Source organism: Equus przewalskii, chromosome 30 (genome assembly GCF_037783145.1).
Source record: "Equus przewalskii isolate Varuska chromosome 30, EquPr2, whole genome shotgun sequence".
Classification (NCBI taxonomy): domain Eukaryota; kingdom Metazoa; phylum Chordata; class Mammalia; order Perissodactyla; family Equidae; genus Equus; species Equus przewalskii.
This window is the reverse complement of record NC_091860.1, coordinates 30,377,174-30,449,262: the sequence shown is the minus strand read 5'-3', so window position 1 is coordinate 30,449,262 and position 72,089 is coordinate 30,377,174. Positions and strand designations below refer to the sequence as shown.

Sequence of the window (72,089 nt, the reverse complement as noted above, 5' to 3'; positions counted from 1 at the left end):
AGAGAGAGATATATGTATATGCTGATGGGTATGTGACTGGCCCATGAACGTTTCCCATTATCTACTTTGAACGAATCATTTTATTATCAATCTTTCTTTTGTGTTTTTTCCTGTGCTCTTAGTAAATTCAAACAGCATTCTAATTATAATTTATAATATTAATATCTATAAATATGAGCTGCTGCAGATCTACACTCCCTTATAGCTAATTCCGCAATCCAACCATCGTTGACAACTGAAAGTTTTGTTGTACTTCATTGGGAACACTAATGGGCTGAGCTAAATGAGGCTATTTATGCAAGTCTCTCTGTGCCCACCCAGTGCCAACATCTGCATATTCCCCCACAGAGACAGTAATGTGTTTGATTCTCGGCTGCTCACTCAGACCTTTTGAGGCTGTTCACATTATCTGTTTCAGGCGCTGTCTCATCATTCTAAAACCCTCCAAAATTCTGAGCTTTGGAAGTCATCTGACTCCCGGGTTTTATAGAAGGAATTGTGGATATGAACCAGGTTCTCCGTCAGGACGGATTTTTCTGTTTAACAATCAAAGAAACAGAATAAATGATTATTCCCAAATTATTTTTAAAAGGAAGAAAAACAATGATCACAACTAAGAGGAGAAATAGACAAATCCACCATTTTACTTGAACTCCTCAACACTCCTCTCTCAGGGATCAAAGTAATAGTAGATGAAAAATCAGCAAGGATTTAGAATATCTCACCAAGAATATCTGCCAACGTGGCCTAATTGGCATTTATTAAGCTCTCAGCCCCCAGACAGCATAATCCATGTTATTTTCATGGACACATGGAACACTCAGCAAGTTAGACCATATTCTGAGCCACAGAACAAGCCACAGCAAATTTAAAATAACTGAAATCATACAAAGTGTTTTGTCTCACCGGAAAAATGAAGAAATGAAACAGAAGGTATCTGAAAAGTCCACACATGTTTGGAAATTTAAAAATATAATTCTAAATAACCCATGGGACAAGAAGAAGACACAGGAAAATTAAAAAACGTTTTGTGTTGGGTTGAAACGAAAAATACGTCACAGATAAGTCTGGGATTTCTGCTTTCCTCACTCCTGCTCTGTGTTGTTCTTGAGGCCCTAGTCAGTGCAATAAGGCAAAAAAAGACGTAAAAGTCAAATAGTTTAGAGAGGAAGTAAGAAAACTGTTTCTATTTTCAAACAGGGTAATTGACTACATAATACCTACCAAAAGCTCTACGAACTCTTATGGAACTAAGTTAGTTAGTCCACTCATAGAATACAAAGTCGATACACAAAAAGCAATGTGTTTTCTACATACAAACAATGAACAATTAGAAAAAAAATTAAAATAAAAACACCATTGATGATAGCACTAAAACCCCTGAAACTTAGGTAATAATCCCACAGAGTATGCACATGACCTCTATGTTGAGAATTGACGTAATACATGGAGAGATATGCCATGTTTAGGGATTGGAAGATTCAACATTTTCAACATGTTAGTTCCCCCCAGATTGATTTATTGATTCAAAGCAATACCAATCAAAATCTCAGCTGGATTGTTGAACAGATGTGGAGAAGCTGATCCTAAAACGTATATGGAAACAATGAAAGGAATTAGAATACTCATAAAAATTTTGAAAAGACAAGAACAACGCTTAATACCTTACTTCAAAACTATTTAAGTCACAGTCATCAAGAAAGTGTGTTCTTTGGATAAATGCCCAGAAGTGGGATTGCTGGATTATTTGGTAGGTCTATTTTTAATTTTTTGAGGCTCCTCCATACTGTTTTCCGTAGTGGCTGCACCAATTTACATTCCCAGCGACAGTGCACTAAGGTTCCCTCTTCTCCACATCCACTACAACACTTGCTACTTCTTGTCTTTGTGATAATAGCCATTCTGAGTGAGTTAGTTTTATTGTTTGTTTTCATGGCAGCTCTTGCTCTGTTTTTTGTCTGGTTCATTTAAACGTTTGCTTATTTATTCTTGTCTCAGTTCTGCCTGCTGTAAGAAAATACCACAGGGGGCCAGCCCCATGGCCAAGTGGTTAAGTTCACGTGCTCCACTTTGGCAGCCCAGAGTTTACTGGTTTGGATCCTGGGCATGGACCTAGCACCACTCGTCAAGCCATGCTGAGGTGGCATCCCACATATCACAATAAGAAGGACCTACAACTAGAATATACAACTATGTACTGGGGGAGTTTGGGGAGAAGAAGAAGGAAGAAAAGAAAAAAGAAGATTGGCAACAGATGTTAGCTCAGGTGCCAATCTTTAAAAAAAAAAGAAAGAAAAAGAAAATACCACTGAGTGGGTAGCTTATAAACTACAGAAATCTATTGCTCACAGTCGTGGAGGCTGGAAGACCAGGATCAAGGTGACAGCATGGTCAGGCTCTGGTGAGGACCCTCCTCCTGGCTTGCAGATGGCCACCTTCTCATTGTATCCACACATGGCAGTGAGAGTGGGGTCCCTTTCATAAGGGCACTAATCCCAGCATAAGGCTCCACCCTCATGACCTGATCACCTCCCAAAGGCCCCACCTCCTAAAAGCATCACCCTGGGGGTTGGGTTTCAACGCCTGAATTTTGGGAGAACACAATCAGTCCATAAGGGCCTCAGCCCCCTCACCCTAACTAGAAAGCCAGTTCCACAGGGAGCAGGATTTGATCTGCCTTGTTTCATGCCTAGATCACTGCCCAGCATATGGAAATCACTCCATACATATCTATTAAATGAAAACATAAGCCTCTATTCCAAATCAGCTCCTCATGCTGACTTTGCACAGAAAACTGTAGGCTCCGTGAGCCCTCCGTGCTGCGTGCTGTGCTAGGGCAAGCCCCAAGGCAGGGTTGGGCCTTCACTCTTCCACTGACATCCTGACCTCAGCACCAGCCAAGACCTCCCATGCTCTCACCATGGAAGGCAGAATCTTTACCACCACTGCCATCAATACGGCAGGCAGACCGTGGTCAAAGGACAGGTCCCACAAAGCCAGATTAGATGCAGCACAAAGGGGAAAACACAGGGGTCATTCAACTCTCTTGTAAGTCAACAGAGCACTTTGGTTTTATTTTTGTCCTGTATTACAACACATCGACAGAAAGAAGTAAGTGGCATTGCATGATGTCCAATTGCCGATCCAACTGTGCCTCTTTTGGGTTTCTCCCAGAGTTTACTGTGCCACCATCTCTGCCCATCCTTGCTCATAATTCAGGGATTTTTTGTGTTTTGTTTTGTTTTGTTTTGTTGGGAAAGATACGCCCTGAGCTAACATCTGTTGCCAAATTTCCTCTCTTTTATTTTTCCTCCCCAAAGACCTAGTACATAGTTACATATTCTAGTTCTAAGTCCTTCTAGTTCTTCCATGTGAGCCACCACCACGGCATGGCTACTGACAGATGAGTGGTGTGATTCTGTGCCTGGGAACTCAACCCAGGCCACTGTCATAATTCAGGTTTTTGAAAGCAGACCACAGTTTTGTTTTCTTGGAGGGGACTGCCCTGAGTGAAGCTGGCCAGGCCTCAATGACCATCCTGGATGCTTGATTCAGAGCTGATACAGGCATTTTGCCCCTGAATTGAATAAGGCAGGATTTTACTTTTTGCTTTCATGTTCTTTTTCTGCCTAAAGGCAGAAGCCACCCAGGCAAGGACACAGATTCTGAAGGTCGGTATGCTGCTTTGGGATTCAACTCAGCGACTTGTGCTCTTTTAGCTCTGGAGGGTGCTAGAGGTTCCCATCCTGCCCCAGGGAGCTTAGGGATGTGTCACGTGCTTTTGTAATTTGCTTCACTTCTCTCAGGATGCAACGTGCCATTTAGCGAAGTATTATTGATACAGCCACTGGATGGCAAAAGACTGCAAGAACCAACGCAGCTCCCCAAGGTCTCTGATTAAAAATCGAAGAGGAGCTTTCTTATCAAGAATATCTGGTTACGTACTTTGAAACCCATTTGTTTACTTTAAAATGCATTACCACACCATGAAAATCATATCATCACTCTTCATCACAGATTACATAAAACCCCGCAAGTCTTTTTCTTATAATGTGTGAATAATTATTTGGTGATTTGAATCTCAACATATGTAGTCAATTGAATGTCACCTGGGAAGTTATGTAGCACTGGAAAAGATATGCAATATTCTATTGTGAATATACTCATTACAGTGCCTTAAAGAATTTCAGCTATGAAAGCTTTTAATTTCCCCAAATGCCCCCTCTTTTTTGTATCCAATAAATGATTCATCTCTGTATAGGAACATCAATAAATTTAACAAAGACAAGAGTCTAGAGGCGTTGGCTAGATTGGGGTAAACTGAAATGAAAAGGGAAGAGAGAGGGTTGACAGGGAGAGCGCCAGGCACGGAGCCCTGATGGCACACTCTCAGGTAATCAGCAGACATTTGTGCTAACGTATGGCGGCCATAGAGAGTCCATGAAATCATAGCAAGCACTGATGAGGCCGCTCATTTTTGAAATTAAAAGAAAAGTTTTATCTTCAGAATCATTAACTGGTCAGCTTAAAATTTCCATAGTGGAGAAGGAATTGGAACAAGGCGTCAAGTAATCAATTTGCAATCACCTGGAAGAGAATAAGGTGGGGGCTCGTCAGCTGTGCTTTGGGAGGAACAAACTGTGCCAAGTCAATTTAATTTCCTTCCATAATGGAGTGTCAGGACTTCTGACAGAGGAGAGACAATAGATGTAATCTATCTGTGCTTGAGAAAGACTTTTCACTGTGCTACACAGAAAACCCTTGCCTACAAGAGAGAAGGCTGTATTGGGTGGGTGGGTGGGTAATTACGAGGGAGGTCAGGAGACAGCACAGGGAGGGCACAGGCAGGAGAGGGCCCAGCCATCCTGTGGTTCTCTGAAAGTCATCGTTCAGAACCCATGACATACAACTCTCCACATCCCCAAGAATTTGAGTAGACTCAAATAAGCGGGTTAAGTTATTGACTTAAATTTAAGTTATGAAAAAAGTAGCCAAAAGATGGAAAAAAGTATTTCCTTTCCAATTTATAAAATTATATTGTACCATCTCTGTAAGTCGTGGTCCTTTTCCTGAATCTCCAGAAAATATAGCATGTCATGATCCAGATTAGGCAAGACTCAGAAAAAGTAAATTAAGATGACTGAAGTCTCCAGATATTAACTATAAAATAAGTAGTGTCAATTTATTATTAATTTCCAGAGGTGTAATTGTTGAATGGATTAGATTAATAAGATATACATAGATATTAACAAAACGGGTAACTTCGAAGAAGGTACAAAAAATAAACTCAATAAAATATTAATGAAAGTGCATGTAATGTCATTACTATCATTTTTACTTCATATTACTGGGTTTTTTGGTCATTTGTCTTAGTCCACGTTGAATTAGGATCATTTTTGCAAAACAGTGCAGGAGTCTTCAATAACAATATGAAAGTTTTACCTTCAGACGTTTCAAATACTTAAGTTTGCCATCAGGAAAAGACTAAAGGTTTCAGTAAAGTCCCTCAGCCACATTGTCATAAGATAAATAATTAGACCACTTTTAAAGACTACAGAAAACTGAGTCAATCGTAGTAATTAAAGAAATGCAAATGAAAGTAAATTTGTGGCAAATGTTTGTACTCGCTAAATTAGTATTTTAAATTATAACACACGAAGATGACAGGTTAAGGGGGTACTGAATTAAACATAAAGTATTGAGGGCATTCCAAATCCTTTTATAAAGAAAAACTCTGATACTATGGCAGCCATAAAGACACACATGTGTTGGACGCACTGATCCATCTCCTGGGAATTTACCTTAAGGGAATAATGTCACAGAAGTAAAAGTGAGTCCTTGCATTTATTTACAAAAGCAGTAAACCTGGCGAGGTGTAATGTATACTTTGAAGGGAAATGTTGGAGCCAATTCAATCAACTCGGTGGAATCTTTTGAAAGCACAAAATTAAACATTATGAAGACTGGAGTAAATTGTAATAATTTAAAAAATGGATAAAAATCAGACTGTGAGGTGGTGGGAGATAGCTGAAACAACCGTAGGAGCTAGAAGACCTGAAATTCAGCTCTTAGAGCCTCCACCACATTTCACGTTGACAAAGACCCTCTCCCTGACCGAACGCTGGTCAGCCTCCTCTGAGCCTCCTTTTGGACTCGGCCTCATCCTTGGACCCTGACCCAGGCCTCCCTAGTCCAGTTTTAGCAAGAATCCTGCCAAGTCAGTTTAGGGAGAATTCTCCCCCTTTGATCACCCTCCCTCTCTGATCAGGGTCCTCATGCCCATCCTTACCTCTAAGTCCTTGGCCTGCTTTTAGCAAGAATCCTGTTAGGCCAGTTTCGCAGACTCCTCCCTTCCCCCATTTGACATCTCCTTTTAGTGATTTTCCATCCACTGACTCGACTCTCTGTCCCCTGGTTATAAATCCCAGCTGTATTCGCTGTATTTGGAATGGAGCTGAGTTCTATACGGAAGACTCTTTCCCTATTGCAACAGCACTGAATACAACCTGCCTCTAACTGGTGTCCGGCTCCACTTCTCTTTGGCAGTACTTCCAAGAAGCTCCCCAACCTTCTTATAAAATGAAGCAGTGCAAACCCTCTTTACCATCCACGCCCAGCTTCCTGGCCTACAGCGACACAGCTCATCTCTTAAAATCTCATCTCTGAGGAGTGGGCCAGGCCAGGCTTGGGGTAGGTGATCCATCCTGATGGACTCGATCAGAGACTGAAGTAGAAGAATCATAGAGATTATCTGGTAATTTATGAAGTGGAATATAATAGTCTCATGGACAGCCTGTTGACATATACACCTTGTCCTAGGAGAAAAGCTACAAATGAAGTCAAATTATTGGATGATTTCTTCTTAAGCGTGATCGGAACAAAGGGAGTTAATTGTGTGGCTTGAAGTTTTAACAAGGTGAAGTTTTGTTAGGCTGAAGTGTCCTTCCCCACAATGGGTAAACATGTGCTACACAGACCCAGAGCTCCTTTGCCAGGCAGCTCGAATGGACACAGCTTACATCTGTTAATTCTTATTGGCACATTCTTCCTTTTGATATGCTAATACTTTTAATCAGATTATAGTCAACTGAGTTTTGCTGAGGGCACACTTTATTCTTAAGGTGACTTTGCCTATGGCTGCCAATCTGATTTGGAATGTGGGGTTTCTTGGCAGCATTTGTAGGGTATGAATTTGCGCAGTTCTGCCTACACCTCACAATACTGCTTCTCCAGCGTGTTTATAGTGTCCACAGTTTGAAAGAGAAGCTTGCGCTTGGATTCAGCTTTACCACATGCTGTGGTTTAGACATGCCTCGCCGACATTGTGGAGATCCAGTGAGATCCTATATTTGAAAGAGCTTTGCAAACTGTGAAGGGCTATAAGATGTATGCTGTTTTAACCCCCGATTCCATGCTGATACCATCTGAGAAGGTATTATGGAGGTCACTCGGTTACCAGAAAGAAAGTCTTACTCATCCGGATTGTGGGTACAGAGTCCTGAGGAAAGGGGAAAGTTTTTCTCCATTTGTCATTTATCAAAGTCGTCCTACATGGGAATCAGATTTTCCTTCCTTCTCTCTGTTTTCCTCTCTCCTCAAGACATCCCATTTTTTTCTTTCCTCTGCTCTGCTCCCAGATCCCAGAGTATTTGGGAGTAGATGGGTCAGATCCTAAAGTTCTATGCACCCCAAGAAATTTAGGATCTTAAGGATGAAATTAATAAGGCAAATACATCTTTTTGCTCACTAAGGACTGAGCAGCCATACTGTAATATGCCGTGTGTTGCATTCAATTCTCTCTTACTTGAAATTACTGCATGTTTCATTTAATTCTATCTCACCTCCCCTGGAGGAGTCTGCAGGATGCTCCTCAACTGTGGATCACGCTACCACCAAAGACGCCTTCGCCTGACCCCGGGAACCAGTTAAGGGGTTGCGGGCTGTGTGTGCCTAAATTATGAAGGCTCACCTTTTATGGATCCTAGGAAACTTCTTTGACCAAGTACAAATTTAAAAGCTTATATTCCTTGGGCCAGCCCGGTGGCGTAGTGGTTAAGTTCATGCACTGCACTTCGGTGGCCTGGGGTTTGCAGGTTTGGATCCCGGGTGTGGACCTAGCACTGCTCGTCAAGCCATGCTGTGGTGGCATCCTACATATAAATAGAGGAGGATGGGCACAGATGTTAGCTCAGGGCCAGTCTTCCTCACACACACACACACAAACACACAAAAGCATGTATTACTATTTTTAACTCAATTACAAGCAACAAGGCTGGAAGATAACCTACAGCCAGCTATGATAGGCCTGAACTTATTGAAATACTAAACCCCCAAAACATACACTTCCTGATGCTGACTCAGCCTCAACTAAACCCAGTGGAGAAGGGAACCCGGAGGCTGGTTCTGGGGGCGTGGAGGAAGTCTGTGATCTGAGGGCACCATCATGACATCGGTGGCCATTAGGAACCAGCATGCGAGGTAAAAGGAGTTGAGATGAAGGTGTGATCCACAGAGCAGAGGCAGGTGGAAGTGCTTCCTCACAGGCTGGGGCGTCTGACAGTTTGGGGTCATTTTTTCCTCATGTCCAATAGTCTGCTATGTTTTTCCCTCTTTAACTATTTCATTTTTTATAAATTTAAAGGCCTCCCAGCATCCAAAATAGAATTGATTATTCTTTTAGCTTTATAGATATATTTTATTACCTGCCTATTACATGAGAGGCCTCTTTTGTCTACTTTTTAAAACTGCTTCCTTCCCATCCACAGTCCTTGTTCCCTCTTTCATAGGCACCCAATCTTGTTCATTTAACTTATAAATTATTTTTTGAGGAAGATTGGCCCTGAGCTAACATCTGTTGCCACCCTTCTTTTTTTTGTTTTCTCCCCAAAGTCCCAGTACATAGCTGTACACCCTAGTTGTAAGTCATTCCATTCCTCTGTGTGGGATGCCACCACAGCATGGCTCGATGAGCAGTGTGCATCAATGAGAGATTAGGCATCAAAGATTAGGTATCAATGAGAGATTAGGCATCAAAGATTGATTTATTCAACCAAGTGTGGAGTTGAAATGCCCACCTGGCCTTTCCGTAGGTCTGTGTATGTATACATTTATGCAGAGGGCGTTGTGCACTTATATTCAAATTTTTAAACCTGTCTTAGACGTTGTTGCCAAAGAGAGGGAGGAGGAGCAAGAGGAGACAGAAAACAATGAGAAGACAATCAGGACTGTTCAGAACTTCTTTCACTTGGCCTAGTGACAGTAAATCAATTTGTAACATGAACTTTTCCTTCTTCCCAAGTTTCTCTTGAATTTAATATGCAACATGGCACAATCCTTGTCCCTGAGTCTCAGAGACAGATATTTAATTTGGTAATAATGTGCAAGCTCTTCTCCACCCTGCCAATATTTCATTCCAAGGGAAGGGTTTCCTCCTGGGGTGTTCTTGGCTGCAGATGACTGAGACAGTGAAATATTCAAGTCAGGCTGAGTCCTCAGAATAAAGGAAGGCAATCGGCTATTCAGGCAGAGGAAGTGGGGCCCAGGTGGAGAGACTGGAGCCTGGTGTAGCCCACGGGATGCTAAATTACCCCTCAACCTGCTCAGCCCAATCAATAGACACCAGGAAAATCACACTTGATAAAAAAAATAACCGCTTAGGAGGAAAATGGTTCAGCTATAACACACTAACGATTAAAATGGAGTTTTACTAATTCCTTATATTTGACGTCTCCTCGAGACTTCAGTTAAAAACCGATACTCAGGGATGTCTTCTCAAATCTCTAACATTAACACATTGAAAGAATTTGAAATACTGCAGCACAGCTTTGAAATGTGAACAATTAGCTCCCATGGTTGGGAAAATTTTGCTTGACACAACGGCTTAAAACAAACCAGAACAATATTTGTAACAGCGTGGATCAGCTTAACTGGAGTATTTAATGATGATAGGGTCTTTCATAGAAATTTGTAATAGAATAATATAAATTAATAGGATGTTCTATGATATTCTTCTTTTGCAAAGTGTATCTAGTTGGGTCACATATGTTCCCTGGGTTAATGGGGTTGATGCATTTTGGAAAATAATTTTTCAAGTAGATTTGACAAAGTCTCAATCAAAGAGGAACTCTATCCTTCAAGTTCTCTAAAAAATTCCTCTCTTTCTCTTTTAAATTATATTTTGACTTTAGTATAAATGTTTTTCAACAAAAACATCATAGGAAGTTTCACATGGAGTATCATGCTTTTATGCATATTTTAATTCAAGGAGGAATCAGGAAATTCCTAGTACTGTCTCATTTTTCAGTCTCATTGCATTTGTAAGAGGTGTCAGCTACTGCAGAGAAGGAGCCTGGCGGTGGTCTAGGGTTGTGGCTGACACCACTCCGTCTGAGGCAAGCCTTCTTGGCTTCTTTAACACTTTGGTTTGCAGTGGAGCAGCTTTGTGACCTTGAGAAGGTCACTTACCCTCCCTGTGCCTCATTTCTAGCACGAGATTAAGAATCTCATTATTCGTTATCATCCCTCTTAGTATTGTTCTTATTATTCATTAAATCTCAAATCTATGCACTATTAGATGCCCTGACCTTGAAGAGCTTGCAATTTAATTCAGCAGACAAAATATTAAAAATTAAATATTTCAAAAGAGTTGCCCAAAATAATGTTTGAGTACCTCTCAAGTGGATAGCTAACCCAGTACTATCAGAGATCTTGTTTTGATCTGGAGAAATCAAAGATTTTGGTGAAATTTCACTCGCATAAACTGAATGCTTTATTTTTAATTACTTACTTAGGTTTTTGCATTTCTCCGTCCACCACACTGGCCACATGTCCCAGTAATTACAGTCGTCCCTGGCAGAGTGGGGAAGCTGCCCCAGAATGGTGGGTCTGCTCCCTCTTCTGTACTAAAGGAGGGCAAGGCAGGAGCGCCCTGGGGGCCATGGGCGACTTCCCCACACCCATCACAGAGCTTGGACAGGGCCAGACCACGCCAGTTTTGTACAGCTGCCTCAGTGTAGAAGGGCTGACCACACTTCCTTTCAAGTCAGGGTTTTTCTCTCCCCGTTGTAAGGGGAGAATCACAAGAGAGAGATGCCTATGAAGGCCAGATGGAATGGGGCTCCACAAGGCCTGGGTTGGATCCCATGGCCCGTCACTGTCTTCCTTTAGAGCCCTTTGAAAATGACTTAGTGTTTCCAGCCCGAGTTCATCTGACTGTAGAGTGAGCGTCAAAGTACCCGTCCTGCTGGCTACAGTGAGGGTTGGTGCACGAGTGTAATGTTCTGGGCGCTCAGCGCTTTCTCCCTTTGGCCGTTTGAAAGATGACCGTGCGAGAAAATGCTACACATGCTAAACAACGCACAGGCATTTGATATAAAAGCTTTTACCTGACCAAAGTTATATTAAAGGAGCTATCGTAATCCATGCAAAAGAGGGGGTGAGCACATAGAACACCGCATCCTAAGACAGGGTCCACCACAATGCACCACACAGGGGACTCCGAGAAACTATTATGGGGTTTCTAAATATTTGCAAAAATATTTCAGTTTATTTCATTTTGTTTATTTGCAGGGCAGGATGTATATATCAAACTATGTTTCTAGAAAATCAATATAACGTTTAAAATTGACGTCTGAAACAAACTGAAGTACGTGGTGGAACATTGTAAGATTTTGGTGAAATTTCACTCATATGAACTGAAACACCAAGATTTTTTTGTTTTTTTGATTAAACTCTTCCCATTTTGGAGTAGGGAACTATTTTACCAGGCTCTAAAATCCTACCATCACTTTATGCTCCCCTAAGGTACACTTTCTATAATGTTAACCCACCGATCAGTACCTAGATTGAAATTTTTGATGTGAAAAATGGTCATTTACTAGACTAGTACCAAATGAACTAAGATTGCAGGCTATAATGCCTTTTAAACAAAACTTCAGTGTGAGCCACAAAATTTGTAGCATTCAGGGTTATGAGGAGAAAATAGTTGGTTAGCTTGTGCAAAGACTGGCAATTTGACACAACGCAAATATTTTTTGAATGATTTTAGCCCACTGCCTATAATATTTGTAACCTATTTCCTTACAGTGAGTGTAAACAGGAAACCTGATGATCTTAAATGGGAGCTGCAAAGTGATGGCGATCGTGGACAAGATGCTCCTGCTTAACGCTAATTAAGGATAATGAAAATGTATCCGCAGGAGAAACAGGGAAGCCCGCTCTCTGAATGTGGAGAAATCTGACAAGCTCTTTCAAATTGAAAAATCAAGGGGCACAAATTGCATTGAAGGCCATGGCTCTCCTGTTCTTGGTTCAGCTTTTGGACAATTCTCAGTGGAAGACTTGGTTACAATTATTATTCACTCATGGTTCAAACGTCCTTCATGTGAAGGTAACCATTCTAGGCTTGAAACTTGATCTGCTGGGAGACTATGTGTACATTATCTATTTCCAGAGGAAGGTAAATTGTAAAATGGAGAAAACGCCATTTGGGTCCAAAAGTAATGCTTTAGCCAAGATGGAAGAAAAGGGACATAGATTTATCTGGAGACTTAGGATCTATAAAGAGAGAAAGAGTAAGACACAAAAGCGTCATCCTAGTAAGGACCTCCATCCAGAATGCTTTACCTAGCACTGGCATCTCTGGGTGAGGCAAAGTTGACTTCTTTGTCTTTGCATTTCAGATTTACAATAAAAAGTAAGTATTTCAATGACATCAAATTCTTAAGAATAATCGTCACTAAATTCTTACTTATCATATTTAAATTTTTAATATACTTTATTTTTTAGAGCACTTTTAAGCTCACAGCAAAATTGAATGGAAAGTACAGAGATTTCCCATAGATCCCCTGCCCCCACATACCCACAGCCTCCCCCACTCTCAACATCCCCCACCAGATGGGACATTCGTCACAGCTGATGAGCCTCCATCTATGTGTCATATCACCCAGAGTCCATACTTGACAGTAGAGTTCACTTCTGGTGTTATTCATTCTATGGGTTTGGGCAAATGTATGATGACACGGATCCATCATTATAGTATCACACAGACTAGTTTCACCGTCCTGAAAATCCTCTGAGCTCCATCTATGCATCCTCCCTCTCTCCAACCCCTGGCAACCACTGATGTTTTCACTGTCTCCATAGTTTTACCTTTTCCAGAATGTCGTAGAGTTGGAATCACACAGGATGGAGCCTTTGCAGATTGGCTTCTGTCACTTAGCAATATGAATTTTAGGTTCGTCCATGTCTTTTCATGGCTTGATAGCTCACTTCTTTTGAGCACTGAGTAATGTTCTGTTGTCTGGAGGAACCACAGTTTATCTATCCATTCACCCACCGAAGGACATATTAGTTGCTTCCAAGCTTTGCAAATTATGAATAAAGCTGCTATAAATAATTGTTTGCAGATTTTTGGGTGTAAATGTTTTCAACTCCTTTGGGTAAAAACCAAGGAGGATGATTGTTGGACTGTATGGTAATAGTACGTTTAGTTTTGCAAGAGACCACCAAACTGTCTTCCAGAGTGGCTGCACCATTTTGCATTCCCACCAGCTTTGAATGAGACGTCTTTTTGCACCACACCCTCATCAGCATTTGGGGTTATCAGCATTCTGGATTTTGGCCATTCTAATAGGTGTGTAATAGGATCTCCTTGCTATTTAAATTTGCTTTTCCTTGATGATATATGACGTGAAGCATCTTTTCCTATGCTTATTTGTCATCTGCATGTCTTCTCTGTTGAGGTGTCTCTTCAGATCAGTTGCCCATGTTTAAATCAGGTTGTTCATTTTCTTTTGTTGAATTTTAAGAGTCGTTTGCATATTTTGGATGCCAGTCTTTTCTCAGATGTGTCTTTTCCTAAAATTTTTTTTCAGTCTGTGGCTTGTCTTCTCATGCTCTTGGTAGTATCTTTTGCAGAGCAGAAGTTTTAATCTTAATGAAGTTCAGCTTATCAGTTTTTTCTTTCATGGATTATCCCTTTGGTGCTGTATCTAAAAAAGCATCACCCTACCCAAGGTCATCTAGGTTTTCTCCTATGTTATCTTCTAGGAGTTTCTGTTTAGGCCTATAATCCATTTTGGTTTCATTTTGTGAAAGGTGTAGCATCTGGGTCTAGATTCATGCTTTTGCATGTGGATGTCCAGTTGTTGCAGCACCATTTGTGGAAAAGACTATCTTTGCTCTATTGTGTTGCCTTTGCTCCCTTGTCGTGGATTAGTTTACTCTATGTGTGGATCTGTACTCTATTTTGTTCCATTGATCTATTTGTCTGTCGTTTCAACAAAATCACACTGTCTTGATTACTGTAGTTTTCTAGTAAGTCTTGAAGTTGGGTAGTGTCAGTCCTCTAACTTACTTCTCCCTCAATATTGTGTTGGCCACTCCTGGTCTCTTGTCTCTCCATGTAAACTTTAGGATTAGTTTGTCAGTATCCACCCAATAACTTGTTGAGATTTTGATTGGAGATTGTGTGGAATCCATAAATCAAGTTAGAAGAACCAGTATCTAGACAAAATTGAGTCTTCCTATCCACAGACATAAATATCTTTCCATTCATTTAATTATTTGATTTCATTCATCAGAATTTTGTAGTTTTCTCATATAGCTCTTTAAATATTTTGTTAGATTTACACCCAAGTATTCAGTTTTGGGGTGCTATTGTAAATGGTGTTGTATTTTTACTATTTAATTCCATTTGTTCATTGCCGATATATAAGAAAGTGATTGACTTTTGTATGTAAACTTTGTGTCCTGCAACCTTGCTATAACATCTCAATAGCTCCAAGAGGGTTTTTTTGGCTCATTCTTTCAGATCTCATTAATTTTCTGAAAATGTATACAACCGACATATAACGTTCCTCAGAAGAACAAGATATTTGAATAAAAAGACTTATGAAATTTTCACTGAAAGGTGAAATGACTGTCTCGAGTTCAAATTAATGTCATTTCATCAAGTTTTCTCAGTGGGTGTTTTTCTAATTTCTTTGATGGCATAAGACACCATAATTGAGTTCTTTGTGTCTCTGCTGGCAGTTCTTTAGAAATAGAGTAGTCAGGCTTGGTCTGCATCTAGATGATGACGCCCTAGATGTGAGCTGTGCTACCTAGCATCTTGCCTATAAGGATCTCCAACATGGTGGAAATTAAGCCAATTGACAGCATCATATCTGTCTTCACAATCACATTTTGAAATAGTTCTCTCAAGATTCACTTCCCATAACTTGCACTAAAAAAAGGAAAATTAAACTCTACCAAAAATTAGACCTTAACATTCGTAAGAACATGGTCAGATTCATGGCACCTCATCCATAAAAGCCTGGTACTTGGTTTAATGTTCTGCTGTCACTGTCTTAAAATTCTTAATATGCTTTGAGAAAAGGACCCTGAAATTACATCTTGCACTTGAGGGTCACAAATTATGTAACCAGTCCTGCATTAAAATATTTGTTGGTAAAGCATGTGGGCTTGTTGTATGGCTAATTTTTTTAAAAATTCAAAAAGTCTCAGGTTTTTCAGGAAATATTTTGCTTAACTTGGGGCTTTATTCTTGGTTATTCAAAATTCCAAGGAAAACGAAGCAAGTGTAACTTCTACTTCAATTCTCTTCAATGTAAGTAGAAATCCTCTTGATTAAAGTGAGAATACATACTCTACTTTAAATCATTTTTAATAACTAACCAAGATTACTTTACTTTTAAGTTTTATTTGTTGCTTCATTTTCAAGGGAATTTAAAGTGGTTTCAGAACCTAGGAAGAAAGTAGGATGAAGGGAAATAGAATAAGCAAATAAAGTGAATTCATGGAGATACATGCCATAAAATGCTACACAGTTTCTATGGTAGGGCCATAAGTGGTCCAGGGACATCCCAACAGCCAACGCATGGAAGGAAATGCACCCAGTTATCCATTTCAAAATATCCCAGATCTACAATGTCAGTCCTTGGAATGTAAAGTTCCTGAGGTCCTAGGATGGAACTTCTGTGGAGAAGGTTTCTGTCTCTTTTGCTCAGGACAAGATCCCCCGTGCTCCAGCAGTTTTGTCAACATCTGCATCCAGTAAGGACATGTTGAAAAACTGTGTGTCTGTGAGACAACAGGGACACAGTTGTTCAGGGGAAGAACAGCTTCACAGATGCTTCTGGTACCTGAGTGGGAAACACAATTCTCCTTTGTAGTCTCATAATGGACCCAAGTTTATAAAAACAAAACCCCCACAATAAATATAGTGGTTACACTGATATGACCATTTCATGAAGAATTCTGCATTTAAAGTTCGTGATGGGCTACAATATCAAAATGCAATTCAGCGAAAGAGATTTTATGGGGCCAAAAGATGTTGTCTATAGTTTTCTAATCTTTGAGAACGTGTGAAAGCCATGGAGTGTCTCCCCAGAGAAGGGCAATTCAATACACCCAAAATTTATAGAGCATTTCAGGAACTCTGGTTCTGGCTTAAAACAGATACCTGAATCTTATTACCTTGTGGTAATTTGTGATCCAAATGACCAGCCCTTGATCTAGACAAATAGATTAACTTCAAGTGCTTTAAGAAATTCCCCACAAATGCCATTTCCCACAACCTAGTTTCTAGTAAGTATAGTACATCGTAGATATGAATATCATGTTTTCTGGCAAGATTGCTGTATGTGAATAACTGAGACTTTTGATTGAGAAAATTGTTTGACGTTGACAATTTCATCATAGACATTTTTTCTCAATAAAACTGTAAATTCTAAATCGTAAAATTCTTTGAAGTCAAGATTTTTTACATTCCATATATAAACATATAACATAAATATATATGAGTATATACATATTCAATGTGATATCTCTGCATTTAGTAGTAATTAAAGTAAGAATACCAATATCTCTGCAAAAAAAGAAGGAAAAATCATTCTACAGATAATGCTTAGCACCACTATTTTTTTTCAGAAAAGTTTACGTGATTATCTCAAAGCCCGAGGTCAGAACCCAGTGTTTGGCATCCTGGCTCTAAATTTTTATGAAAGTACCAGGCGATATCTCCAAATAGAAGCTAATCTTTATGATAGTATTCATTCTAAACCCTGTTCCTCATCTCTCTTCCTCACCACATTATTTCTCATCAAAAGCATCATAAATGTAAGTGTTCAAACAAATTTGATTATATGACTAGAAAAGAGTGGATTGTTGTAACCAGTAACCTTTATTTATTAAAATTAATATTTACGTTTTAAAATATGCTAATTTTTAATGTAATAACTAAAATATAACTAAAAGTATAGTTATTCTTTGTAAGAGCTCCCAATAAAAGAATGATATTTCCTACTTTATGCCCAGTGTAAAAAAGTTTAAAATGGATTACATTTATAATGTCTTCAATTTCTGAAATGATATTAAGTCATTTTACCAGGAGAGAAAATTGATTTGGTCCTTGACTTTTCCTTAGCCTCAATCATGAAAAATAGGAATTCTGATATATTCAGTTCTCATCCCCAGCAGCATTATTCTGCTTAACTGTGGTGAAAATATCTTATTCTAGCAGAATACTGTGGGTTTTGCCAGCGGGTTCCAATAAGTCAAGGCATTCATGGCAATGGATAAGTAACTGTAAGTGTTGCAATTGGATTTAACTCTCTCTCCTGAAGGACAACTAAATTCCAAAGCCCAGCTGATGTCATCATTATGTAACTGTCAATTTTGTCCTGGAAGGAATAGGAGAGATTCATCCATTGGGTAAGAATAAATGTTTCCCATTAACGTTATTTATTTAGTAATGACTTGAAAGGTAGGACTTGTTCTTCCTAATATTGGATATGGTCCAGATCACACCGATGACCAACAAAAGTCAAGAAACCTGGAATTCAGATGTCAAGTGATGTTAGAGTCATGCTTTGTCTCGTTTTGAGTTTGGATGCAAACATACATTATCTAATAAGGCAATCTTATATAAAAAGAACTCTGGATTTGGAGTCAGACTATCTATGTTCAAGACCCATCTCCAACACCGTATGTTCATCAACAACTGATTTAGACTTCCTGACCTTGTTTTTCATTGTTAACGGAGGTAATAATTTCAACCTTGAAGAACGTTTGTGAGACCCAACTGAGATCATTTTTTCTTTCTTTCTTTCTTTCTTTTTTTAAGATTGGCACCTGAGCTAACAACTGTTGCCAATCTTCCTTTTTTTTCTTTCTACTTTTTCTCCCCAAATCCCCCCAGTACATAGTTGTATATTTTAGTTGTCGGTCCTTCTAGTTGTGGCGTGTGGGACGCCACCTCAGCATGGTCTGATAAGCAGTGCCATGTCCGCACCCAGGATCCGAACCAGCAAAGCCCTGGGCCACCACAGCAAAGTGCACGAATTTAACCACTCAGCCACGGGGCCGGCCCCAAGATTGTTTTTATCTACACAAATAAAAGTTATTTTCATTTGTTAGAAGCAAGAATCTCAGAATAGAGGGAAATGTTTCTCACTTCAAATCTCTATGGATAAAGGACACAGGGAATCTTTCACTCAAGTTGTAAATAAATGTACGTTTCAATCTTTTATTCTCTTCTCAGCAAATTAGACTTCTAGGCAACAGTCTTTCTGTTTTCAAATGTAAACTTAACTCCTGTTGTCTCAATAAATGAAGAAATAGGAGTCACTTGCAGTGAGAGGAGAGAAAGACTAAGCCAGCTGTATCCTGGTCCTACTTGGGTTGACTAACCCTTCCCATTCTAAGGTATTTTCATCTTGTAAATGGTTTGTGTATCTTCAGAATAAACTGCATATTCTAAAGAATGACAGCAGTTAAGAGTCATTTCTCAGGGTGTCATAGGTTCAGCTGCATGTTACAGAAAACCCAAAGGACCAGAGTTTTAAATCTTGCATACAAGTCAAGAAGACCAGCCACAGATAGAATGACACTTCAGTGATGTCCCCTCAAGCTTCAGTTTATGATGTCTATTTTGTGGCCACAGTCCTCATGAGCCAAGGTTACTGAGAGATTGTCAGCAATTACATTTGCTTTGGGGCTGCAGGATGCTAGAGGGGCAAAGAAGGGTGTGTCCTGCCCCCCTCACTTAGAGAAGACTTTCTGAACACATCAAATGGTGCTATGGGCACGTTGAAGCTCAAAGGGCTGCTTCAGGAGAACAGAAGGCAGAGGCCAGAGGGATGGGGGTAAATCACCAAGTGTGGCCTCAGGAAGCCAAGTGTCACACTTGTTTCAGGGACACTCTTGTGTGTCAAGATAAGGGCCAGGATTTGGCCATGGAAAGCTCATCAGTGACCCTGAGAGAAGCAGCTTCATGGCTGGGATGTACACAGAACCCTGATGTCAGGGGACTCAACAGAAAATGGGAGGAGAGAAATTGGAGGTCAGATGTAGAGGGAACTTTTTCAAATTCTGCTGTAAGAGAAGTGAAACTGAGCAGTAGCTGCAGGGAAGGTGGAGTCAAAGGATTTTCTCACTTGTTAGTTTGTTTTACACCATATGGAAGGAATAAGAGCGTGTTTGTGCTGTAATGAGCAGGACCAGCTTCCTGGGCGTGCACACAGGGCTGGCGCTGAAAGGCCCCACTCTTGGTTTAATGCTCGGCTGATGCCCTCTTGAATTCTTGATAATTTTATCTTTGAACTTGTGTTTAGTGAATGAAGTCCAGTGGGATGATGGAAGACGTGTGTGAGCTGAGGAGATGCGTGCTCTGCAAGGGTCTGCTGCCCTCCCTCTCCTCCCCATCACACTCAGTGTTCATGATGCCCCAGAAGTACAGAATCCTGGTGGATCCATGATGTCTGGGAGTCTGCAAGACTCAAAGGGAGTAGAGGTAAGTACACTACGTCTCTCACTAAGTAGGATTGATGCCAGCCTGCCCCAAAGGCCAGGCTTTCCTTTGGAACAGATCTGGCTCTGAGTCAGGAAGAAGGCGATGGCGTTCTAAGAAACACAAACAAACCAGGAAGCCTCCGTATCCTTTCTCGCTCCTGGTACTTCCCTGTGTTAGCTGAAAATGACAGCAATGAAACAAAGGGAAGAACAGCAGCCTAGGGCAGCTGTGACTTTTGGTCCTTCCTTATTTCTCAGAGACCCAGGCAGAGAGTATTGGTACAGTGTGGGTGCCAGGAAGTGAAATGAAAACAGTTGAGTTTGTTTGTGCAATATTTCTGCTATGTTGTTAGGAATGGAATACGAATGCATGTACATACTATGAAATTCAAACTTTTAACGGCGTGGTGCATCCTGATAGAAGGTAAGACACTTGGGTCTTACTCTCAGATGCCAAAATTACCCAAAAATCATTTCTGCTTTCCTAGGAGATAGCAATAGACATGAATTTGAGAAGGATCACTGCATGCGGTAAGGTTTCCTTCATGACACTGTCGGGCAATATTTCACGTACACATTAATAAAATGATGATTTTGAAATACATGATGGTTCATATGAACTATCCAAAAATTAACCATCTCCTCAAGCCTTTTTCTTAAACTTTACATTTTGTATCTAATTATTTCGTGTAAGGAATTCCTAAGAAAACTCGGACAATGGTTCCAACAGCACCCAGACAAAGATGTGGGCCTGCTTAACCTCTTTTAGCAGAAACAGTGCTTCTAACAGAACATAGACAAGATAATCACAACAGCAAAAACAATCGATATGTCCTTTGTGGAGTGATCAGAGTTTCTGTACCAACACAATGCTAGCCCTGCATTTCCATTCCCGCCCCCTGGACAAAAATACATCCAGATACCCAACTGCCAATTGCCCCATCCAGCGAGAGCATCCAGTCCAGAACAGCCCACGTTCCCAGTTCCCCCTCAGTGCCATCCTATAAGAAGCTCAGGCCCCAGTTTCCCTCACCGAGACCCTCATCAGCCCTCAGGGACCATTTTCTTTGGCTGCAATGAGGTCAACGATCTTTACCTGGGTCTGTGACTGTAGGTGCGCTTTTGGCGGTCTCTGGCTGGTAAACTTCCAAAATGATGCTTAAAATATGAACCTAAAATGACATGAAAATATGTAAAATCTCAACTCAAGCTCATGTAATAAATGAAATGGAATTTTGAATTTGGCCCCTACCGCTTTCACTTTCACTAAGAAGTAGAAATAGAAAATAAAACGAAAGCCACTTCCACCTTTCTTACAACTTAGAAAAATTGAATTGGGAGAAATAAATGCAGATTTGCTTTTTTCTGGTATGCATTACAAGCTAGTTTGCATATCAGGTGGAAATTTGCCAAGATTCGTTTGAATTCAAGTTACTCTTTCGTTTTGAACTCATCTCCTATTTAGAACAGTGCCTAGCCCATGGTCAGTCCAGGGTAAACGTGAACTTGTGTTAGCATTACTGCTTGACCCGAAAGCACTTTTACCTGAATTTTAGAGACTGGAACTACAGTATCTCTCCCGTGCCTCAGTATTCCTTTGTAATAAGAACAGTGCTTCGTTCACACTGTTTGGAAAATAAAGTCAGGACAAGACCTTTCTTAGAACGTCTATTGGAAATGCTGCTCCAAATTGTCGATTTCATTATTGTGTTAGAAACACTTTTGCCCCAAGTATTTCTCCTGGTCCTGATTCTTAATTGTTGTTATTTTGCAGTGTAAAATATTGATGATACTGGTCAAAAAGATTGACAGCGGCATGAATTGTTATTAACCAGACTGTTGGTTGTAGCTTACATTTCAATACACTCTAGGATGAAGGAGAAGCCCTCCAGGAGCCTCTTTTTCATTCTCTTTTCCAAATAGGCAGAAATCAACCCTTCTATAGCTTTCTTTGTGATTTTTCCCTCATTTCCCTTTTCCTCTGAGCAATTAAAGTGCCACTTATTGATTTGTACCTTGAACCACAAAAAAACTCATTATCTATCAAGTTAGAGGTTGGAAATCATCCAGAAAGCTCCAAATAGGCAAGGATTCAACAGTCCCTGAAGAACCAAGGGCGGGAACCAAGGTTTACCTGGAGAGGGCAAACTTCAGCAGTGTTAGGGTTGACCTTGGGAAGACACAGAAAGCAGAAGAGCAGAAAGATGACATCAGAGCAGGGAGAAAGCAGCTCCCTCTCCACGCCCAGCACATCCCACCCCCCACACTCCAGCATACACACACCCAGCACACAGACACCCCAGCCACACACATCCAGCACACACACAACCCCAGCACACACACCCCTAGCACACACACTCAGAGGAGGAGGATTAATTGCATAGTCTAAACCTTTTGGGAAACATTCCCAAATCTTCTTTATCCATTCATCGGTTGATGGGCACTTGGGTTGCTTGAGTGTCTTGGTTATTGTGAATAATGCTGCAATGAACATAGGGGTGCATGAGTCTCTTTGAATTGTTCATTTCATGTTCTTTGGGTAAATACTCAGCAGTGGGATAGCTGGATCATGCGGTATTTCTATTTTTAATTTTTTGAGAAATCTCCATACTGTGGAGTGTTTCACAGTTACTGCACCAGTTTGCATTCCCACCAGCAGCCTATGAAGGTTTTCTTTTTTCCATATCCTTTCCAACACTTGTTATTTCTTGTCTTGTTAATTGTAGCCATTCTGAGAGTGGGGTGATATCTCATAGTTTTGATCTGCATTTCCCTAATAATTAGTGATGTTAAACATCTTTCCATGTGCCTGTTGGCCATCTGTATATCTTCTTTAGAAAAATGTCTGTTCATATCCTCTGCCTGGTTTTGATAGGGTTGTTCATTTTTGTTGTTGTTGAGTTGTACGAGTTCTTTATATATTTTGGAAATTATCTTTTTTTCAGATATATGATTTGCAAATGCTTTTTCTCCTAGTTGGTGGGTTGTCTTTTCATCTGGTTCATGGTTTCCTTTGCTTTGCAGAAGCTTTTTAATAGGATGTTTCCCATTTGTTTATCTTTTCTTTTGTTTCCCTTGTCTGAGTAGACATGGTATTTAAAAAGATACTGCTACGACTGACGTCAAAGAGTGTCTGCCTATATTTTCTTCTAAGAGCTTTATGGTTTCACATCTTACCTTCAAGTCGTTAATTCATTTTGAGTTAATTTTTGTGTATGGTGTAGGATAATGGTCTACTTCCAGGCTTTTGCATGCGGCTGTCCAGTTTTCACAACACGACTTGAGGAGATTTTGCTGGTTATTTTTTTAATTCATCTTCCTGATGTATAGACTTCTTTCTGTGGTAAAAATATAGTTTATCGGCACCACTCCCCTTTCATCCCCTTTCTTTTATGCTCTCCGTAATATTATATAATTACTTTTAGTTCTTCATATTTAATTTGTTCATAATTTATAATTCTTAACCGCTACTTCTTATGTCAGGGACTGGACATAATAACTCTAGATTCCTAACGTAGTAAGAGGAGAATTTTATCAGCTTTTTCCCCTTCCAAACTTCCCATCTTTCTAACTTTCAACTATCTGCCTTTTTTTTCCCTTTAACAGGATTAATTACATTTGCATTATTTTTATAACCAAAAATAAATATTTTCCTTTTTATCCATAGATTTTATCCATAGTTATCTATATATTATACTATACTATATTATCGGTATATAGAAATCATCTATAACTTCAGGAGACAAAACAAAACAACAATGGGCAGCATTTACATTATTGTTAGTACTACATAAACGGTGGTTGATAATGAGATTTCATGGGGCCTGCTCACTTGCATAGTGGTGAAGTTTGGCCTGGGGTTCTCAGGTTCAGATCCTGGGCCTTGACTTAGGCACCATTTGTCAAGCCATGCAGTGGCAGCTGTCCCACTTATAAAGTAGAGGAAGATGGGCACAGATGTTAGCTCTGGGCCCATCTTCCTCAGCAAAAAGAGGAGGATTGGTGGCTGACGTTAGCTCAGGGCTAATCTTTCTCAAAAAAAGAAGAAAATCCTGAGATTTGAGTGCCACAATCTGTATGCCACCCCAAAGATATCTGTCTCACACACTCTCCTTTCTTGCTCAATACTGATTTCTCAAAGCCATGCTGCATTTCAGGTTGCTCCACATTTGAGTCATAAATCTTTAAAAATAATTATTTTTTCTTGTAGTTTCGATTATCTATATCTTCTTATTATGTGAATAATCATATACCATGTTCCTCCTTCTCTTGAACTCACTGAGCAAAAAGTGAAAAAATACAGTGATTTCTTATTCACTCTCTCCATCACTATTTTACTTTTCAAGTTGAAATCCCTTGGCTTCCTCTCCTCCTTTGCATTGGATATGTCACATGTTGTTGGACTATGATCTTTAAGAACACACTATTTAAGTTGTACTAGATTTTCTACGAGCCGCATCTGTGCATTGCTATATCCTCATTTTTGCTTTCAAGCATTCAACTATACTATGATTGCAGAGCCCTCTAATTTATTTTTGACTTCCTTCCACAATCCTTCTGCCTTGTACATCAGGCAGGACTGGTTTTCTTTAAGCCTGTGAGTAACTGTTATCTTAGGATTTCCCTTTCTGGTATTTTTGAGTTGGAATACCTGTTTCCTGGATCCATTTCTTGATTTTAAAACTCATTTTGTTGGAATACAATTTTAAAAAATTAATTTCCTAAGCATGTATGCACATGAAACATTTACTATGTCCATCTGTCCTCATATGGATGCAGTGCCTCACTCTTGATCCACTGTGACCCTGGTCCATGTTGACATTAAATGTCGTTCTCTGAATTGGCTGAAATGGATCCTCCCTTCATGTTAAGCAAACACTTGATACCACTTGCCAGGAGACAACTCTCTATGGCATTTCTACTCATCATGTGACAGCTTTTGTGGCAGAATATCTTCTAAAGGATGTTCCTATAGCAAACAGCCTGATAGGACCAAGACAGCATCTCTCTCCAGGGTAGAGCGCAGGTGCTTTCCTGACCAGCACAATAAAGACAATGTCCTCCTAGGGGCAAAGCTTGGGGAGGTTTGCTAGCTGCTCCTTTTTGGACTATGGGTTTCCTAAGTTTGGGGTTCCCAGCTGTGCCACAGACCCATCGTGTATGCAGCACTCACCTGGCCTCTCCCCATTGCTCACAGTGGACTGGGGAGCAAAGGGGTCTTATTTGAACATGAAGCTCAGGCTGCCTTCTGTATTGTGGATGATAACATCCTTTGTCTCCAACCCAAGAGTTTCATGTCTGCTATGGTCTGTTTTATCTCCCCAAATTCACTTGTTGAAATCCTAACCCCCAATATGATGGGCTTAGGAGGCAGGACCTTTGGAAGGTTCTCAGGTCATGAGGGTGGAACCCTCAGGAATGGGATCAGTGCCCTAATAAAACAGACCCCAGAGAGCTCCCTCTCCCCTTCCACACATCCTGGGTCCCACAGGAGGGAATGAGGTCAGGGTGCCAGCATGGTTGGGTTCTGGAGAAAGCTGTCTTCCAGCAGACAACCAGCCTCCAGAACTGTGAGAAATAAATTTCTGTTGTTTGTAAGTCCCCAAGTCCTGGCATTTTGTATGGCAGCCTGAACTGACTGAGACAGTGTCATTCTACCATCATTTAAGAAATTATCATAGGCTAACATGTTAGGTTGCAAACAAGGCAAAATCTGGGACCCCTCCCAGTTCCTGAGTTCACACCAGTTAAATATGTTCTGAATTTCCCATTCGGTCACACATTAAACTACAGAGGTCTTGGGCTCCAGCTGTGGATATGTGGGTTTTTTTGTTTGTTTATCCTAATCAGAATTCAGGAGACTCTCTTATACGGAATTCCAGCTTGAGAATACTCTTTCCGTATCATCTGCTGGTGTATTGCTGTACCAGACTTTCTTCCTTTGCTGATGTGCTTTTGTCTGTTTGAAAGCCTTTGTTTCTTTCCTCTTAGATGCTTTTATGGTCTCCTCTTTTACACACGGTCTCATAAAATTATAAAATGATATGTCTTGGTGTGTTAGACCATGATCAGGTCTGATTCTTGGAAAGCCCTCAGCTAAAATTCCCCTCTTATTTATAGGAAGCTCCTATGTGAAGAAGTCTACTGGATGCTTTTTACCTGACCAAGAAACTAGAAGTGAAGACTGGATGTGGTGGCAGTTACAGGCTGGATAAACAGTTGGGTAAGGCATGTATGAGTCTAGGAATTAACTGGTGTGGCTTCCTAGATTGTTTGGGATAAATGCAGGATCCAGAGCTTTCCTTATTTGGCAGCACGCTGACCACATACTGGTCACATGAAAGAATCATCCGAAAGAACTCTTGAGAGAGGCATAAGGGAGGCAAGCACTGGGGCCCCTGTGAACTCTAATATAACTCTGTTCTTTGCCCCAATTTGTGGAAATGTGCTCTTTATCTCAGTTAAGTAAATAGTTGGCATCACTTAACTGTGTTCCGAGTTTCCCATTTCTCCTGACCTCTCAGCCTAGGTGTGGGTCTGTTTTTGTTCATTCTACTCCACACTCAGTCAGCCTTGCTATGCTGTCTATAACGAAGCCTTCTAACTATACTTCAGTTCTGTTTGTAAACATTGGCACATCTCCATTTTGAAATGTCTGCTTTTCATTATATGCACTTTAATCATACAACCAAGGATCATTTATTACACGATTCTATTAAGATAATGAAGCAATTTCTAGGGCCAAAGTTCCCCGAAGTGTTGGAGTCTGTCAGAAACACTGGCAGTTGTATGGCAACTCTCACTACCGACATAGCCATTGGGGTAGATATAAGGAATATAATCATATGTCAAGAAGGATTGCCAAGTAATTTATTTAAACAATGGTTACGATTGTGCTTTCTCCATTTCCCATGTCTCTAGTAATTTAACCTACAGGGTTTCATTCATGACATTTAATCAATACATGCAAATCACTTCAGGGACCTATTATATCCTGAATTCATTAATCTATTTGGGCAAGAGACAAGCATATAAGAATGTTTCTTGGTTGGGGTCATAAAGGAGGATGAGCAGTATCAAGTTCCACTATCAGAAGTCCTTTGGACGCTGTCATACCCCTAACAGTAAGTGGTCCTTTTGGCTTACATTTTTAATTCAAGCATATTTCAACTAGATATATTTTGCACAAACTTGAGAATACATACATAATGTTATTTATTATGATTATTATTGCTGTTTCCATTCTATGTGGTAGCTTCTAATAGAAAATATAAAGTAAGCGTATTAGTTTCTTTCAGAGGTCAAGGTGTTTTATTCATCGTGGAATATAAGGGTGAGAGTAATGCAGCAGAATTTCACTTGCCCCAATCATCAGTAGAAATTTGGTTTATGGTTGCACAAAAAGAAACCAATGAGATCAGGTGTTCTATTATGATACATCGTAAAATATCCCTTAATCTTTAGGCCTTTACTTAGAGCTGATTTATTAGAAGTCTGAAATAGATACAAATTAAGTTTAATATAATGTGATGCAGGCCAATCAGACTACTATTGCAGTAAATTGACATAAATTGAATCACATTTTTTATGAAATGAGCATGCTGCAGTGTTTCGGAATTCTCGTTATTATTCATAGTAAAGAAGAACATTGAAGCATTTTATGATTTTCAGTTATTTTTATTCCTTTGTTGAACAGTCCATCTGTTGGACTACTTTTGAATTGCATACATTTATGGGCATTATTAGTAGTTTCATTAATAAATAAATCTAAAATGGGAATGTTCACAGGTATGTCTAAGTCATGTGCATTTGACTTTTCATGACACAGACCCAGCACGATCAAGATGTTAAGCCCTCACATATGCTATGAGGTTATGCCTTGCACTGGCTGCTCCCTAACACCACACCTCTAATAAAGCAGCACTAATTAAATGGCATATTCAAAGAATGGAGTTCTACTAACATGGATCAGCCAAGCTCCCTCTTGTGAGTGCCTAATAGAGATGACTGCTTGGATAAATCTTATTTCCTCAGTACATGGATTTCCATACAATTGAAAGAATGAAAAGGATGTCTACATACTAATATGGACAGATATTTAGTATATATTTCTGAGAAAAGCAAAGTATAGAACAGTGGATATTGAATTCTTACATCATACACTGTTGTATATTTTGTATATAGGAAAAGGGCAAAATACAAATTAATATCTATTTACATTTCCTTATATCTACATAAAGAAATCTGGGATGAGAAAAAAACTCAATAATGTAGATATGTTAAGCACTCAAAAATAAATAGGATGGGTGGGGCAAGAGGAGTAAGTGAGACTTCTCAGTTCATCTCTGATATCCTTCTGACTCGTAGACCATATATACATGAGCTATCTCTTCAAAAACAACACATAATGAATCCTATAGTAGATGTTATTGGTGACCTGCTTTGACCCTTTGTATGGCGCCCCTGACACAGACCCTCAGCTGCAGTGAGGGTAGGTGCTAGTTGCTCATAGCTGCATCCTTCTCCAGAACGTTGTCCTCACCCTGCCTTGGGCTGCCTACCCAGAAATTCCTGGGAGGTTATGTACTCATCCAATTAGGGTCATCCCACGGCCCATAAGGAAGTGCTATGAGGGTACACATGCTCCTTGCCCCAGACCAAGGCACTTCTGTGCTCCCTGTGCACCCCAGGGCTCCCTGAAGGCTCACGCAGAGGCTGGATGGCAGTCCAAATGCACTGTGATTATTCTCTTCTGCTCTCTCTTGCCTCCCTCTCTCCTCATAGGTTTTACCCGCGGGCACTCGCTCAATATATGACTAACGTAAGCATCCCCCTTTCAAACTCTGCTTCTCAGCCACCTGTTCTGAGACAAATTCTGCAGAGCGAAATAAAGAAGCTGAGGTAGCGAAACAGCCTTAAAATGAAAGGGCCTCCACTGGAGCCAAACTCTGAAACCATCCATGTGGCCAGTACAAGGCGATTCTCATTGTGTCTTCTCACTACTAAATTAGCACACTTTATGGATGATCACCTAAGGAAAGCATACGTGGGTCAAATAATATCGGGAATACTTCCTTGTTGGCAATGGATAAAATTGATGACTTTGAGTGCATCTATGTAATTTGCCTTTACTATGGTACTCAATTATACTGAAATTAATTTTATCCACTACTTACACTGTGGATTTAACCACCATTATCCAGCAATGAGAACGTTACTGAAAAGTAAAAATGTTTTAGGATTAACTCAAATTAAGAAATTTCACTGAGTAAATGAAACAATCAACCATCAAACAATGGTTACCCTAAGGCTCTTCAAGGGAACTCAAGGTCAACGGCTCCATCCCTTACGGTTGTGTCATGGAGAGAAAATCACCTAATATTTTGAGCAGGAGAGACTGCAATACATGAAACGTGGTGCCCACAAAACAAGAGAAGAGATGGGGAATCAGAGAGTATAGAAGTCATTGCCTTATGACAGTGGCCACTCACTTGAAGAGTCAGGAAATAGCAGACACACAAGACAGCAACAGAGTTAATTTCCACAGGGAAAAACCCAAGCTTGTTCCTCAGCCTCATGCTGCTGAATCTTGACTTTCCACTCATGCTTTTTTTCTGTTTTTCTAGATTGGCACCTGAGCTAATATTTGTTGCCAAGCTTCTTTTTTTCTTCTTCTTCTTCTCCTCAAAGTCCCCCAGTACATAGCTGTATATTCTAGTTGTGAGTGCCTCTGGTTGTGGCATGTGGGATGCCGCCTCAGCATGGCCTGATGAGCGGTGCCATGTCTGCGCCCAGGATATGAACCAGTGAACCTCTGGGCCACGGAAGCGGAGTGCACTAACTTAACCACTTGGCCACAGGGCCTGCCCCTCTGCTCATGATTTTGAAAGGGAAATAATGTCCCTCCTGATTCTCTTCCATCTTGGTAATCTCAAGCGAAGTTTCTCATTGGTGGACTCTAACCAACACTCAGCCAGCAAAGGAAGCAGAGAAAGTAGTTCCCATTTCTCAAACCCTGTACCAGAGCAGAGAGCGTAGAAAGGGTCTTGCACGGGTCGTAGACAGTCAGATGCCATAGCCCACCCACAGGCAGAGAGCATCCCTCTGCAAATGGAGATAACACACTGTGGTCCTCAGAAATAAAAGTTCCCAGGAAAATGGAAGAGGCGCACGGAATGCTCCACTTGGCATTTGAGCGGAGGCGTTCAGAAGCGTCGAGCAGACCATCTTCAGTTCAGGATTCGACTGATACGTGTTCTTCAGCCTGACTGGATTGCACTTAGTAGCAGGGAATTACCTGTTCTTTGGATGACAGCGTTACTGCTTTTTAAAAATGTACTTAACTTTTTCCCTCTGCGTCGAGTGCTTTGCACATTCAAATTAAGCACTAAACTGCCTGTTTCCCATGTAAAATGCTTATTGATTTAATTTTCTTTTAGTTCAGATGGTTATGCTGTCTGTTATTCTAAAGATGAAGTCTTACACACCGAATACTCTGAACCTGCCAGCTGGGTAGTGTAGGGGAGGAGGACATTTCCTCTCCCCAAATGGGGGTTCGTCTGGCTGGAGAACGAATTAAATTCACATGAGACAGAATAGCAAGAGAAAATTAAACAAAGCTTTATGAGGAACCATGGCCCAGGGCCTTTCTTCCCGAAGGAAGAAAGGGCACTGAAGAAGTGGGGTGCACATAGTGGTTATATACCCCCAAACAGGGTGTTTCACATGTGATTGAAATGTCCCTCTCACAATAGTCACAAGGCCGCACTGTCAGCACAGAACTCGATGGAAACGACAGATAGGTCTGCTGTCCCACTGAACGCCGCGGGGTGGCAGGTGTGTTGCCTCGGGCTGGGGGAGGTCACAGATGAGCGCTGCAATCAGTTCCCAGCCTAAAGAAAGATGCTTAATCTTTAAGGAGATGCCAACGTAGGGAGGGGGAGAGAAGTCAGTTACAGGAGGTTACCAGACTAGCACAATAAAATGCAGATTTTAACTCCTTGCCTTTGGTATTAAGAGTTTTTAGAGAGAAGGTCATCTCCTTTCTTCTTTCTGGTACAGAGAGGGAGGCACCTTTACAGATAGAGATTTACCTTACAAATGTAAATGTGTCCTAACAAAGGGCAAGTTCCATTCCTCAGAGCCTCCTTCCCTGTCCCAGTTTATCAAAAGTAATCAGCCTCAAATAATCCTGATGCCAAAGAGACATATCTTGGGGTGGCCAACTCCAGGTCCCCACAGTAGTGATTACACACAGGTAGAAAGAGCCTCATTATATGGGGTATTATTTCAGGGCCACTGGGAAGGACTCCTGCCTAAAAATATATTTACAATGGGTGCCAGAGTCATGGAGATTCTAACTCAGGGGTATATTTCCTACTGTTCTCTAGCTGGGACCCATAAGCAGTAACAATCCAATTCGCCCTAAGTTTTAGTAGCAAAATAAATATGGTTTTCTTCTGGAGAGAGAATCCCAAATTAGCAACACAAATAAAAAATAAAAATAAATAAAATATGATGAAATAAATCACGATAACTGAGGTAGGAGTAAGGTGCTCCAAAAAGGAGATGGATGGGAGGTTAAAAAAGTGACAAGTTTTCAAAGCAAACTTCCAGTATGGCACCATGTAACAAGCTTAGGACCCAGAATCAAAAAGACATGAATTTGAATCCTGTGACACTGGGTGAATGAATTAACCTCTTTAAACAGGAGATGAGATAACATCAATTTTGTATATTATTCCCCAACTCCCTCTTGAATTAAAAGAAGTAGAATATATATAAAGGCCTTAGCTTGGTATAGGTTACAAGTGAGGTCTCAACTGTTGCAATTACTCTCTTCACAAGCCTGTTCTGTATTTTTGCCTAGGGTGAGTGTGCTGTTAGCTGTCTAACCACTGGAAAGGTATGTCACAGGTATGTCACTATTGTCAATTGGAGAGAGCACTGACTGCTTGCATTCCTCCTAGAGTCCTTGAGACTTCACAACATTTACTACAAGTTTGAGACCCCTCAGACTTGATATGTCTCTGCCACTTTCCAGCTTTGTGACCTTGGACAAGTTATGGAAGAGCGGGTTCATCCCATTTCCTATCTGAAATACAAGAAGGGTCATACCTATTATGCAAAGTTATTGTACAATATTAGATACAACAGTGCCTGGATTATAACAAGCTACAATTTTGCAAACATGTTACTATCATGAGAACACAGACATTTCTGGGGAAAAAACTAGGTGGTTTCATTTTCTGCATTTTTTTTTACAGCTGTGAAAATCAACAAGGCACTGTAATAAATACAACACTTTCAGCATCTGAGAGATGAAGTTTACATGAAAAGTGAGGTGCTTTATTAGCATAATTTTGATTTGGTTTATGGGAAGAAGGGCTCACTTTCAAATGACACAGCATTCTCCGTGTGATAATTGCCGAATTAACTTCTCCCCAAATGGAATTCATATAAATTAAGGTACTCACGGGACAGAGGAGGGGTGAGATTAGAGTATAAAATTCTATGGATTGTTTGGAAGATACACAAAATGAATGTATTTGTTTTATTAAATAAAGATGAATTAACTCTTTGAGACTTAATCTGATAGATCTATAGGTACAATGTTGAGTGAAAAGTATTTACGTGAAACAAAGGTATTACCTGGAGTTCGCCAAACTGTGAATTTCAGGGCATATTCCTCCAGACTGTGCTGTCTGCCCGAGATTCCTGGCCCCAAATGCAAGTTCTGGGTTTTCCCAAAACCACCCTCAGGTTCAATGACTTGCTAGTAAGACTGTCGGAACTCATTGAAAGCTATTGTATTCATGTTGCGTTTATTACAGAGAAAAAAATGCAAATTAGAGCCAGCCAAAAGAAGACAGACTACAATGGGTCTCGGAGACCTTCAAAGGTGAAGCCTTATTGTCCTCAGGACGGGCCCCCTCCCTCCTTCCTCTCCCAGCAATGATGTGGGACGTGTGACAATACTTCTGGGAGTACTGACAACCCAGGAAGCCTGCCTTGAGTAGCAAAAATAACCGACCACTTTGGAAATTCCAAGGGTTTCGAAGACCCTCCCAGGAGATAGGAGACAGGGACAAGGGCCAAATTCCTTAGCACACAGTTATTTAAAAGCGTGAGATCTTGAAGGGTAGTAGAGATTTGAGAAATAATTACATTGAACTAAATTATTCTCCACTTAAATACAGGTGAATCACATCTGATCTTTAATATGACAAACTCAGGTTCACCAGGAGGTTCATTTAAACACTACTTTCTCTCCTCGAATTATTTGGAATGTCAACATGGTCATCACACAGCCGTGGCTTGTCCAAGGGAAAAGGGGGATTCACCGTGAAGAAGGTCGTGAGTAGCAGATAGAACAGGGTCTCTTGTCTGTGTTGAGTCAGCTATTGTGGAAAAGCAAATGAGACTTTCCCAGTCCTGACGGTGAATGACAGACTATGGGCAAAGTTCAAGCGGGGACGCAGCTCAAAGCGACCCGAGGAAGGGCAGGAGAAACAGATGGTGGCTTTAAGAGAAGGAGACCAGCCTCCCTGTTTTACTGGACATATTTGTGAATGACATTGATTAGACTCTTTGCTTTAGTCAGTATTTTTGTGAATTTCAGTCTCCGTCATTCCCATCAGGCCTCTATTGATAATCTTTTTCAGTTCCATATATGCCAAAGTTATTCTGCCTCAATCATGAAACTTCCTTTCTTTTCATCCCTTTTCCAGTCGAATTCAGGGTAAAACAGAAGAGTGTGGTTGATTTAAATCTTAGAAAAACAAACAAAAGTCCCCCTGAATGTATCCGTCTCTCTTGCCTACAATTCCTGGGAAATCCATATTGTAATGCTTAACGTTAGTTGTTAATGATCTAGGATAAAGTATGAAAAGAGGGATTTTCCAACATCAAACTATCTCCCAGATTTTTAATAATTTTAATTGTTTTTCCTATTAAAATAGTATATAATTGTCATAATTGTGGTATTTTGATTTTCCTGAAAAAGTATACTTCACAGAACTGAAGGATTTGATTAGTTGGTTTATAGTGAACCCAAGTTGTATCATAATTCTGTATAGATCCATCCACTCACGGAAGGGATGTCAAAGCCTGCACTGATACAACGTCTTGTGAATTTGGGCAAGAAGGCATTCATGATTGACTCTGTTGACAGTCTGTTTTAAACATGCTATTAGTCTGATGTTGGGGCCAAAATCAAGCATTGGTACGTTTTGTCAATGTACTTCTGTGTGTCTCACATATGTTAAGAGCTGATGGGTGAACACTGTTTACTAATAGTCATAAACTATTAGTAAAATTACAAGCTGCTGCATGCATCTCCAAACGCTTTCTCAGCAAGATCTGTCATATAAAGAATTACATTTTTTTTGAGTAGTCTTTGGCAATATCTATTACAGGCTTGTTTCATTTAAGGACTGGATTTGGATATGAGAAGCAAAGAGTAAACTAAGCAAGTTGGGTAATGTTTTACAATTTTAGCAACAAGAAATCTGCAAATAAGTTGCTGCTTATTTCATTTTATCGACTCATACTTGAGACCTCTTTTATTCACTGTGTCTTTTGTCATGCTGTGACAATGACCACTACAGCTCCAGTCTTCACATCTTAGCCACAGGATAGAAGATGCACGATGTGAAAGAGAAAGATAATGCCTACGTCCAGGAAGCCATGTTTTCTCAGAAATCCTGGTAAATTCTCCTTATGTCTCTTTGTCTAGAGGTGTGTTAAAAGGTCATCAATAACTTCAAAAGAATTAAGGAAGTGTAATTTTTCAGCTGGCCACTTTGCTGCCATGGACAAAATTAGGATTCTGTATGTAAGGAAAAGTGGAGGCTGGGTTTTCAGTAGGCACCTGACGGAGTCTCCTACAAGACACACAAAAGAATTGCAACCCAGGCTATTAGTTGTATTTATGCATGTCAGGTGGATGGCCTTGTCTTCAAGAAGAGCTGACTGAGGGAGAAAATGTGACGTTGGTGTCTTTTCTTTAGCAAACCCTTGTTTTAGTCCATCCTCTTATTTTTGCCTTTAAAGAACCTACTCATTTTTCAAGGCAAAATTAATGTACCATCGCCATCAACACATTTTTCTTTAACCTCAATAGTAAAAATATTTTTTACGTACCTCTGTAACAGTTTACATTTTTATTAGGAAAATTATTTGTATAATAAACTACTGAACACTTACTTTTCCCCAGACAATATTCTGGACACTGGAAAGTTTACAAAGATAAATGAGACGTTTAAACAAATAATTAAATGATTCAATCTTAGAAAATTAGTGATGCTCCAAAAAGGTGTGTGTGTGTGTGTGTGTGTGTAGTTGAATTATGACTACTTCTGAGAAAGGTGAAAAGCTTGGAGTCACTGGAAAACGTCCATTCACCGAGGGGGTAGGATACGAAGATGCAAAGGGCATTTATAAAGAGGTTGTGACATGCCTGCTGGGTCATGCATTATCCTGAAGCAATGGAGAGACATTGGAATTTTAGCATCAGGATGAAAGCAAGATGGGATTTGTGTTTTAAGAAGATAATTCTTGCAAATGATTTGAAGGAGTCAAAGATTCAGGCAAAGAGATCAACCCGGAGGTTCTTACAATATTCTTGGTGAGGAATGATAAACAAAAAATTATAATTGTGGCAGCAAGAATGGTAAGGAGAAAATATTTTCAAGAAATACAAGTAATCATATTTTGTCTTGCATTTTTGTTGGATGTATGAATGTCTATCTTCTTCACTAGATTATAAGAGACCAATGGCAGAAAAAAATATTATTTTTTTACTCTATAGCATACAGCTTATGCAGACTATGTTTGGTATTGGATTGAGTTTACTCTGATCACATTTATTTTCTATTGAATGACATGAACAACTTAAATCCTAAACACAGATAAACATGTACATTTCATCAGTAGTTAGAGTATGATACACTTCAGAACTAAAACTCAGTGACTTGAGAGCGATCAGGGATTCCAACACAATTCACATCATATAAAAACTGGCTAAATTAAATGTAACAGCAGATTGGCCTGGCCTTATTCCAGTTTTTCTCCAGATGGTTTGTCCCTGTGCAGGTAGAGATATGAAAATGAAAACTGATTATCCTGCTAGACTGGTGTCTTTATGCCAAATAGAATTATTTACACATTTCTTTGAGATTAATAAAGAACGTAACCATTTCAAGAAGGGAACTTTGTTTAAAAGATTGTGAGTGAGACTTGGCTGAAAACAATCCTAGACCAAGATGAAAAGGGGCTCTAAAAACCTTCACTTTCTAGTCTCCTTCTAAATGGCCCTCACAAGACAACGGTCAAAATGGCCCTCAGCCATAAGATGCTTTATCATAAACTGTTATGTTTTGCTTCTCAGAATAAAATAATCTGTATTAAACTAAAAATTTTGAACATTGGTATTCAGATTGGGAGCCACTGTTGAAAGAAAGAGAAAAAGAAGAGTCGTCTTGGTCTCAGTACAGTCATGAAATCCCATTAATATTGACTATGTCGTGGGGAAATGCTTGCTTCCATAGAACACTAACTCTATCTCATGCTATAAGGTTAATATGTTTGTTTAACTTAGTGTCTTCAGGCTCATTAGACAGAGTTTAGACATTTAGTGTTATAATTATTAATCATATCCCAATGGAGGAAAGAACTGTATTCCACCAAATATCTTCAAATTATTATTCATCTTAGTCTCTATTAATTTTTTAAATGGAAGAACTAATGGCATACTGTAAAGGATTGTGTCTATGTTACTGTTCATCTCCATCAATATCTGCATAAGGGTTTTAAAATAAATTTTCCAATTGCTTGGAAGTAAAGCTCACTTATATTTAATTATCAAGTTCTAACTAGAAATTACAATAATAACTGAATATAATACTGTGTGAAAATATTGATTTTGTGCTTTCTTTTACCCAGCAACCATAGGCTATCATAAAAATTCAATGCAGCCTTATTTTTCCAACTTGCATTTAAAGATTCGCAGACTTTAAAGGATATTCATCATCTGTCTTCTTGAGCATTTATGTTCCGATCTATAGCAGTAAAATTTGCTTAGGAGTTTGGACTCATAATTTTCTCTTAGAACTTTTGCTGAAACAGGCCTGCTTTATCATCGAGCTTGAATCTTAAATAGTTTCTCTTTCAAATACTAACCGAGGGTTATTAATTTCAATGTTCCCTTTGTGGTTCCATCAATGAGGCCTTATAGGTGTGATTTGTAATTATATCATAAGGCTGTTAATGCTTTTATTTGAGAAATATAATAAAATAAAACAACTCAAGCTTCCCCTCTTAGATTTAATATAAAACATCAGTGGGGACGGTAACATATACTTTATTTAAACTCATTTTTATTTTAAAGGAAACTTGTAAAATAAAAATGCAAGTATTTTTAGGGCATAATATTTTAGTTATAAAAAGTATATTCAAGGATAGCACTGACAGGCTTGTATGTCAGATTATCTACTCACTATATAGCCATTTTAGTAAACCATTTTCTTTCTCCAAATCATGCTTTCCTCCTCCTTTATTTTGGAATAACAACAAAATTTGCATCTTTTGAATAAGACAAATAAAAATACATGTGTAGATTACATATATTTTTAAATACAAGTCTCATATTGTGTAGGGTGCATTGGAGTCACTCAATAAAGATCAGCACTGTCATATACAAAGTCTAGAGAAGATAATCAATATTAATTTCTAATGTAAATATGTCTTAATTTTTGGTTATGTATTTGTTAGAATGAAATAACTTTGTCAAAGCTTTGACTCATAATAGATCTAAAATTCTATTTTTATTTTAAATAAATCAATGGTTCCTAGCTCAAGCTATGTTTTCTATATTTTAACATCTGCTACATGATCATCTTAAGTTAGAATTTTATGTTCAAATATTCTATCATCAGAAATAGGTACGTGGGGAGCTGGCCCAGTGGCGTAGTGGTTAAGTTCACACTCTTATTCGGCAGCCTGCGTTTGTGGGTTTGGATCCCAGGTGCAGAGTTACACACAGTTCATCAAGCCATGTTGTGGCAGCATCCCAAATACAAAAGAGAGGAAGATTGATAACAGATGTCAGCTCAGTGACAATCTTCCTCACCAAAAGAAAAAGAAAAAAAATGCACAAGTGGGAGTCCATCCAGTAAGATGAGGCAACAGGGACTGGATTTACTCTTTTGCCTGAAGTTAGTAACAAACAAATAGACAAAATACATGAAGCAATAGGATTCAAGTTATTGGACATCAGGCAATGAAGGGGCAGTGGACCCTGAGAGATGGAAAGGAAATGAGATGAGCCCATGCTCACCCAAGCCTGATGCGTGGAGAGAGATTACAGACCCTGTGTAGAGAGAATCAGGAGCCCAAGGAGAGTGAGGCTGATAGAGTTCACAGAGCAGAGTCCTGGAAAAGAGAATGCACAGAAAGAGGGCACCGAGAACTTGCTGCATGTCCCCTTTGAATCTTCACTGGAGATGGATTGGTGTGTGTGGGAAGCAACAGCTGCAGAGAGAAAAGAAGTACTTGAAAGGATATAAGGAACCACAGCCTGGAATCACATTATACCAGAGAGACTGGAGAATCTTACATTTCAAGGAGGATTGAGGAGAGTCCTCAGAAGGATCTTGCCTAAGAAAGGGGGAAAATTAACCGTAGACTAAATACTGGTCCCACCCAGCAAAGCTTAAAAGCAGAACTGGATAGAGTCAAACAGTGTGTAAGTCACTCAGCTGCATCCCAGAACAAAGATGGAGAGTATTTGTAGGACTACAAACCCATCTAACACCCTCTGAGGTAAAATTCACAATGTGTGGCATGCAACTAAAATTTACCAGATATGCAAAAAGGCAGGGGAATAGAACGTATAATGAAAGGAATAATCAGTCATTCAAAACCAACCCAGGAAAATACACGGATGATAGAATTAGTAAATAAGGACATTGAAATATTTTGTAGAACTGTAATTCACACTTGCAAAAACCTAGAGGAAAGATGGGTCATGTACAGCATGAAAGATATAACGTGACCCAGATCAAACATCTATAGATGAAAACTAATTTGTCTGAGGTAAGAAATATCCTGGGTAGAGTTAACAGCAGGTTAGATATTGCAGAAGAAAGGACTGAGGAACTTGAAGACAGTGCTAGGAACCATTGGATCAGGTGCTCCTCCTCTCTGCTCCCACAGGTGAAGTCTACACACCTATTAGGACATTCTCCCATTTATCCTGTAGAAGTCTTGGCACCCACCAGCTCCCAGTGGACAGTAAACCCCACAAACTGAGACTGTGTCCTATTCGTCTTTGATTTCGTAGTGCCTGACACAGAGCCTGGAAGAAAGGCCTTGATAAATAATTTTTGAGAGAAAGAGCAAATAAATTAATGGACTAACCAAAGAAAAAATGAACAAAGTACTGAATTGAAGAAAATGCTAGATTTATTCCATTTCTAATTGTATAGACTCCCCTTATCTAATGTGTTCTGTGTCTCCTTCTGTCTTTACAAGTTCCACTGCCTGGGTTCCATTCCTTACCTCTCCATCCAGGCTCCTTTCTGATGTTTCCAGTAGATCACAGCTTTGCCCTACTTCAGGCTTTTCAGAGCGATTGCCAATGCCACCCAAATGGATAAGACAAATCCAAGCGCTATGGACCCCAATTCCACCAACTCTGAAGCATGATTGTTTAGAAAGACACTTGAGATGATATCTTGTTTATGGTCTCCTTGCAGTCTAATTTTATTTTGCCAAAATAAAAGCATATTTTAAAACAAAATCACTTTATGGAAGCAATTGGAGCTGATTACCAGATCTTTTCATAAACTTATAAGCCTTTATTTCATATTCTTAATACTTATTTCCCCCAAAATACATTTGAATCAGTTCATTATCCATGTGCTGTTATTTCTGTTATTTTTAAGAGTAATGTTTCTGCTTACATAAATTATTTCTACATCTAATGTTTCTAGCAGCCCTGAAGACATAAAACAACATTTGAAATATTATGATTAAATATATTATGTCAAAGGGATACAGGAGCCAACTGAAAGTGTTGCCAATGGCCGAAACTGGAACAATTTGTGCAAGAAAATAAATATTATTGGATTATAACAGAGAGTATATAATAAATATTGGTGAGTCTATACTAACATAAATCAATGGTTAACTAAATAAATACATGGAGATGAACAGACAGATATCCTATACAGAACAATTTCAAATGATTTATGTGGATACTCTGCCCCGAAATGAATCATAACTCCCCACTCATTAAGTGTATGAAAGGGGAAAAAAAGTCACTTTCCAGTGGAGGGAGCTAATGTTAACAGCCTCAGCCAGGTGAGCAAGATGAAGCTCAGCAGTGACAGGTCATGTTGATGACATGTACCCTGATGTGACGTGATGAGATGAGAATGGCACTTTATCCCTGCATTCTCGCTCCCAGGAACTCCTCACCCCGGTCTAATCATGAGAAAACATCAGAGAAATCCCAAGTGAGGAACATTCTACACAACATGAGTTCTCCTCGAAACTGCCAAGGTAGTCGAAAACAAGAAAAGTGTGAAGAGTTGTCCCAGCGAAGAGGAACCTCAGGAGACATAAGACGAAATGTAACGTGGTGTCCTGGGTGGGATCCTACAACAGAAAAAGGACTCAAGTTACAACTAAGGAAATCTGAATAAAGAATGGGCTTTAATTAATCACAGTGTGTGGACACTGGACCATTCATTGTAACAAACACACCATATTAACATAAGACATTATTAACAGAGGAAACCAAGTGTGTGGTATATGGAACTCTCCGCATTCTTTTTGCACTTTTTCTGTAAATGTTAAAATCTTCTAATTTAAAATGCTTATTTCAAAACATTTTGTAATTAAAAAAAACTACAGAATAAAACAAAGATTCGAATATATTTTATTTCCCTCCTAATAACCTAGAGTATCAAGATACACATATAGTGTTTTGATTCAGTTGTAAAACATTTCTTCAATCTTATAAAATACTTGACACCATCTGCTGTGTTCCAAAAGTGCTTGTTTAAGAATGCAGACTCAATCTTACTATATCTAAACATTGTAATTGCCCCAAAGTTTGGAAAATATTACACCTCTATGAATAACTTGTTCCTTAATTAGCTGATTAGCATTTATTTTGGCACTTAATGTTTGTTTTGCATATGATCATATAGTAACTCTACTCGTACAGAAATGGACTCTGCAAGTTTGTTGACAGAATGCCAGAGTCAGCAAAGCCTCACTGTGAGTTTATATTCTGGGTCTGCCACCTACAATTATATTATTCTTGGATAGAGGTCTTAAAATACCTATATTTTAGTTTCCCTTTCTGTATATTGGGAACAGTAATATTTACATAGAATGATTTGACATTTATTTGAGGCAATATTCAATCATTGTGTATTTGAATGTTAAATGTTACAATTATATTTGGAAAAAAATATCTGATCCTTCTCTGTCTATGTATACTCACCCTTTGAGCTTCTTTGATATTGTTCTTGATAGATAAAATAAAGAAAGAAAAAATCAGAATAGTAGATCAATTACACTCAGTTCAGAGAAGAGAGACTACAAGTTGGAGAAAAGCATATTTCCAGAAATTGGGAAGTGGATAGAACATGAAAGAACAGAGAGGGAAAATTTGGGAGCAATGGAGAGAGAGGAAGAAAGAGGAAAGTGTGGAAACATCTGCGTTTCCCTGAGATGCACAAATAGGAGAGAAAATGTTACAGGAGTCTTTGATAGCAAGTTACTGGGTATTTCACAGACATAAGATTTTGCATCTAAGAAGCACTGTTATAGTATCTGCTTGAAGTAATCACTGTTTTTTTTCCTGTTGTGTCACAGGAAATGAGACTTTCCTTGCAAACAAGAAATGTCTGAGAAAAAGGCCGCACATGTTCGCTGTACTATTTGTCACCTCCAGAAGGAACCAGTATCACGTATCTTTCGAGTCCACCGACATGGAGGAGCCTCGTTCACAATTTCCGGTTGGCTGGTCCTGCTAAATGGCAATAGGGGCCATGAATCATGTGACCGTCTGCCCAATTATGACCCATCGCATGCTCTGTGCACAAGACGAGAAGTATTTAATGCTCCCCTCACTGCGTCTTTACTGCATAAATATAAAGGTAGCACGAGGCATACTAGACAGGCATCTTGCTTGCGATGGAGCCACAATTCCTAGGGAGAGACGTTCCACATGGACGCACGAGCTTATTACTCACGCACGGCCCTGACAGCTGCACAGATGAGGGTTCCTGAGTAGAGTGGGGGTCACTGCTGACTCGGCAAGCCTCCAGCCACATGCGAAACGGGCACCCGCCAATTTGCTGGCTTCGTTTAACACACATCGGAAAGCGTCTGGCATAACTGTGCTGCTCACAAAGGAAGCATGGCTGTGGATGGCCAATTTCTTAACTGGAACAAAAAGAAAAAATTTTTCTCCTCTAGCAGATTTGATGTGATGTCTCCAAAGGAAACAGTAGCTCTCTAGGATTGCTGCCAAGGACCGACGCGTCCCTGTTCCTTCTGAGGAAGGCTGCACATTCACAGCCTTAACACTTCACTCTTTTCTGAATGAGCCCAAGTCCACATAAGATGAGGACTCAGTCATGGCATCGTAAACTGTTTTCCTTGATCACATAAATAGAGGCGTCACACTGAATATGTGATGTTTCCAGCCTTTTGTCTTTATTGTTATCTTGGTACTTCCCAAATTTTTTGCCTTATAGTATTGTTACATGCACTACAAGAACCTTGCTACTTATAATGCACATTCAAGGAAAGAGACCTAAATATTCCCTTTATTCTCAAATATCTGACATAGTGTTTTACAAACAGCAAGTGGCCAATGAATATTTTCATTTACAAATTGAGTAAGATGACTACAACCAAACACAGCCATTCCACAGCTTTTTGACAGAAGTTTCTTAAGCTTACCAGAGATTCAAGTACTCAAAATTGTAGGTACTTCCATCAAAGTCATTGAAAGAATAAGGCAGGAGAGTAAATTACCACAAAGACCAGCCTCAGAGGCAGCTCAGTGAACACACTCTGTGACTTGCACTCTACCTATAACATATATATAGTTTTTTTAATAAGGTTGGTAGGCCAGGTCAAGTTCACTCAATATGACTAAGCCAGAACGAGAAAGCTGTGACATTTGTTCTCCCTGTGACTGTGAGAGCTTGTAGCCCCAAACTATTTCATTAGTCACTTTCTGGTGGAAAACAGAAAGCCGTGCAGATGCTGCAGGGCCTGTCGGCGTTGGAGCTGATCTTTGGTGTCCGTGTTTATGCCTTTCCCTGACTTTGGGCTATCGGCATTGCTCAGGCACGTTTTTGTAAGTGAAGCCTGGCCTATTTTTAACACCACATGGCCGTCCTGGGTTATCCAGGTGGCAGTCCACAGGGGACTGCACAGAGTTTACGCTTTAGGTTATGATTCCAAGAGTGAAGTGAGAAAACAGGAAATATGAAAAGGACACTGCACAGAATCAACAACCGTTGTGACCTCAATCACTGATGCTTGACCTAGAGGGAGAAGCCGGGACGTCTTATTTTTCCTGAAAGTCATTTGGGAGAGAATTGACAGGGACTAATGGCGATGGTATGAGGGGACGTAATTGATGGGTCTCACCGAGGCAGTGCTGCACCCTGTGCTCCTCCACCCGAGCAGCCTGCACTCTTCTCTCCATCTCTGCCTCCCCTCCTTGGGGATGGACCTGCCAACTGACAGATTCCAGATCACTCTCTCCCTCATTCCTGCTCAGAACATACATGTGAGCGTGTGTGCGTGTGATAAATAAGCATGAAGGAAAAGGGCAAACAGGGTCCTAAGAATCTCAGTTATTTAGCCGGGAATATATAATTTATCTTTTCTTACTCTAGGTAATTTAAACAATGACAACCCAGAGAAGAGATATTGTCAAAATTACTTAAATAATACTGAGTTCAAATAAAATTCTCCTGGGCACATACTTTTAAAATCAATTTTATGGAGGGGCTGGCCCTGTGGCTGAGCGGTTAAGTTCGCGTGCTCCACTGCAGGCAGCCCAGTGTTTCATTGGTTCAGGGTCCTGGGCGCGGACATGGCACTGCTCATCGAACCATGCTGGGGCGGCGTCCCACATTCCACGACTGGAAGGACCCACAACTAAGAATATACAACCATGTACTGGGGGGCTTTAGGGAGAGAAAGGAAAAATAAATAAATAAATAAAATCAGTTTTATTGAGGTTTGATTTGCCTACAATGCAACACATGCACTTGAGTGTAATTTGATGTGTTTTTGGTAAACACATACACTTGCTGTGCACCTACTTTAATTAGTATTCTTATTTTTATTTGTATTAAAGTTATACATAGGCATATGTTATGGGCTGAATTGTGTCCTCCCAAAATTCACATGTTGGAGTCCTAAGTCCCGGGACCTCAGAATGTGACTGTATTTGGAGAAGGGCCTTTAAAATGGTGATTAGAGTAAAATGAGGTCATCAGGGTGGGGCCCTAATCACATATGACTGGTGTCCTAACAGGAAGAGATCAAGACAGGGACACAAGCAGAGGGATGACCATGTGAGGACACAGGGAGAAGACGGTGTCTGCACACCAAGAAGAGAGGCCTCTGGAGGAACCAGCTCTGCCCACACCTGGATCTCTGACTTTCAGCCTCCAGAGAACAGGACAACTAATGTCTGCTGTTGAAGCCCCAGCCTCCGGTGCTCTGTTACGGCCGCCCTAGGGAATGAAGACAGAGTAGTTTAAAGAGGTGAACAGCATCACCAAGGTCACACTGGGTACCCAGCGCACCTCAGTCCATCTCCCATCAGACAAGGACACTTTACTTTTTCAGCATGTCTTTCTGTTATTTGTCTCCGTGTACCATTTCATTTATCAATCAAACACTAATGAACATTTTCAACTGATATTTTTACTGTGGAAAAGACAGATTTGCCTTACACCACCTCACTCCCCCGGTCTCATCTGTATCAGTCTAATACAGGGTAAGACAGCATTAGCTAAAACCAACACTCATTTGAGCTGATTTGGTCAATTTTACTCTTTTTCACCACTTAGCCAAGCTAAGCTGTGATTACATTTCCTTTTCTGGGCACCTTTTATTTTTCCTGGAGTTAATAAATTTTGTTCCTTTCTTCCCTCTCCGCCTACCAGCCTCTCTTCCAAACTCTCCACAGAAAAATCCCTCTGAATTCTCTTCTAGGTGTAGCCAAACACAGCAGGTGTCCATCTCTCTGTTCCTTTCCCGCTGCCATGCATCCTTCCTGCGCCCCCAGGAGACCCCTTCCCGTCTAGACCGGCTAATCTCCAGGCTGGCCACTCAGACATCCTCAGAGCTTTTTTCCTGTATTGGGTTTTCAGTTTCCAGGACCCTGTCCTCCTCCTTATGGCTCCCACCCCCACTGGTTGGAACATGGCTCTCAGTCATTTCCTGAGAAAGGGGTCCACAGGAGATACGTTTTTGAGATCTATCATATCTTAACATATAGTTAGTCTACCCATGCAATTGATCGATGTTTTGGCGGGTAAAAATCTGAATTGGAAAATCATCCCCTCTTACATTTTGAAGACATTGCTCCATTGTCTTCTAGCTTCCAGGACTCCCTTTAAGCTGGAGGGACCACACGCTTGATGGCTTTCATTGAACTAAAGAAGCTGGGGTTGCAGAATCTTATCTTTCCTCCTAATGCGGCTGCCGTACGTCCCTCTGGGTGATGTTTTCTCTCTCACCCTCCCTTCTCATTCACCCTTCATGTGACCTTGTGTTCTCACCTTCACTCTGCTTTTCTTGAGGGGAGAGTATCTGTTCTTTCTTCTTTCTCTCCTTTTCTCCTTTCTTTCTCTGATCAGCAAGATTTATATATATTTTCTAAATTTCATTATCTTTGGATAGTCTATACAGCACAGAAGTCTGCAAAAATATATTTATTCAATTAAAACAGATTATCTTAAAAAATAATAATGTGAGCCGTGTGTGTGTAAGAAGAGAGAGGAAGGAGAAAGATAAATTAAAATCAGGCAAAAACTCTCACTTTCAAAATTTCAAAACGAAAAGATATTCATTCATTTCCTCAAACACAGGTTTAAGTATATTTGAATTTTAAAAATGTTTGAATTAACAAATTTAACACAGGAGTGATATATATGCAAATAAGCACTACTTGGTAGGTTGGGGAACACAGACAAAAAGCAAACAAACAAACAAAGAAGAAAATCTAGGTCAACCATTTTCTCTTGTGAGGCAGAGTTTATGACTCTGTCTCCTTTTATTGAACATAAAATGAAAAATTTTTTTCTAATATATGATTTTTTACTGAATAGAATTTATGAAATGCAAAACTTAATTGATTATAAGTGTGTTAGGTGGTAAAGGCATTTCAACAAAGTGTGTAAAAACTGTGACAATTGTTTTATGAATGGTGTCTTTCATAATTTTCCTTGGGATATAGTACCATTATACAGAAGTGAGAGCTGATATAAGCCATACACTTAAATAAGCATATTTTCATTACTTTTTCTAAGTATAATTTTAAGTGAGTCAGTTTAATTCATCTTTTGGAGGTTATTTCCTTTTTTTGTAGGTTCATTGATTAAACCCTATTTTGTGATTTTTCAGGTTTATTGATAATGCCTGGAATTCAGACTCGCAGGAATAACTGTTCACAAAATACAACTGCAGTACTAATAGTAACCAAAACAAACATACCTCATACCTCTCAGCCAAAAAATGGTATACTATAGGCAAAAAAAGAGAGAGAGAATAGTCACCCAGTCCAAAACTTGACGAATGATAAGTTCTAAATATGGGCTTTATGTTACCAATGGGCTCTTGAAGCAATAGTAACAGAAATACAATTATAACATATCTGAATAGTGATTTATACTTATGAAATGTCTTCTCACATATTTTCTCACTTGATCCAAATGGTTGCCAGGTAGGAAGATTTTCTGAGTATTATCTTTGTTTTATAAAAGGCAAACTGAGATCTTAGCAGAAAAGGCTTAAGTCCAACATTTTTATCATGACAGAGCTGAGACCAGAATTTATTATTTTCTCTCAACTTTTTTTTTTCCTGAAGAAGATTCACCCTGAGCTAACATCTGTGCTAATCTTCCTCTATTTCACACATGGGTCTCTGTCACAGCATGAGTAACAAATGGTGTAGGTCTGCACCTGAGAATCGAACCTGTGAACCCAGGCCCCTGAAGTGGAGCACGCCGAACTTAACCACTAGACCACCAGGCCAGCCCCTCAACTTTTTTTTTCATAAAACTTTTTCTGTTGTCTCAGGTGACCTTGCTCCATTAACCAGGGTTGCAGTGAGACTTCTTAATATGGGTCTTCAAAGCTAAGAACAAAACTCATTAGCGTGAAATCTTTGAAGGCTATTTAAGACTAAATGTAATTCCAGGGATTGAATAATCTATTGCGATACAAATTTGCACAAAGCCCTTCGGAATTAAGTAGAGGGGACATGACTGAAATGAAATATTCCATAAATAGTTCAATTACTATGCTTACCAAGAATGCACCCGAACAATGACCAAAACATGAACAATGATTGAAAACCATAGCAATTCTTAGGTTCCAAGTCAGAATTTTTGTGCCAAATGATGTTGGAAAGAAAACCCTTTCATGAGAACTGCCGTGCTCGTAGAGTAGCTTTTTGAAGACGGAGGGTGAGGGTCTGGTCTCCATCGTACCACCCAGTTTTTTTTTTTTCTTTCATCATCAATATTCTTCTTTGCTGGACTTGAATATAAATTTAAATTTAATCATTTTCAACCAATTAAAAAAAGACACCTTTTTCAAAGGCACCAAAGTGTATCTCTTGGAATGGACTCTCTTTAGTTATTCCTAGACTAGAAGAAAAACTGTATGTATTAGGTATAAAGTTACACCTGGCTGCTGGAATCTGGGATAGGCATCAGGTTGATCAGGCAGAGATGAAATCAGAATAAATTTATGTTAGTGTATTATTCTTAAATAGTGGTATTAATACTTTGAAGGTGGCAGAAGGTTGATCGAAGCAGAAGGCCCACCTATTTATAGAAGAACTGAGCAATTTGCTGGCCTGAGTGTACCTCACACACAAATATACACGAGAATTTAGATTATTAAACTTGAAGATAATTCCTATATGTATAGTACACACATAAATGTTCCCAGTAAAACTTTAGGTTACTCTTTGAGTGCGAGTCAGCCATTTATTCAATTTTTTATACAAACATAAGTTGTGCTTTTACTATGCACCAGACACTGTGTTGAAAACTATAATCCAAGAGAGTAAAGGTGTGAAATCTCCCCAGTAAGAGATTATTGACTATTTGCAGAGACAGCCAAAGTATCAACAAAAAATAAAGCATATGCTGTTATAACGGTGAGAGGAACAATATGCTATGAAAACAAATAGGCGACACACCTAAGTTAATCTTGAATTTCAGAAAAGGCTTCCTGGAGGAGGTGACTCCTGAGTCACCCCTAATCTCCAAGGGCAAAAAGGGGCTATTTAGGCGCAAAGCATGACAGTGCCAGACCTCAGGGTAAGATGTTAACTTGGGTAAACGCATTAGGTCATGACAAATCATGGTGCATCCAGAGACTTCAGGGCCTTAGTGAAAGTCAAAAGCCCGATTCTTCTATATGAATGGGAATAAAATAGGCAACAAAGGTAAAAAATGGGAATCAGAAAACGAATACACTTGCACACGATGTCAATGATCCAAACTTATCAGGAATGGCATGCATGGGACACATTTAATTGTAAGGAACATCTCAGAAGTGCACATGGATATTCCTCTTACAAAATTACTGAGATACATATAACATATCATGTTTATATATGCTCATAATAATCTCCTGAGGTAAGTATTAATACTTTCCCATTTACTTAGGAGAAGAAACAAAGTCATGGACGGGTTAAGTAACACGCTCAGTGACACAAGGCTGGTAAGAGGGGCTGGGGTTGGCACACAGGCAGGACGTATTCAGCATCTGTGTGCTTACCCACCATATTATGATTTCTCTTTGTGCAGATGCTTATCTCTTTCAGCAATAATTTAGCATCTTTCACAGGGTAGGTTGATGTTATTGCTCCTAGTAATGCCCAAACTTTTGCTCTGGGGTTCAGATGGAGCCTAGCTGGTTGAGTCTGTTTTTTATTCCATCCCCAATACCAATTCTCATGAAGAGTCAAAGAAAAGAAAATTAACAAGAGCACTAGTAGCCTCACATTAGACTCGCATAGTGCTCGGTATTGCTCATATTCCTGAATTCCACCGTAATGAGCAGAGATAGATCTGATACAATATGGCAGGGGGAGGCAGATTAGGGATTCATTTTCCTTTAATGCATATTTCTAATGTGGAAATACTAGACTTTCATCCCGTAGAAGTTTGCCAGCTATCTCTGTGTTCCACAGGGGTTTATTTGAGGCACCCTGTGTCTTTCATTTCCCTCCCACATGTTAGGAGGCATTCAGGCAATGCCTACTTTTGTTCCAGGTCATTGATTAGAACTGTTAGCTAAACCGGTGTTGGTTCACAAACTGGCCCCTGTACGCAGAGGGCAAGGAGAGATGAAGAAAGAGGCAGACCGCTCCAGATTGGTAGGTGGCAGGTGGAATGAGCAGAGGAACTTACTTACAAGGCTTGTATTGGGTGGCCACAAGATGAGTAGATCTACACAGATTCTTTAAAGTTTATATAGAGGTCTTAACTGGGTTCAGTCATATATGCTAGTCAGAAGCTCTCCACAACACATTGCTCTCTCAAGGCCGTGTCCCTGAAAACAGCTCCCAACCTGGGAACTGTGAGCAGAACCTACATTCCCAGGACAAGGGAGGGCATGAAGAGCCTCTGATTGCCTGGTTCCAGCTGGTGTGTCAACTGGTGGTCATGTCGTCTTGATGACCTCCTCCGATTACTGGAGATCTGCCCATTCTGCTCCTAAGATGTAGAACCAATAAGAGCATAGGGCTCCTAAAGGAAGAGGCATGAGAATGGGATTCTTTAGGTTAGGAGAACGTTCTTTCCTTCCCTGTTTGAGACAAAGGAAGGACTACAGATGGCTTCAGAATAAGAAGGTAATATTCTCCTCTTAGAGAAGTGACAAGAGAAGCTGAAGGGAAGAACATCATCATACTACGAATCTTAGATGAAGGATGCCAGGCATCTGCTAGTGGCTACGGGCATCCACCAGCCCTTCGGCACTTTGAAAGAGGATAATTGTACCAGAAATGAGGTAGATAGCATAGAGAACCAAGTCAAGTCAGTGCAAACTGTTTATGAAGAAAAGGATAAGAAAACTAAAGGTGCAAAAGCAGAATTAAAATTGATATTAGAAGCAGTAACCATAGAATGTCAATGGTGCAGAAGACTGATAGTCTTGGGGTGACATGCGCAGATTTACTGTGAAGATATGAAAGCTAGAATTCCAACAACCCTCAGTTGTACAGCTGGCCCCCGTGAGTCGGTGGGAATTAAAACCACACTGGTAATCAAAGAAATGCAAATTAAGAAACTGAGATTCCATTTCTTATTAATCAGATTTGCAATAAAGAATATCTGACAGAGAGAGAGTTAGCTCAAATGAACAGGGAAAAGGAACTCTTAAAAGTTGCTGGTGGTGATGAGACTTTGTAAAATCGCCACGGAGAGGCAATTCTGCAACCCCATTAAAATGGGATGTTGTAGCAAATCCACTTAGCTGTTCCTGGAAAATTTTCGATTTCTAGATAACATTTTTATATGGGCATAAGAGAACTGTGTGATGATGGCACTTTAGGTTTCTTTGTAATAGGAAAAATTTGAAATGAGATTATGATCCTTTAGTGGGGGGATAGAAGAAATTGTGATATTTTTATACAAACATTATAAGTTAGAATTAACCAAATCTATTCATCTACTTACACAGGAATCAACTTCACGTACGTAGTATTGAGGGGGAGAATGATGTTGCAAAAATATATGTATATTATGATTCTATTTAAACAAGTAGTAGGTATGTATGCACTTGCATAAAGTGTTGCTTATGGGCGCGTACATAGGCAATAAAAGGGCAGTAGTGTATTCAGGACAATATGTACCGATTTCAGCATGCGGGTTCTCTCTGAGGAAGTGAGACTGATGCAAAGAGCTGACGCTTAACTCTGTCTGGAAGGTTTTATATCACTCTAAAAATTTTAAAAATATGAAGCAAATATAGTAGAACATTCATATTTGTTTAATCATCAGTAGTGGCTACAGAGAGATCTGTTACACAATTTTCTGTTTAAAAGCTTCATAATAAATTTGAAAATATTTGACTCAGTGGTTTGAAGTTGATATTTCATTTGTGAATTTCTAGTCACTTAAATAAATGGCATTTTAGGGTGATTCATTGGAATATGGAGTACATGCAAAAATCAGATTGACCTCTTACAGCTGATATAAGGAGGATATTGACTGATTTAGCAATATCTTTCCTGTCTTTTTCTAGTTCTAAAATTTTTGAGTAAGCTTTATGATGTTTATTGAGTACCGTAAATTTTCCTTCCGACAGACACAGGCTGATACGGGTAACACCTGACAAGCAGGGCGCTGCTCCCAAGCTCCACAGCTGAGTCCAGTTTCTACATTATCAGCCTGGCTGTCCTTTACCCAAAAGAACATGATTTCCTGTCTTGAGTCTTTATGAGACTAAGTCTGAGGTCAATATTCTACCAGTTATTTTGCAAATTTTAAAACATATTAGTTACAGATAGACACTCATTTTACATCTACGATTTAGTTATTCTTGATCAAATGGAAGCTTTCCATATGGAGTGATGCATAGGTTCCCCGTAGAAGCACGGTCTTTGAAAGTGAAGTCCACTTATTCTGTAGAGTTTTCATCATCTTCCTACCTCAGCCGATTTGACTTAATCATGTGCCATTGATACCAACTTAGACATTTCTGCCACTGAAGACTTTTCTTTAGGAATAAAACCAGGAAGAATGCTTCATAATCTAGCATGAACTACCTGCTTTTAATGGATTGGGGTTGGAACACTTCCCATTCTGCTCATTATGTAGGTCAAACAAATTAAATGACTACAATACTGCACAGTTTGAAATTAGCCTCTCTATATGTTCTGTTCTCCTGATGCTAATATTAAGTGAAAAAGTGACCTGAAGTATATAATTTACACACATCATTTTCATTCTGAACACTGTTTATAATAATACATATTTCATAGAGAGAACATATTTTTAAAATGTTTAAGGATCATTAGTAATCACTCCTTCCTTCCTTCCCTCCTTCCTTCCTTTCTTCCTTCCTTCCTTCTTTCTCTCCATCTTTCGTCCTATTTTTCAATATTGATTGAGCACCTGTGATGAATCAGGCCTACTGTGCGTGCTTACAATACAACAGAGAACAACACCAGCAAAGTCACTTGCTTCCTAGGGCTCATATTCTAGTGGAAGAAAATAGACAAAAAGCAGAATAAATAAATAAAGTGTATCATATGTTAGAAGGTGATAAGTGACATGAAGAAAAATAAAGCAAGTTAAAAGGAACGGCTAGGACTCACCGAGAAAAACGGAACTCGGAGGAGGGCAGAGAGCAGCCAGTGCAAAGGTCCTGTGCAAGGAGCATGCTCTTCCCATTTGAGGAACAGCACTGAGGCTGGCGAACTCCAACTTAGACAGGAAGAGGAGAGGAGCAGAGGATAAGATCGGGGTGGAAAAAGGGCATCAGATTTTTCAGGGTCCTGTGACTAAACCAGGGCTTTGCCTTCATTCTCAGTGAAAATGGCGTTATTGGAAAGTTCTGAGCACAGAAGTGACATGGTGTGTCTTATGTGACTGTTGCCTCACTCTGGCTGCTGTGTTGAGTAGAGATGGCAAGCGTGCAGGGGTAAAAGCAGAGAGAACACCTGGAGCCCATGGCAACAATCCAGGAGCGGAAAATGTTGGCTCGCGTCAGGTGGTAGCAATGAGCATGGCAGGAAGGTTCAGGATGTATTTAAAAAATTGAGTCAACCAAATTTGATATTAGATTGGATATTCACTGCAATGGAAAGAAAAGACAGGATAGTTTCAATGTTTTCGCTCTGAGGGAATGGAAGGATGTGATCACCTCTAACGGGATGGGGCAGACCCAGTGAAGAGGCTGGTAAATCAGGATCTAAGCTCTGGCGTATGAAGTCACGGCAAGTGTCTACGAACCTCTAGGGAAGCTGCAACCGGTCTCTATTTGAGTTGGCTACATAAGTCTGAATTTCATGAAAAAGATAGGGAACAGAAATGTAAATCTGGGGATTATTAGTGTATAGATGCTAACAAAACCGCAAGACTGTATATGATCATCAAGGAAGTGGAGATGAGAGAGCAGCAATCCAAGAAGGAACTTGAGGCATTCTGCATTAAAAGTCCAAAAGAGGGGCTGGCCCCGTGGCCGAGTGGTTAAGTTCGCGCGCTCCGCTGCAGGCGGCCCAGTGTTTCGTCGGTTCGAATCCTGGGCGCGGACATAGCACTGCTCGTCAGACCACGCTGAGGCAGCGTCCCACATGCCACAACTAGAGGAACCCACAACGAAGAATACACAACTATGTACCGGGGGGCTTTGGGGAGAAAAAGGAAAAAAAATAAAATCTAAAAAAAAAGAAAAAAAAAAAGTCCAAAAGAAAACCAGGACATGTGTTTTCCTGGAAGCCACATGAAGAAAGCATTGACCAAAGCAGAGAGTTATCAACTATGTCAAATATTATTGATAAGCCGATAGGATGACGGCAGAGACTTGACCATGAGCTTTATAAAAGTGTAGGTCACTGGGGGCTTTGGGAAAGTTTGTTTTTGGAGTGTGGGGCCCCAATCTGATCAGAAAGTTTTACTAAGAAAAGGAAGAGAAGACTGTCAGCTGAAGTTTGGCTGCCAAGGTGAGCATAGACATGTGGCCATCAGGAAGAGGCAGGGGGTAAGGGAAGATGTTATCCTTGTTGTTTTTGCCTTTCTTTTTCTTTCTTTTTTTTTGTGTGTGGTTGAGCTACATATTTTTTTAAACAAGAACATTGCAATTTTAGATTTTGGGGGGAGTCATGACTCAGAAATTTACAAGTTTCAGAAATTTTGTGATCAGTGCAAGATTGAAACTGAGGCACGAGACAGCAGAAACTACACATGAAACAGCATTAATATAGACCCAGGATTATTCAGTATGAGACTTGAGGGAAATATCTCATATTGTAACTTTAAGCATATTTGAACACCCTGAAATAAAACGATATACAAGTGCACATATGTTATTTCATTCCTGCCAATGTAAGTATTACGATTTAAAATTGAAGTAAAACATATGACATATAAGATTGCCTTTCATGATTTTTTAAAAAATGGCTCATTTTTAAAGATTTTCTCCACTAATCTGCATTAATTACATCTCTCGGAGAGATTGGAAGAGAGTGGGAAGTGAGTGCTTAAATGGATATTTCTGAAAACAAATGAAAAAATTTGAATTGTGAATTGTGATTTTTTATATCTATAAAGCATAGAAACTTCAAGGTCCCAACATCAAACCAGTGTAAGCTGTGATGCATAAACTACCTTCTGTAGCTAGTGTTGAAGAGACCACTTTCTCTCAAAGGAATTTTGTGTCATAATGAACATGCACAACACTAGAACGTGAGGTCTGTGTTTGATTCTGACTCCAAGCATCTGTCAGAAAGTACAATGGAAACAAAATTCCAATTTCTCTTCCACTGTGACAGCTCCACCATGGAGCTGTCAATAATGCAAACCAAAATCCACTTTTGATCAAATTCATCTGAATAGTTGGAGATTAGATGAAAATGAGAAGATATTCATTTATTATACAAAATCTGAAACTCCCATATGACTAACATCTCATCTCACAATTTTTGAAGTAAGAGGCCAGTTTTGTTAATTCTATTTAGTCAGTGTTAAATCCATGCTTTCTAAACTGAACTGTATTTTCTTTTATGAGGAAGATTAGTCCTGAGCTAACATCCACCACCAATCTTCCTCTTTTTGCTGAGGAAGACTGGCCCTGAGCTAACATCAGTGCCCATCTTCCTCTACTTTCTATGTGGGACGCCTACCACAGCACGGCTTGATAAGTGGTGTGGAGATCCGCACCTGGGATCCAAACCATTGAACCCCAGGCCACCACAGTGGAACGTGCAAACACAACCACTGTGCCACCGGGCTGGCCCCTAAATTGAACTGTATTTCAAGAATTAAAATAAATAAATGATCCCACTCATACTTTGTGCAATAACAGTAGTAAAGTGTATTATCAAAAAAAGAAATATTAGGACTTAACAAAAAATTTAAACCTGTGGAGAGTTGAAGTTTTGTCTTCAGGATAACAAGGAATATTTCCAGCAGTAAATAAAAATCCAATTTGCATGAAAACTTACATTTCAGTCTACCTGATTTATACAAATTAACTTGGGACTGAAATAATGGTATTCTTCGGAAAAAGTTTATTCTAAAACAATTACATGTGTAGTAAAATTGCTTTGGGGGGTGTGGATCTATATAATGTGTACAAACCATAACTTCAGTTTTGAATTCATGTAATTAACTATTCCCACCAATTTTGTTCCCAGAATCTCTCACTTACAGGCACCTGCCTGAATCACAAAGAACTTGTACCAAGGGGATTAACAATTTAGGGTCTGCAAAACATTAGCTTAACGACTGGCTTAAGATAAATAAGGAGAACGCGCATCTATCCACATAGAGACAAGTTCTATATTCTTTCCAGCCTTTCTAATTCACTCAAACCAAAGCCTAGGGGATTTCTTGATTGAACATATTTTCTTAATTTTTGTGCTTTATGAAGACGGTGGTATTACATGAGACTGGAAATGAGTAGGGAATGCATCACTAAATTTACGGAGCTGGACCGATTCCTCCAGCACATCAAATGCCTACGGGTTGCAGCTGGGGTCTGGAAAGCAGATTCTAAGACAGATGAGCATGCAGGAGGGGTCTTATTGGTTTGGGGCGGGGGTAGAGAAACAAGGAGAAAGAACAAGTCTTAGAAGAGGGATGTTTGAGCTGTGATTCAGTCATAATGGCCACCTCAGTCAATCCAACGGAGGATCCTAGAGATGGAATAAACCGATAAATCCAGAGCTCTTCCCAGTTGAAGCGGGAGCCTGTGCTCTTTCTCATAGCCGCACGCCCTTCAGTCATTTGGATCTGAGCCACCCTGCGAAGGCAGCTTTCTGCAGAGAAGGCAGCCCCTGAAGATGGGCAGCAGCTGAGAGCTGTCCTCTGGATGCATTCTACACAGGGGGGGAGATAAATGCTCCATTCCTAAAGGGGGCTCTGCATGGCTCAGGGCCACAGTCCACCCATTACAATCATCCGATACGTTCTGTATTGATTTTTGGAAAAGGCGCTCCAGGATTCTGGTGGGTCTCTCTTCCTAAGGGAAGTAGACAAGAGGGAGGTCAATGGCAAGAACTGCAGCCTCTGAATGTTGCAACTCTGCTCCTCATCTTCCTTCTGTAATCTCCATTCTAGATCCCCTTGCCCTATGGTACACCTCTGCTGGCCTCATTGCTTTACCTGGTGTGGAATAGGTGGCTATTGGATGCCTATGAGCTGCTGTGCTGGTTTCTCTGTGGTGGGAGATACCCTGTGCGACATTTGTCTTCATTTTACAGGGATATCCTGGCACGCCCAAGTAACCAACACGTTTATAAGGGAGCGGATCCCTTCTGGAGCTCATCATCTTACCATCACTCCTGTGACCAGCCACTTGTTGCTTCTTTTCAGTCAGCACCGTGTCATTGAGGTGGTGAACCTCTGTGCTATTTCATGGGGTCACAGTTCTCTTTAGACTTCTTCCGTTAGGACAGAAGGTGTGAGAATTAACACAGTCCTGAGGCTAGACTGTAAATGTGCACTCTTGTCCGTTTTGAGTGAATGAGACTGTTTCTGATCTTTTTCAACAGGAATGGAAAAGAATGAATCTGCTAGATGGATGTCTGCATACCCAACGCACCATCTGGCTGAGAGACCACAATGGGGGTGCTAACTGCATTCAGAGTAGTTCACTGTCATGCTCTGGTATCTGCCTGGTCTCTGCAGAGGCCATTATGCTGCAGTAAATGGAGATATGGTGGTGCTCACTATACCTGTAGCTTTTAGGTCTTCAGTGATGTCAGTAACTTTTGACTTTCCCTCTCCGGGATATAATACTGTGTTTGATGTATTGTTCTGATGGGGAGAAGAAAGTTTTAGAGGTTGCCACTTGGCTTTCCTTAATGCAATAGCTGGCACCCCACAAGTCAAGGAACAGACGTGAAGCTTGTTTCAACTTCCAAGTAAATTTGGGAACCAGGGAAAGGACCATCGGGTGGATATGACCCAGTGGGAACCAATGTGACCTGGTCATGAATCTGGGCTCCATTCGTTAAATGGCCTCGAGATGCCCCCACTCCATAAGGTCCCTTCAGTTCTTGAGGAATCACTGGCAACTTGGTGATTCCTCAACTTGGTGTGGAAGATCTGGCTCTCCCTCCTTCCCCAGTGCACAGTTTCCCACGGAAAGATCCCAGAAGGTCTTGGAGACTGAACATCATGACGCTTTCCTGGGAGCTGCAATAATTGAACCTCTCCTTCAGGTAACGGTTTCTGCACCTGAATCTTGGATTCACCTGGAAAATGGCAAAGGATTATGACTTTTTATTGGGGCAACTGTCCTCTGCCTCCTGACCGTTCCTTGTTTAATTGTATTGATTGTACAGATGGAGGCATAGCCCCTGCTGGTGCCTGTAGGGATGCGGTATCTTATTAACGCTCTCCATAACCCTCTGTGGGTTCAAGTCCCCTGGCTGCTGGTCCAACTTTGCTGGTCATTATAATTATTTAATCCGTCTGGCTGTGGACCATTAAGTACCACCCACTGGCCTCTATTGTTTCAGAATCCAGTCATCCCTATTGCTATCTGTAAGCCTGGTTTTGTGACTGTACCTCCTCCCATTAGCCCTGGCCTACGGAAGAGACGCTCTGCAGATCTCCTACTCACCCGAGGACCATTTCCATGGTGTATTCTTTACTGCTTTGCTACAGGGTGCATCCTCCAGGCCCACAGTGTGTTGTCTGGCCCTGGTCTATGCACTCAGCGAATTCCACTTCTGCGAACCCCTTTAACCCCTTCTTTGCACATACGGTCATGTGAGTTTCAGACATTTCAACCTTATCTAGTGTGTGTGCCGTCACTGTTTTCCATGCTGCTGGGAAACCTCTTAGCACCAGGTTCTCCCCTTCTCTGGGGTCCTCGTTGGGGTCCTTCATCTTGAGAGAGTCTCCCTATATATACACTCTTCATATCAAACCTTATGGTTTGCTCCCCTTTGTCAAGCACCTCAGAATCCAAACGTATTCATACTTTTCTGGATACGACTGGTCAATATTAGCCAGGTCTTGCTGCTCCTTTGAGTATAGTCTCTGCAATGAGGAATCTACAGAATCCTCAGCCAAGCCAGGGGGAGTTCTGAAGATGGGCTAACCCTTCCATACATGCCACCCTGAGTTGGAGGAAGAGGCCAGACCTCTCCTCTCTCTGTCGACCAATCCGTGAATGGGCACCACCCAGAAGAAACATGGTCTTCCTGACTCTCCATCTACGAGGCCCTTCTAGGCTCTGACAGCCGATGGCTGGCTGCTGGCATCACTCCCAGCTGCTAGTAATCAAAAGCCCATCATTCCCCAAAATGAATCTGGGCAGCACTTTCCCACATCCACGAAAGCACATAGTGGTTGCCACTAATTAACTATCTCACCGCTCTTCACTGATTTCCTAGGAGGACCAGCCGCCCTTAATCTCTTCTCTTTATTAAATGATTCAAGAGCCCTTAATTGCTATCTGTCTTCATTACGGCTCTTGAATCCATTTCTCAAAATGGTTTCACAGCTCCTCTCTAAACAACTCTCACAGCGCATCTCGGGGAATCGTCCCCTTATTTTACCATAAGTTCTTAAAGAGGCAGAAAGTCTTCTGTTAAAAATGACCAAACACATACGACTAGGTTACAATTATGATTATATATTTTCTTAAGGGGGAATTGAGTCCTTGCATTACTATGGTGACAACTTTGAATGGTGGCCCTACTTTCTGCCTATTAAGAGGTGTGCCCATTTTCAGTCAGGCCAACTTGCACAGGCTGATGAAAAGTTTTAGGCAGCTCTCTCAAACTGACATTAAAATCTGCTTGGATTAAATGCTTACACACATACCAAGCATCGCTGGACACTAGAAATTTCATACGATGTAACGTCACTGTGAAATTGTGAAATTGATGTGTTTTCCCTTTCTTCTTTTCAAAGCCCAAGATTGAAATAAGCCTTGCCATGAGGTGGTTTAGAAATCAGTTTCCTGTTCACTGTAGGAAACCTTTATGACAAATATCATTGTTTGGGGTATATATTAAGAGAAATAGTTAATACTACAAAGCCCTCTGGCTAAACTCTGGCTCCAGGATCATAAAACCTCTCCCATTTACAGAAATAAATTACATTATGTTCCTTTCTCCTGTTTTATAGCTGAAAATACCAAGTGTTTGGGTAGACAAACAACAAGCTATCAGCCCATCCCTATTGGAAGTTACCGACAGATGTTGGATAACCGCGGCTATCACAGATGAGGAGGGCTAGTGCCAAGACATCTTCTCCTGGGGGGCTATTAGTCTCTGATCCAAGATATGCTGTGGGGGGAAAAAAGAGAAGAAAAAAGGAAGCACTCACATTAGAGTCATTTATCACCTACTGCTGTGTGCAGAATAAAAGGATCCTCTTTCAAGATGGTCTATTATCTGCGGCTTGCTGGCTTCGTGCTGTCATATGTTTTTTTCAGTAGTCAATAAATTGCTGAAGGCCACATTTGGAGAGTAAGTACTGTTGTACATCTAACTTTATATACTGTTCTTTTATTTACAGCAGCATTTGCCCATTTTCTACAAGAATCCAGGGTAGACAAGGAAATATTTTTTTCTTTTACTTACCAGATCATTTAACTCATGATAGTTCACCAAATTAATTTTTATAATAAATAAACCAGCAAAATATATATGTTTTAAATCTTGTCCCTGCCAGAAGGTGCTTAAACAAGTACCTGCACACTTTCGTTTAGCAAAGGTATTGCTTACTTATTCCTTTCATTTAATCTCATCTCCGTTTTAATCCATGCATTTCTTCCATCAGTGCATACGCCATATGGGACCCTATAAACCATGCATTAATTGGTGTTAAAAGCACTGCTTTCTTTTAACACCAAACCTTTGCCTGGATAACTGGGAATTAGTTCCTAAGCTCTTTTATATAATCGGGTTGGATAAAACAGTGTTGGGAATCACTCAAGAGTGTTTACAGGTGAGGAATTTTCAACAACCTTTGTTCTGCCCAGCCAGGCATTCACCCACTAATTTATTAGGGACAAGATCAATAGCCTGAACTAGATTGCTGTGCTTAACTTGAATCGAATTTATGCCATGTTTACAGCTGTTTTCTCTGATAGCATCCTTGAAGGAGATGAGCTGTTAATCTAATGTGTTTTTGCCACCATTTTCCATGTGTTGATTGCTTCAATGACTTCCTAGAGATTCTTTATTTTAAGCCCAAACTCATAGCCAGAAATCAATCAGAACAGCACTTTATTTCTCTCTAAGGAATATAGAAAACTGATCAGAAACAAAATAATGCCTCTTAACTGTGGTTAGCCTTGGGCAATGAATGTCCACCAGGCAGGAGCAAGAAACAGTGGGCGGTATTATTCATTCTAGCACCACCACGGAGATTGTATTAGCGTTCAGTGCTGTGTAGCGGATTACCACAAACGTAGCTGCCTACAACAGCACGCATTCACTGTCTCACAGTTTCTCTGGGTCAGGAGTCCTGACACAGCTTAGCTGGATCCCTGCAAGACCACAATTGAAGTGTCAGGAAGGACTGGGGGTTCTCCTCTGGAGCTTGGTCATGGAAGGGGCCCCTTTCAAGTTTACTCAGTCTTTCTGGCCCAATTGATGTTCTGGGGACTATGGGACTCATGACTCTTCTTCACTGCCAGAATGGAGAGTAAGACTCTAGAGTGAGGCTGTTAGCAAGATGGAGTCCCCTAAAAAGTAATGTCATCATGGCAATGACATCTCATCACCTTTGCTATATAATATAACCTAATAATGACAGTGACCTCCCACCACCTTTGCCATATAGTATAACATAACGACAGAAGTGACATCCTATCACCTTTAGCATTTAATGTAGTGCAATAATACAAGTGACATTCCACCACCTTTGCTGTATAATGTGGTGTAATGATGGGAGTAACATCCTATCATTTTTGCCATATTCTTTTGGTTGAAAGCAAGTCACAGGTCGCTCCCAAACTTAAAGGGAGGAGATTATGCAAGGATGTGAACACCAAGAGGTGGAGCTCATGAGCACCATCCTGAAGTCTGTCTGCCACAATTCACCTTCTTCCTTCAATGATTCACGTCCTTCCCACATGCAAATATATGCATTCTTTTCCCAAGGCTCTCAGGAGTTTCATCCCATCATAGCTTCAACTTGAAATCCAAAATCTCATCATCTAAATCAGGTCTCAGTGCAGATGAGGCTTCTGGGTGGAATCTGTTTAGTATGGCTCCTCAGGCACAATTCATCTCTTTCTGTGATTGTGTGAAACTAGAGGCAAGTTATCTTACCATCCCACCCAAAATGCAGTGGTGGGACAGGCATAAGATAACAGCAATAGACAGATCAAATCACAAAGGGTGAAAATGGAAAGTAAAAAGGAGTCACTGGTCCATAACAGTTTTGAAATCTAGCCAGGAAAATATTGGGAGTTCCTTGATAAGATTTCAAGACTTGGGACTACCTCTCAATGGCTCTTGACTCTTTCTTCTGGAATATAGGCTCCTCCCTCTGAGTCAGATATCTACACATACATCTTCCTGCTATTTACACTATACTGGCAGTATAACCATGAGAATACAACTATCATCAGTTAGAAATATTTGCATTAAGTAACAGAATAAACTTAGAATAAATTATTTTTCAATATTCTACTTCTGAGGTTATTAGTATTAATATCAAAGAAACTATGTTCTGCTAAATTGAGAATAAGTAATATGAGGCAAAATTATAAACACACCAATTTTTCTAGAAATTCTATATGCATTGAAATATTTCTCTGAATTATCATTTTCTAGGCAATTTTAGACAATTTCAAATCATGTTCCCCAGAGCATTAGGAATCAAACACTAATAAACAATAAAATGGGCATTTAACTGATTCTCTTAATATGGTATTTTAGATTTGCCACTTTGAAAAAGGTGCTACGCCTTTATTCACAAAGTGATGTGGAGAACAAAGGAATTATTTTTATTCAAAATAATCTAGAAAACTGTATTGAAGGAGAAGGGATTTTCTTCCTAATAACATGGACAGACATTTCCTCGAAAGGAAAGTGGATGTCGTTATCAAAGAAGGAAAACAAGATCAGATAAACCCACAGCTACCAGAGTGCTTTGCACAGAGAGGACATGACAAGGTCTAGAGGTTAACAGAATCTTGAAAAGATTTGGGGGACATGTAGCTTTGACACAAAAGGGTGCTGAGCAGGCTGTCCTAAGGGGAAAGTCAGATCCCAGCTAATATTCAAGGAGAGGAAATGGGAAGGGTCCAGAGCAGGAGTCAGTGAGAATGTCCCCAGGGGATTTTTACGGGAGTTTTGGGGAGTTGCGTCAGGCCAGGGATGTCTCCAAGAATATAGAGCTGCAGTCTGGGAGGATTTGTATTTCCATCAGAGGCTGGGTCACTCAGAGATGTCTGATGAAACAATGGGATCACTGCTGACAGTTTCAGAGAAGATGTACAAATAGTTCTGATGTCACTGTCCCAAAGGCTTTTGAGGGTAAGCAAATCGTGCTATTTCAGGCTTCCCACAACATTAGGGATCCCCTTTCTGGTCTCTCCCCCTCACATCAATGTGATAGCACCATATTATAGTCTGGAAAATATTGGTTTAATAGATCCTCAGTTACGTGCAAAATTTCACTATGCATGTAAATAGAAGCTCAGAATTCAGGCCAGATATATCAGATCTGGCATCTCTACCTAAGAGAGAAGACTAATAGTGTGCCTCACAGAATCAGAGAAGGCAGCTGGAAGTACTACAGTTGGTTGCTGGAGGAGCAAGATTCCTTTCAACAGCGTGACACCATTTACAAGCCATTTTTGCAATCCCTGAGATATGTTCAATGGTGTGTGTGTTTCCGTGAAGAATGTTCTTTCCCTCACTCTATACATTACCGGTTCCTCCTCATCTTTCAGGTCATCATGTAACTTTCTTCCATTCTAAGAAGCCCTTTATTGTTAGAGTGTACAAAGGTTTGAACTCCTAAAAAAAGGATTTGATACTATATATAATCTTCAAGGATTTTCTTTTTCATTCAACCCTGCACTACTAAGATTTATACAAGATTTTGCATGCAGCTGTAACTTATTCATTTTAACTGCTCTATAGTATTCTATAACATAATTAAAATGTATTTTATTCACCCATTCTCCTGTCAAAAGAAATTTTCAGCTTTTTGCCACGATGATTACTGCTATGAATGTTCTTCTATGTGTTTTTCTTGGGTAAATAAACAATAGTGATGCTTCCTGGCCATACAATCTGCATATATTGAATTTCACAAGAAAACACCACATTTTACTGCAGAATGCAGAAGAAGAGTTTACTGTCACCAGCAGTGTATGAGGCCTTATTGACTCGCATCTTCTCTATAGGTTATATGCTACCATACTTGCTATTTTGCCAATGAAGTAGGCAAATACTATCTCACTGTGTTCTCCATTTCCATTTGCGAAATATCTCTTCATACGCTTTGACCATTTTTCTCTTGGCTTTTTATTTTTCTTATTTATTTCAGGCGTTTTTCTTATGTTTTATGTATCAAAACGTTGTGAGTTATACATGTGGCAAATATCTTCTTTTCTTCTTCCCATTTTTTATCTCTTAATTTTCTTAATGTGTGTCTTATGGATGTAAATGCTTAATTATAGTTGATTTTTGTTGATCAGTCTTTTCTTTAATATTTATACACTAGTGCTTAAGAAAATATTTTCATATCAGAAGTCATAAAGTTAATAAAGATTATATATGCATAAGACATATATCTTACGTGCATATATGTATGACTTTTTGTCTATAAAATTTAACATTTTGCTTTTAACATTCAAATTATTTTTCTGGTGGGAATTTATATGTATAGTGTGGAATGGAAACCTCATTTTCACTTTTTCCACGTTGATAATTATTTTTTCACCTCCATTTTTCAACAGCTTCTGTTCTTCAGTAATCTATCATGTCATTGTCATATATTAAAGTTTCAGGTGTATTTCTGGGCTCTATATTCTATAGCTTTTATCTAGCCCTGTGCTGCCAGTACTTAATGACTAATAGTTTTAAAGTGATTCTTTTTATTCATTTTCTTTGGAAGAATCTTGCTATTCTTGACGTTTTGGCTTTCTATATAAATTTAAGAAAAAACTTGTTAAATTCCACAAAAACGCATGTACACAGACCATGACATGCACGTACCCAAACTGTATTCAGAGGGATTAGGATTAGAATTGTAATAAATCTACATACCACTTTAGGAAAAAGGACAACTTTAGGAAATTATAACTGTGAATCCATGCAATGTAATATATATTTCATATATTTAGGCTTAAACGTTGTGTGGAAAAGTTTTATAACTTTCAATGTACAGTCTTTGGCATATTTTTCAAATTCATTCCTAGAAATTTTATACTTTTATGTAACTATTGCAGATAGTAGCTTTGTTAATTAAAAGTTTGGGTTTTAATTGCTGCTGTTGTTGCAAACAGGTTTAAAAAATCAGTTTCTAACATTTAAGCATTAGGAATTCACATAAAATTAATGTTCTTTCCAGTGTTTGAAAGTCTGACAGTTCTTCCAACAGTGGCCACGACATCTACATTGACACGACTGTTGTCTACATATTCATGGCTTCCCGTGAAATAAGACACCCCTTTTCACATCATCAGCAAACAAAGCTCACCTTCTCACTTCCTTTACTTTTATCTGTCCCAGTGGTGAAAGCGTTCAAAACACAGAAAGAGGAAGAATAAGCTTCTAAGAACAGGAGTGCTTTTGTAGATAGCTTGTTGCTTTTAAAGAACTATTTATATAAAGCATTTTTATAAAATCCATATAATGCCATTTAAGAGTTGAGACAGGTTACGTAAGAGAAGCTTATCTTCTATAGCCAAGGAAACAGTGTCTGTTTCGGTTTCATTTTCAGATTCTCGATGGACGTGAGGTTTGGTTTGCTCTTAGCTGCCATGATATTAATCTGTTGGAATCTTCTCTCAAACTCCTGTCAGCTCATAGATGAAGTGTTCCCAAAGCGTGACGGAGAATGGAAAACTCCACCTTGTGACAGAGAATTTCTGGACTGGCCGCTGATGCTGTTGTCAGCTGGTTAGTGCTGCTGCCATTTCACCCAAAGGGGGAGCCTGCAGCAGGGTGCAGGGACAGCCATGTAGGGTGCTAGGACCTAATCAAAAATCTTTACAACCCGACCAGGAGTGAAAATCTAAGCTCTCCTTTTCCTCTTGGTTCTGCTACACTGCAAAATCTGAAAATTATTGATATTATTTGTTTCTTGGAAAGACATAAAACAATAGGAAGCTCAGTGGTCAATTCTTTCTTTGGTTCCTAATTTTTTCTTTCTTTTTTTTTTTTGAGGAAGATTAGCCCTGAGTTAACTACTGCCAATCCTCCACTTTTTGCTGAGGAAGACTGGCCCTGAGCTAACGTCCATGCCCATCTTCCTCTACTTTATACGTGGGACGCCTGCCACAGCATGGCATGCCAAGTGGTGCCTTGTCCACACCGGGGATCCGAACCCACCAACCCCGGGCCACACCGAGAAGTGGAACATGTGAATTTAACTGCTGCACCACCAGGCTGGCCCCAAGTTTCCTAATATTAATTGGCATTTGGTTACTCTTTCTAATTTATATAAAACTTCCATCTTTAAATTTTGTATATGTGTGTGTTTGTGTGTTTATAAAATTTTCATCCCATATATTTGAAAAGTGGAAGTTAGAAGGCTTCAGTAAATTATCTAAGGTAAGGGAACTTAGCTGGGAAGTGACAAAACCAAAATTCAGTCATCTGCCAAATTCTTTACATTTTATACTAAATGAAATTTCCTAGATTTATTAGCAGCCTAGATTTTCACAGCAATCCTCTCAACAATTGACATTGAAAACAAAATGCATATTTGTACAGAAAGGACTTTTTTGCCACTTTGAAAAGATAGTTAAATCCTCCACTAGTAATAGATGAAACCAGACAGCATAAAGCATTATTTTGTGCACGGGTACCAGTCTTACTTACTCATGGTATAATGCAAATCCTTTAAATAAAGACCATTTCTAACATGCTGTTATTTATGCATTTAAAATTTCATTATAGCACAGACAAGTTTGGGGTTTGCCAACATATTGATGTTATCTGGAGGATTAGTCCGATTTCAAAGCAATTTCTATTGCCTTTTCGGATTGCTGGAAACCCATATGGCCTTTCTAAAGCCTGTTTCTTTCCAATGTGTACAGTAGCGCAGACCAGAACACAGGGTGCCAGGTAATTTAGGGAGTTAGCAAACCGTGAATTTTCAGCTTGAGCTCAAGGCGGTTGGCTCTAACCTTACAAAGCTTGAACACATCTTACTAAAACAAACATTGTAGGTCATTGAATCCAAGAAAAAAATTTATTTTTAAAAATTTTCAACTGGCTCGAAGGACCAGTAAGTTTCACTTTTTGTGTTCATGCAATAGTTTAGAATATACCATCTTCGTTGTGTGCTTGTCCCATCCCAGCCAAAATCACTGAGGGGAAAACAGGATACAAAATGAACACAGCATTATCACAGGCTGAAGAAGGAAGTAGGGGTCTGCCCACCAGTGTCTGCGCCCTTGCCATGCAAACAAGTGGTGCAAATGCAAAGCTGAAGGATGCCGCTGTATGTTACAAAAACATGGTCTTCTCACCAAAGCCAAACTGTTTTAATATTCACTGAACAGAATAAAATTATTGCCTCTTTTTGTAAATTAAGAACCATGATCTCATTATCGACAAATTCATTAGAAAAATTCTGAGGTTCTTTTTTTCATAAAAAAATGAACTACATAATATCCTTCTTTTTTTATGGATGAAATGTTCAGAAATTCACAGATGAACATATTCTTATCAAAGGGAAAAGATAGCTACAGAAAATGAAGCGTTACATGTCCTGGCACCCCCGTGGCATCTGAAATTAGTTGAAGATCACCTACTTCTGAATTCAAGAAAAGAACACATTAGTTATGGCAATTTTTTAATATTATTATTTATTCTCAAATCACTTTAGATTTACAAAAACTTCCAAGAATAATATAAAGAGCTCCCAGAGGCCTTTACCCAGATCCCACAATTGTTAATATTTTTACTCACCACACCTGCTAAATTTATCATTTCACCTCCTATATTTCCATATTATTTTTTGTAAATCATGAAAAGTAAGTTGCGGACTCAGACAATGAGCTAAATCAGGAATTTAACATTAATATATTATTATTATATAATCTTCAGAACTTAGTTATATTTGACCAATTTTCCCAATAATTTTCTTTATAGAAAATGGTTCAGTAGTCCATCCAAGGACAGACACTGCCCCTACTGCCCCTGACGCCTCAGTCTCCTTTACTCCAGCACGGCTGCACAGTCTGTCTTCTCCTATCGTGAGGGTGGCATTTCACAAGGGAGCAGGCTCATTATTTTGGAGAATATCCTTCAATCTGTATTTGTTTCAGGCATTTTCATGATTAGAATCACTTTTGACAAAAGTGATGTTGTGTTATTTTCAGGGCATCAAAAAAATAAACACATACATTTTTATGTAAAATAGATTTAAAAATATTTTTCCCAAAGCAAATAATAGGGAATTACAAGCCTACCATTTACTTATTCACCAAGAATAATTGGAATTAAGGCAATAATGATCGCAAATTGAGCATTTACAATGTACCAGGCACTACTGAATTTAGTCTTTATTTAATTAGCTCTTTAATGACGGTTCCTTTTCACTTATGGCTAACGGGTTACTGCTAAGTTTGGGCTTAAGCCCCTCGTTTTGTAACTCTCACCTAATTTCTTAATCATATTTCTTATCTTTTTTTTTTAAATTCAAAGGAGATAAAGGCAGCATAGGACTATGACTTATGCTAAAGCTAAGACATTTCTGTGTGTTGTTTTTCTTTTTTCTTTCTTTCATATTACGAAGCATTGCGAAATTTCAGAAGAGTTTTTCTCAATTGATGTTTCAAAGAATTTGATAAATCCTTAAAAATAACCTTTGGAGGAAATAAATTACAAATGGGTCACCTCTATTAGAGATAATTTATGAACAAAGTTAGTCTAAGCTTTTAGCATGACTAGAAAACAGAGAGGTGCTCGTTATATTTTGCTCATAAAGCATGAGGTGGAGATAAGATAGAATCATGTGAAGTGACCAATTAAAACTAGAGGAATCAGAAAGAAGGGGAAAAAAGAAACAGAACAAATGCAACAAGTAAGAAGACCAGTTAATGATATAGTAGATCTTAACATAGCTATGCCAGTAAAACTCTAAACATGAGTGGTCTATACACACCAAATAAAAACAAGATGGGCAGAGTGGATAAGGGAGAAAAACAACCCCAATTCTATGCTTTCTATAGGAAACTCATCTTAAACATAAAGACTCATAAAGGATAAAAGAAAAGGGACAGAACTCCAGTTTCAGTTCTGACATGTAAACAGCTTGGAAGTTGTCACTCCCATCCTTACAACAACAACAAACATGGTGGAAAAAAACTAAAATCAACAACTTTTCTTAAACCCCTCAGAGAACTGAGGTCACAGAGCAAACTGCCACACTGAAATCTGGAGAGAGGCGAATCCAGAGCATTGTGGCTGAGGTCCACTCACCTACACCTCAAGTCACCGGAGCCATAAACTGGTGGACAAATGGGAATGATGATTTTGATCAATTCCTGCAGGTGGAATTGCAACTAGAGTGAGAGGAGCAACTCCAGGGGCTGTAGTCTTGGGGCGTCCCAAGACACTTTGGGGTTTTACCTCCAGAAACCTCACCAGGTTCTCTGAAGAAACCTCTGACTCTCAAGAACCCTCACGGCTCCAGCAGAAGGAGGGGAAAAGTAACCATTTCCAAACACCTCCAGACTGTCCTCTAGGATGAAGTTCTCTTCAGCAGAAGAAAAGATTTCATGGAAGCTTTCTCCAACTTGAAGAATGGAAAATTATCCCATGCAGTCCCTTCTAAGATTCTTGTATCAACTAAGGAAAAAATAAAAGCTGATAAACACATGCGATGGTCACCTCCGGAGACACAGGACCACTAAAAGAATGAAATCTAATCATCACCACCAGAAGCATCTCCTCCACAGAGACAGGGAATTCAAACTGGCTGTGACTGGTAATCTTAGGCTGTACTGGAAAAAAGTAGGCAGCATGCAAAAACATGTTACGTAGGTGAAGAGATGGAAACTCTAAGAAAAAATCAGGAGGGAATACTAGAAACTTAAAAAAAAAAAACTAATAGAAATCAAGGGTGCTTTGATGGGCTTATCAGCAGACAGGATACGTCTGAGGAAGGAACCAGTGAGTCAGAAGATAGTTGAATAGAAACTACACAAACCGAAATACAAGGAGAAAAAGAACAAAAAAAAGGGACAGAACATTCAAGAAATTTGGAATAATTTCAAAAGATATAAAATATGCAATCTTGGAATATTAGAAGGAGAAGAAAGAGACAGAATGAGAGAGCTTAAGAAATATTTGAAGCAATAATAGATAAGAACTTTTGAAAATTATTGACAGACACCAAACCACAAATCCAGGAAGCTCATAAAAAAACAAGCAGGAAAGTACCAAAAACAAAATAAAACAACAAAAGCACCAAGTCACATCATATTCAAAATTCATAAAATTGCAGAAAATCAAAGACAAATGGAATGGAATGCTATTCAACCTTTAAAAAGAAGGGTATTCTGCCATATGGGACGACATGGATGGACCTTGAGAACGTTGTGCTGAGTGAAATAAATCAGTTACAATAAGACAAGTACTACATGATTCCACCTACATGAGGCGTATAAAATAACCAAATTCATACATTCAAAGACTGGAATGGTGGTTACCAGAGGTTGGGATGGAGGGTAGTTATTAATCAAGTCATTAAGTTTCAGTAGAGTGAAAAAAAAAAAAAGGAAACAAGATCTTATCAGACATCTTACGGAAGAAGACATATAGTTGGCAAACAAGCAGATGGGAAGATTTTCAACGTCATATGTCATTAAGGAATTGCAAATTAAAATAATAGTTAGATACTGCTACATGCCTATTAGAAACACTAAAATCCAAATGCTGACAAAATCAGATGCTGGAGAGGATGCGGAGCAACAGGAACTCTCACTCACTGCTGGTGGGAATGCAAAATGGTGCAGGCATTTTGGAAGACCATTTGTCAGTTTCTTCCAAAACTAATCAATCTCCCTGGGCAATTCAGCATCGCATTCCTTGGTATTGATCCAACTGATGTGAGAATGTATATCTGTACACAAAGCTACTCTTGTATATTTATAAGTGATTTTTCATGAATACCAGAAAATGGAAGCAACCAAGCTGTCTTGCAATTGGTGAGTGGATAAACAAATTGTGACATAGCTGTACATTGGAATATTCTTCAGTGATAAAAATAAATAAGCTTTCAAGCCACAGAAAGACAGACAGGAAACTGAAATGAATATTGCTGAGTGAAAGAGGCCAATCTGGAAAGGCTACGTGGTGTATGATACCAACTCCATGACATTGTGAAACAGGCACAAGCACAGACATAGCAAAATGTTCAGTGGTTGCCAGTTATTTGGTGGAATGGCAGGGTGTGGGGAGAGTAAGTGTAGAGATTTGGGAGACATTAAAACAATTCTGGATAATAAATATCACAGTGGTGGGTGCACGACATTATGCATTTGTCCAACTCATAGAACTTTACGGCGTGAAAAGTGAAACTTATTACATGCAAATTAAAAAACATCTTTTAGGAGGTTGGGAAACTCCAGAAATGAATACAGACTATGACAAAATAATATAATTGTAGTGCAGATGCATGAATCAACCTCACTGAAGGAGGTGATGGCAAAAGGTGCTGGCATAGGTAACTTTGGGAATGAGCGGAATCTTTACAACTAAAGGCAAAGGAAATGCACACCAGCAGGGCACTTCAGTTGGCTAAATGTGATGTGGTGTCCTGGAGGGGATCCTGGGTCAGAAAAGAGGAGATTATGTAAAAACTAAAGAAATCTGAATAAACCCTGGGCCTTAGTTAATAATATGTTTCATATAGAACATGAGCCTGGAGTAAGCTGGCGTGCCAGAAATTAAGACAGTAAAAAACAAAACAAAGCTAAACTTAAAATGCAATCATGATGAAGATGATGATGATGCTCTGTGAAGACCACGGGAGCCAACTGAAAATGTTCCCAATGGCCAAAGGTGGAATAATTTGAACCACAAAATAAATAAAGTAGCGTTAGATTGTATCCCAAAATATGAAATAAATACCCATGTGCCCATACTGATGTAAATAATAATTGAATAAATAAATGTTGGAGACTAAACAAAGCTTCTGTGCAGAAAAATGCTAAATAATTTATGTAGATAATTTAGGTAGATAATGTAGATACTCTCAAGAAGACAGCGTAACTCGCTGCTCACTGAGTGTGGGCTGAGCAGACTGCCTTCCTGCCCTAATCCACAGCATGAAGCAGGGTGGGAGGGGAGAGTAGCTTTGCAATAGACAAAGCTGACAAACATGACCTCTGCCAGGTGATCAAGGTCAACATCAACAGTGATGGTTTGTGTTGATCGTAACTTGAGACAAGTGAGGAAAATGACAGTTCGCTCTGTTACCTTCTGCCCAAAGCTCATAACTGCAATGTAATCAGGAGAAAATGCGAGACAAACCCCAACTGGGGTACATTCTACAAAATATCTTAGTACTCCTCAATATTTTCAAGGTCACAGCCAAGAGGAGTCTAGTAGACATGGCAACTAGATGTAATGTGGTATCCTGGATGAGATCCTGGGACCG

At 39.7% G+C, this 72,089-nt stretch overlaps 1 long non-coding RNA gene across 1 annotated transcript; it reads left to right on the top strand.

The window, feature by feature from the left end:
- Nucleotides 1-19,316: 19,316 nt before the first annotated feature.
- On the top strand, nt 19,317-42,505 carry LOC139080455 (uncharacterized). Its single transcript, XR_011534980.1, has 4 exons — nt 19,317-19,795; nt 25,915-26,017; nt 31,664-34,502; nt 41,686-42,505. It is a non-coding gene; the product is annotated as an uncharacterized lncRNA (long non-coding RNA).
- Nucleotides 42,506-72,089: the final 29,584 nt, after the last annotated feature.